Raw genomic sequence first — 72,089 nt, 5'->3', positions numbered from 1 at the left:
AGTGGCAAATTATTTAAAAGAAACAAAATAGAAGTCAACATATGTGGGCAGAAAATATGAAACAACCAATAAAGTAACTAGTATTTGAGTGGCTAGCAAACTTCAGACCTAGATCCAATCTCTTTACTTGTGTTAATTCATTCAATCCTCACAAAAATCTTAAAAGATGGATATCATTGTTCCCATTTTACAGATGAGGAAACATGCATAGGGAGGTTGAGCAGTTTGTCCAAGGACACAGAGGGCAGGTAGAGGGGTCTGTCTGATTGCAGGGTCGAAGTAGTTCCAAGGATCCCAACAACCTCCCACTTTCTGATTCCAGCTTGTTCATGACCTTCCTGCTTAGAATTATGACAGCTATCCATTTTCCTTTACCATAAATTACCATTTTTACTTAAGGTTGCATAAGTTGGTCCATGTTCCCTGCTACCAAAAGAGTCCTATCAGTATTTATAAATAAAAAAGCAATTTCCACTTTCAGTAGACTTAAACCTGCATGGAGAGGAAGGCTCCTTCTCTTTTCCTTATTAGCATTGGAGGCCTTTGTTTCCAGCAGGTCCTGAGGGACAAAAGGAGATTGTATGAAGAAATATTTGAAGGATCCGGTGGACCTGAAGCTGAAACTAAATGGCAGGGTTGGATATTGAAAGCAGATAATGATTATAATGATATACTTTATTCTAGGCATGGAACATGGATTTATCTGTAAAATTCCTTTTGTGCATATTTGTTTTCAGGGCCCACCTCAATGGAGTTATATCAACTACTGCACCCTGAGATTTATAACATGGAATTTGGTCCATCAACAACCACTTACAAAATCTGCCCTTCCCTTTGAAGATCTCTTCTGTCTCCTTCATTGGCATTTCTCAGCAGATATGTTTATTTTGTATGGCAGGACCTGCTCACATAAAACGGAAAGCAGGTGACCAGAGTGGAGAGGAGTGTAACCATTGCGTTTCCTTGGCCTGAGATGATAGAAGACCACACTCTTGCAGCTGTTAGAGAGAAAGGGCTTAGATAGATATTGATGAGTCTCCTGTGCACTGGTCAGAGAGTCAGTCTTGTCCGGAGGTCATGAAGAAAGCACAGAAGTCACAGATTATTTTTTCTTCTGCATGGAGCTGCCAAAAAGGAGAAACCAGAGATTAGCATAGAACTGTTAATTTTTCAACCTTTTCAGTTTGTAACCTTTGGAGAACTTTCTCAAGAACCCACTAACCACTACTTCCACTTTTTGTGACTACTTCTCTCTGTTCTTTTTTGACTCCACATGGTGTATGTAAAGCAGCCCTATGCTAGCAGAAGGGCTGAAGAAACAGTAGCTGCTAAAGAAGAATCACAGTAATTGCCTATGGACAGGAAAGAGGGTAAAGATCCATTTTAAGAGTAGTTTGTGTAGATAGGTTCATTCAACTTTCTTCAATCCAAGGAAGGGAGAGATAAGAATTTATAATTGTCAGGAAGAGAAGAATTTGTAAATAAGATTTTACCACAAAAAGCAGAGTAAACAGAGGAAACCGAGGCATCAAAGGAACCTGTAAGAGGCTCCTACATTGTCAGTTATATTCTTATTTATTTATTTATTTATTTATTTATTTTTTAGTAGAGATGGAGTTTTGCCATGTTGCCCAGGCTGGTCTCGAAATTCTAGGCTCAAGCAATCTACCGGCCTCAGCTTCCCAAAGTGCTGGGTTCATAAGTGTGAGCCACCATGCCTGGCCTTTGTCAGTTATATTTTTAACACACGTCTCTTCATTCATCAGCAAGTCACTGTTTTTGTCTTGGATATTAAGAGTTTTCTCCTGTAAGTGTGTAGCACAGAAAATAATTAATACTTTAATCTATATACCACCATATTCACTTTTGCAAAAAATGAAGCTGCTCTATAGACTGGGTGGCCCAAGGGTTATAGTTCTCTTGAACAGTAACCCTCAGTCCATGATTGTGAAATGGTCTTTTTCTGTTAGCAATTCCTATTTCTAATTCTTTCTCTCCTGGACCTAATTTTAGGAGGTTTTGACCATCAAAACACCACACTTTAGAGAACACATTTGGAGAAGTGACTTGTCTCCACATTACCTATGGTAATTTCTTCTCTTAATTCAAACTCAGATGAAGTCTTGGTTCCATATTTAGAGAAGTTTCAGTAGAAGTCCTAATGTCTTAACCTATGGCTAAGCAAGATATCTTGGTAAATTAGCACATGTTCATAATCTATTAAATAACCTTGGTAGGTTAAAGATACCATAAACAAAAGTAAAAGGCAAAAGACATACCATGGATATCTATATCACACATAATTAATAAAAGATTACTATCCTTAGTTCATTAAAAAAACTCACATAATTTGTTAGGAAAAGAGTATCTTAACTTATTGAAAATGTGAAAAATTTTTATCCTAAATGGACTATTGATTAAAAAAAGAACACTCCCCGAAACACATAAGATTATATTCTACTTCTCTAATAGTCAAGTAAATTAAAATTTAACAATAAAATATAATTTCTGTTATCATTTTTGCAAAAACAATAAAGAAATTACAGCACCTAGTGTTGGAACTCATAAACTATTTCCTGCTGGTACCATACAATGTAAAAACTTTCTGGATTATGAGACGCAAAGTTCCGTATACTACTTTTCACAATAAAAGTTTATTCTGAGGAAGAGAGGAAAAGATTTCATCTGAAAGTTTTTATGAAAGTAAAAAAACAAAAATATACAGAAGAATGGTAAATTAGGGTACATATATATGATGCAGTATTATAAAGCTATTAAACTCATGTCTTAAAAGAATATTTTTAAAGCACGAAAAGTGTTCGTATATGTAAAATAAGCATTTAATACAATTGCAGTCCAAGTACGTAAAATGCATATACACACATATGTAGATACATCCTGAATAATGCAGACCTTACTGACCAGTGAGTACAAATATGCCCATTGATAGTTAAGCTAGAATTTCACTTCTGGAATAATATTGTAAATTCCCTTCAGACAAGCCATCTAACTGGTAACAATCAGAAAAGCCATCAAACTGGTAACAATTATATGCTACATAAAATACAGAAAATGACTACCTGAGAATTCTGTAGAGTAAAAGAGCAGCCAGGGTGTAGTGGCGAGATGAAACTTGGAGAAATGACTGGCATAGCAGTTAGTTTTCCATTTTTATTGTAGATTTGATTTGTGGATTTGTTTTTTGTAGCAGAAAAGGCATATTGTAGGTTGGTAAAATTTTGGTAGCTCATTGTCTTTCTGGCCAGAGGATCTAAAAAGGGAGTCTGATTAACTGCAGTTACTAGAAGGTGGAGGGAGAATTCCATAGAGGAGAGAGCCAGAGAAGGAAGTCCCTTAATTTTCTGTGTGGTTAAATACACAAGTTCAGGCTGACACCTGAGCCATATAAGCACAGGACTGTCTCAAAGCAGTACACCAAAGAACTAAATAATTGAATTAAGATTTAAACCACCACCTACAGAAGGAAAGGCAGAGCTTACACATTGAGTCTAACTGGGTTAAATGCCTGCTAAGACAAAAAACAAAAACAAAAACAGCACGCTGGATGTCACAGAACACAGAATCTATACCACATAACATTAAAATGTCCAAGATAAAATGAAAAGTGCTCAACATACAAAGAAGCAGGAAAATTAATTCAATTTTTCAGAATAAAGACAATCAATAGATGCTAGCTTCAGATGCATCTGATGTTGGAATTATTTGATGAGAATTGTTTTAGTAGGCACAATAACTATACTCAATGAGATTTTTAAAAATATATAAAATGAATGAAAAGGCAGGAAATCTCAGCAGACATATATAAATAAAGAACCAAATAGAAATTTTTGAAATAAGTCTGTAATATATTTTAAAAATTTATCAAATGGACTTACAGTAGAATGAATAGGACAAAGGAAAGAATGAATAAAATTAAAACATATTAATTAAATTATTCATCTAAAATATAGAAAGAAAGTTTGAAAAATAAACAGAAACTAGGGACATGTGGGACAATATCAAGTCTATCAAAAACTGTAACATACATATATTTGGAATCCCAGCAGAAAAGGAGAGAAATTGGACATAAAATAATATTTAAAGAAATTGCAGCTGAAATCTTCTCAGATTTGGTGAAAAACATACATTTACAGGTTTGAGAATTTCAATGAACCCTACACAGGATAAATTCAAAGAAAACCATACCAAAAACATAATCAGACTTCTAAAGATCCAAGATAAAGACCAAATCTTGATTGTAGACAGAGAAAAAACAAATGTTTAAAGAAAGGGAAGACAATTATCAAACTTGGTTTTTATATTGAGCAAAAATATCCTTCAAAAATGCATGCACATTTTTTTTTCAAAAAATAAGTAAAGCAAAATGTAGAGACTAATTTTCAGAAAACACTACAAGAGATTCTAAAGAAGTCCCTGTCAGAGACCAGCCTGGCCAACATAGTGAAACCCCGTCTCTACTAAAAATAAAAAATTTGCTGGGCATGGTGGTGCATGCCTGTAATCCCAGCTACTCGGGATGCTGAGGCAGGAGAATTGCTTGAATCAGGGAGATGGAGGTTGCGGTGAGCCAAGATCACACCACTGCACTCCAGCCTGGGCGACAAGAGCAAAACTCTGTCTAAAAAAAAAAAAAAAAAAAAAAAAAAATTAAGAAGTCCTTAGGCTAAAGGGAAATGGAATTAGAAATAATGGGGATCATCAGAAAAAAGTAACAACATTGTAAGTGGTAAATATCTAGGGAAAAATAGAAAAGACTGCATCTTTCTGTTTAAGTTATCTAAAATATAAGTACTTAAAAATTATAACAATTTTTGTGGGATTTTTATAACATACATTGATAACACATGGACACAGGAAGGGGAACATCGCACTCTGGGGACTGTTGTGGGGTGGGGGGAGGGGGAGGAGGGATAGCATTAGGAGATATACCTAATGCTAAATGACGAGTTAATGGGTGCAGCACACCAGCATGGCACACGTATAAATATGTACCTAACCTGCACATTGTGCACATGTACCCTAAAACTTAAAGTATAATAACAATAAAAAAAATACATTGATATAATGCCTATACATCCATCCTATAAATGATTGGACATTTATGGGATATAAATGAAAGGATAGGACAACCATCTTATAAATGATTGAAGGGGTGGACATATATGTACCTATCGATTTCAAGATTCTACATTTTCAGTGAAGAGGCAGAGTATCAATTTTAAGTAGGCCATGAAAGGTTAAGAATGTATATTGTAACCTCTAGATCAACCTTTGAAAACAATACAAGGATGTATTAATAAAAAGAAAACAGGATTCCGGAGGAGCCAAGATGGCCCAATAGGAACAGCTCCGGTCTACAGCTCCCAGCGTGAGCAACGCAGAAGATGGGTGATTTCTGCATTTCCATCTGAGGTACTGGGTTCATCTCACTAGGGAGTGCCAGACAGTGGGCGCAGGTCAGTGGGTGTGCGCACCATGTGAGAGCCGAAGGGCGAGGCATTGCCTCACTCGGGAAGCGCAAGGGGTCAGGGAGTTCCCTTTCCTAGTCAAAGAAAGGGGTGACAGACGGCACCTGGAAAATCAGGTCACTCCCACCTGAATACTGCGCTTTTCCAACGGGCTTAAAAAATGGCGCACCAGGAGATTATATCCCACACCTGGCTCAGAGGGTCCTACACCCACGGAGTCTCGCTGATTGCTAGCACAGCAGTCTGAGATCAAACTGCAAGGTGGCAGCGAGGCTGGGGGAGGGGCGCCCGCCATTGCCCAGGCTTGCTTAGGTAAACAAAGCAGCCTGGAAACTCCAACTGGGTGGAGCCCACCACAGCTCAAGGAAGCCTGCCTGCCTCTGTAGGCTCCACCTCTGGGGGCAGGGCACAGACAAACAAAAAGACAGCAGTAACCTCTGCAGACTTAAATGTCCCTGTCTGACAGCTTTGAAGAGAGCAGTGGTTCTCCCAGCATGCAGCTGGAGATCTGAGAATGGGCTGACTGCCTCCTCAAGTGGGTCCCTGACCCCTGACCCCTGAGCAGCCTAACTGGGAGGCACCCCCCAGCAGGGGCAGACTGACACCTCACACGGCCGGGTACTCCAACAGACCTGCAGCTGAGGGTCCTGTCTGTTAGAAGGAAAACTAACAAACAGAAAGGACATCCACACCAAAAACCCATCTGTACATCACCATCATCAAAGACCAAAAGTAGATAAAACCACAAAGATGGGGAAAAAACAGAGCAGAAAAACTGGAAACTCTAAAAAGCAGAACGCCTCTCCTCCTCCAAAGGAATGCAGTTCCTCACCAGCAACGGAACAAAGCTGGATGGAGAATGACTTTGATGAGCTGAGAGAAGAAGGCTTCAGATGATCAAATTACTCCGAGCTACAGGAGGATATTCAAACCAAAGGCAAAGAAGTTGAAAACTTTGAAAAAAATTTAGAAGAATGTATAACTAGAATAACCAATACAGAGAAGTGCTTAAAGGAGCTGATGGAGCTGAAAACCAAGGCTTGAGAACTACGCGAAGAATGCAGAAGCCTCAGGAGCCGATGCGATCAAATGGAAGAAAGGGTATCAGTGATGGAAGATGAAATGAATGAAATGAAGCGAGAAGGGAAGTTTAGAGAAAAAAGACTAAAAAGACATGAGCAAAGCCTCCAAGAAATATGGGACTATGTGAAAAGACCAAATCTACATCTGATTTGTGTACCTGAAAGTGACGGGGAGAATGGAACCAAGTTGGAAAACACTCTGCAGGATATTATCCAGGAGAACTTCCCCAATCTAGCAAGGCAGGCCAACATTCAGATTCAGGAAATACAGAGAATGCCACAAAGATATTCCTCGAGAAGAGCAACTCCAAGACACATAATTGTCAGATTCACCAAAGTTGAAATGAAGGAAAAAATGTTAAGGGCAGCCAGAGAGAAAGGTCGGGTTACCCTCAAAGGGAGGCCCATCAGACTAACAGCGGATCTCTCAGTAGAAACTCTACAAGCCAGAAGAGAGTGGGGGCCAATATTCAACATTCTTAAAGAAAAGAATTTTCAACCCAGAATTTCATATCCTGCCAAAATAAGCTTCATAAGTGAAGGAGAAATAAAATACTTTACAGACAAGCAAATGCTGAGAGATTTTGTCACCACCAGGCCTGCCCTAAAAGAGCTCCTGAAGGAAGCACTAAACATGGAAAGGCACAACCGGTACCAGTCGCTGCAAAATCATGCCAAAATGTAAAGACTGTCAAGACTAGGAAGAGACTGCATCAACTAATGAGCAAAATAACCAGCTAACATAATGACACGATCAAATTCACACATAACGATATTAACTTTAAATGTAAATGGACTAAATACTCCAATTAAAAGACACAGACTGGCAAATTGGATAAAAAGTCAAGACCCATCAGTGTGCTGTATTCAGGAAATCCATCTCACATGCAGAGACACACATAGGCTCAAAATAAAAGGATGGAGGAAGATCTACCAAGCAAATGGAAAACAAAAAAAGGCAGGGGTTGCAATCCTAGTCTCTGATAAAACAGACTTTAAACCAACAAAGATCAAAAGAGACAAAGAAGGCCATTACATAATGGTAAAGGGATCAATTCAACAAGAAGAGCTAACTATCCTAAATATATATGCACCCAATACAGGAGCAGTCAAATTCATAAAGTAAGTCCTTAGAGACCTACAAAGAGACTTAGACTCCCACGCATTAATAATGGGAGACTTTAACACCCCACTGTCAACATTAGACAGATCAATGAGACAGAAAGTCAACAAGGATACCCAGGAATTGAACTCAGCTCTGCACCAAGTGGACCTAATAGACATCTACAGAACTCTCCACCCCAAATTAACAGAATATACATTTTTTTCAGCACCACACCACACCTATTCCAAAATTGACCACATACTTGGAAATAAAGCTGTCCTCAGTAAATGTAAAAGAACAGAAATTATAACAAACTATTCCTCAGATCACAGTGCAATCAAGCTAGAACTCAGGATGAAGAATCTCACTCGAAACCGCTCAACTACGTGGAAACTGAACAACCTGCTCCTGAATGACTACTGGGTACATCACGAAATGAAGGCAGAAATAAAGATGTTCTTTGAAACCAACGAGAACCAAGACACAACATACCAGAATCTCTGGGATGCATTCAAAGCAGTGTGTAGAGGGAAATTTATAGCACTAAATGCCCACAAGAGAAAGCAGGAAAGATCCAAAATTGACACCCTAACATCACAATTAAAAGAACTAGAAAGGCAAGAGCAAACACATTCAAAAGCTAGCAGAAGGCAAGAAATAACTAAAGTCAGAGCAGAACTGAAGGAAATAGAGACACAAAAAACCCTTCAAAAAATTAATGAATCCAGGAGCTGGTTTTTTGAAAGGATCAACAAAATTGATAGACTGCTAGCAAGACTAATAAAGAAAAAAAGAGAGAAGAATCAAATAGATGCAATAAAAAATGATAAAGGGGATATCACCACTGACCCCACAGAAATACAAACCACCATTGGAGAATACTACAAACACCTCTATGCAAATAAACTAGAAAATCTAGAAGAAATGGATAAATTCCTCAACACATACACTCTCCCAAGACTAAACCAGGAAGAAGTTGAATCTCTGAATAGACCAATAACAGGAGCTGAAATTGTGGCAATCATCAATAGCTTACCAACAAAAAAGAGTCCAGGACCAGATGGATTCACAGCCAAATTCTACCAGAGGTACAAGGAGGAAGTGGTACCATTCCTTCTGAAACTATTCCAATCAATAGAAAAAGAGGGAATCCTCCCTAACTCATTTTATGAGGCCAGCATCATCCTGATACCAAAGCCGGGCAGAAACACAACCAAAAAAGAGAATTTTAGACCAATATCCTTGATGAACATTGATGCAAAAATCCTCAATAAAATACTGGCAAACCGAATCCAGCAGCACATCAAAAAGCTTATCCGCCATGATCAAGTGGGCTTCATTCCTGGGATGCAAGGCTGGTTCAATATATGCAAATCAATAAATGTAATCCAGCATATAAACAGAACCAAAGACAAAAACCACATGATTATCTCAATAGATGCAGAAAAGGCCTTTGACAAAATTCAGCAACACTTCATGCTAAAAACTCTCAATAAATTAGGTATTGATGGGATGTATCTCAAAATAATAAGAGCTATCTATGACAAACCTGCAGCCAATATCATACTGAATGGGCAAAAACTGGAAGCATTCCCTTTGAAAACTGGCACAAGACAGGGATGCCCTCTCTCACCACTCCTATTCAACATAGTGTTGGAAGTTCTGGCCAGGGCAATTAGGCAGGAGAAGGAAATAAAGGGTATTCAATTAGGAAAAGAGGAAGTGAAATTGTCCCTGTTTGCAGACGACATGACTGTATATCTAGAAAACCCCATTTTCTCAGCCCAAAATCTCCTTAAGCTGATAAGCAACTTCAGCAAAGTCTCAGGATACAAAATCAATGTGCAAAAATCACAAGCATTCTTATACATCAATAACAGACAAACAGGGAGCCAAACCACGAGTGAACTCCCATTCACAATTGCTTCAAAGAGAATAAAATACCTAGGAATCCAACTTACAAGGGGTGTGAAAGACCTCTTCAAGAAGAACTACAAACCACTGCGCAAGGAAATAAAAGAGGATACAAACAAATGGAAGAACATTCCATGCTCATGGGTAGGAAGAATCAATATCGTGAAAATGGCCATACTGCCCAAGGTAATTTATGGATTCAATGCCATCCCCATCAAGCTACCAATGACTTTCCTCACAGAATTGGAAAAAACTACTTTAAAGTTCATATGGAACCAAAAAAGAGCCCGCATCACCAAGTCAATCCTAAGCCAAAAGAACAAAACTGGAGGCATCACACTACCTGACTTCAAACTATACTACAAGGCTACAGTAACCAAAACAGCATGGTACTGGTACCAAAACAGAGATATAGATCAATGGAACAGAACAGAGCCCTCAGAAATAATGCTGCATATCTACAACTATCTGATCTTTGACAAACCTGAGAAAAACAAGCAATGGGGAAAGGATTCCCTATTTAGTAAATGGTGCTGGGAAAACTGGCTAGCCATATGTAGAAAGCTGAAACTGGATCCTTTCCTTACACCTTATACAAAAATCAATTCAAGATGGATTAAAGACTTAAACATTAGACCTAAAACCATAAAAACCCTAGAAGAAAACCTAGGCATTACCATTCAGGACATAGGCATGGGCAAGGACTTCATGTCTAAAACACCAAAAGCAATGGCAACAAAAGCCAAAATTGACAAATGGGATCTAATTAAACTAAAGAGCTTCTGCACAGCAAAAGAAACTACCATCAGAGTGAACAGGCAACCTACAAAATGGAAGAAAATTTTCACAACCTACTCATCTGACAAAGGGCTAATATCCAGAATCTACAATGAACTCCAACAAATTTACAAGAAAAAAACAAACAACCCCATCAAAAAGTGGGCGAAGGACATGAACAGACACTTCTCAAAAGAAGACATTTATGCAGCCAAAAGACACATGAAAAAATGCTCACCATCACTGGCCATCAGAGAAATGCAAATCAAAACCACAATGAGATACCATCTCACACCAGTTAGAATGGCAATCATTAAAAAGTCAGGAAACAACAGGTGCTGGAGAGGATGTGGAGAAATAGGAACACTTTTACACTGTTGGTGGGACTGTAAACTAGTTCAACCATTGTGGAAGTCAGTGTGGCAATTCCTCAGGGATCTAGAACTAGAAATTCCATTTGACCCAGCCATCCCATTACTGGGTATATACCCAAAGGACTATAAATCATGCAGCTATAAAGACACATGCACACGTATGTCTATTGCGGCATTATTCACAATAGCAAAGACTTGGAACCAACCCAAATGTCCAACAATGATAGACTGGATTAAGAAACTGTGGCACATATATATCATGGAATACTATGCCGCCATAAAAAATGATGAGTTCATGTCCTTTGTAGGGACATGGATGAAACTGGAAATCATCATTCTCAGTAAACTATCACAAGGACAAAAAACCAAACACCGCATATTCTCACTCATAGGTGGGAATTGAACAATGAGAACACATGGATACAGGAAGGGGAACATCACACTCTGGGGACTGTTGTGGGGTGGGGGGAGGGGGGAGGGATAGCATTAGGAGATATACCTAATGCTAGATGATGAGTTAGTGGGTGCAGCACACCAGCATGGCACATGTATACATATGTAACTAATCTGCACATGGCGCACATGTACCCTAAAACCTAATGTATAATAATGATAAATAAATAAATAAATAAATTAATTAATTAAAAAAAAGAAAACAGATACAGTAAGATGGAATACTAAAATAATTCAAATGATTCGAAAGAGAAAAAGGAGAAAAAATGAACAAAAAATGGTGGAGCAAATGGAAAATAAAAATTTTTAAAATTCAACCATATCAATAATCACCTTAACTATGAATAGTATAAGAATTTTAACTGAAGGAAAAGATTATGTAAATAGATTTTAAAAAGTAAGGCCAAAGTATATGATGCTTACAAGAAGCTCACTTGAAAAACAAAAACACAAACAGATTGAAAGTAAAAAAGGTGGATAAAGATATGTTATTTAAACAGTAAACGTAAGAGAGCTGAAGAGGTTACATTACTACTGAATTAATAAACTTTAAGACAAACAATATTATTAGACAAAAATAAGGTGTTTTATTATAACGAAAGGGACTATTTCAGGAAGACATTATTAACGTGTGTGCATTTTTTATTAGGGTCTCAAAATATATGAAGCAAAAATTTGTGGTATAAAAACAGAAATAGAATAATTCCACAATCATGGTAAAAAATTAACATTCCTTTCTCAGCCATTGGTAAAATGAGACAAAAGCACAAAAAATTTGAACAACACTCTCAACTTTCTTGACTTAATTAATTGATATTCATAGAACACTCTATTCCAAAATTTTAGAATATACATTATTTTCAAGTGCACATGTGTGTCACCAAGAGAGACCATATGCCAGGCCATAAAACAAGTGCTGATAAATCTGAAAGGATTGAAATAATATTATGTTCTCCAACCACAAAGTAATTAAATTATAAGTCAGTATCAATAAGATATTTAGGAAAATCTCAAATACTTGAGAATTAACAACATATTTTAAAACAGCAATGTGTTGAAGAAAAAATGTTTATTAGAAACTATTTGGCACTGCATGAAATACTAAAATATGTACAAGTAATCTAGAAGAATGCTGGAAGGGAAATGAAAAAATAATAAAAATCAGAGGAAAACAAGAAACAAATAATAAGATGGAAGGCCTAAATCTAACCATATCAATGAGGACAATATTTGTGAGACACAGCTAAATGAGCATTAGGAGGAAAACTGATAGCTTTTAATGCTTATATGCAGAAGAATGAAACTAGACACCTATCTCTCACCATATACAAAAAACAACTCAAAATGATTAAAGACTTAAATGTAGGACCTGAAACTAAAACTACTGGGAAAAAAAACAAAGAGAAAATACTTCAGGACATTCGTCCAGGCAAAAATTTTATGAATGAGGCATTAAAAGCAAAGGCCACAAAAGCAAAAATAGACAAATGGGATTTCACCAAACTAAAAAGCTTCTGCACAGCAAAGGAAACACTCAACAGAATAAAGAGACAAACTACTTGTCTGTCAAATGATCAATATACAGGATATACAAGGAACTCAAACAACTCAACAGCAAAAACCAAACAAACAAATACAATCTGATTTAAAAATGCACAAAAATCTGAATACACATTTCTCAAAAGAAGACATGCACATGACCAAACCAGCATATGAAAAAATTCTCAACATCATTCATTATCAGAGAAATGCAAGCCAAAACCACAATGAGACATCATGTCACTCCGGTTAGAATGGCTGTTATGAAAAGGACAAAAAATAACAAATGCTGGTGAAGATGCAAAGAAAAAGGAACTATTGGTGAGAATATAAATTAGTATATCCACTATTGAAAAGAGTATGAAGGTTTTTCAAAAAACTACAAATAGGCCGGGAGCAGTGGCTCATGCCTGTAATCCCAGCACTTTGGGAGGCCAAGGCTGGTGGATCACTGGTGGTCAGGAGTTTGAGACCAGCCTAGCCAACATGGTGAAACCCCGTCTCTACTACAAATGTAAAAATTAGCCCGGCGGGATGGTGGACGCCTGTAATACCAGCTACTCGGGAGACTGAGGCTGGAGAATCGCTTGAACCCAGGAGGTGGAGGTTGCAGTGAGCCAAGATTACACCATTGCACTCCAGCCTGGGAAAGAAACATCTCTGAGTGGGTTCCCTGCTTTAGCATAAATGGAACAGAATAGTACAGAAGCAGACCCACAGTTATATAGGCAATTGGTTGTTGACAACAATGACAAGGTAATTCAAAGGAAAAACAAAAAACAGGTAATCTTCAAAACAGAGTGCTAAGATCATTGGATATTTGTGTGTGAAAAAAATTGACATCAACCCTGACCTCATGCCGTAATAAAATTTTACTTAGGATGCCTTACATAGCTAAACACAAGAGCTAAAAACATTACATTTCATAAGAAAATCTTTATGACATTTGGTCAGAGAAATAGTTCTAAACAGGACACATAAGGCATGAACTACAAGAAAAAAATGATAAATTCCATCAAACGAAAAAATTTGAAATTACAAATTATGGTTAAGAAACTATAAAGGCAGGTCACAAAATGGGAGAAAATACTTGGTAGGCATTTATCTGACAAAGTTATATTGTATTGTATATTTTAAAACTTCATATTTTCTTGCTTCCTCAACAACCCACAAACAGGCTGAGAGCATCCTACCCAGACAACCAGGTGCAACAGTGTGGTAAGATTGGCCCCTGCCACAAGTTTCCTTTCCCAACCTCTCCTGACCATAACCTAGTAACATTTCAACACACCAGTAAAATTTTTCTTGTGTATTCCTTTTCTTGTGTGTCTCAACCTGAGTTCCAATAAAGGCACTTACCCTCTGGTGTTTGCCCGCTCTCTGCTCCCCACTTGCTTGGCTGAGCCTTTTTCCTTGGTGCTCTTTTCCACATCACTCCCTCTCAGCATGCAGTGACTCTGTCCCTCTAGGACCTTGAGTATAAGAAACCTGTTTTTTCCTTTGCCTCCTCTGTGTCTCCCTTGTGGTTGACCAGACTGACCATCACCAAAAATAACTCCTGCAACCACATACTAAGAAGACAACCCAAATTAACACGAGGCAAAATAAAGTTTATTCAGTAAATAGTGTTGGAACAACAGGGCACTTATAAGAAAAACAAACAAACATTTTTTTCTCATGATAAACAACATGAAAAAAATCACTTTAAGTGGATTATAGATTTAAGCATAAAAGTGAAAATATAATATTTCTAGAAAACAGAGAAAGGAATTTTTTGTATGTTTTAAATTAATACATCATAGTTGCACATTTTTGGGGATATGTGTAATATTTGATACATGTATACATTGTGTAATAATCAAATAAGTGTGATTGGGATATCTGTCACCTCAAACATTTATCTTGCTTCATGTTGGAAACATTATATTTCTTCTGGATGTTTTAAAATGTACAATATATTATTTCATTTTTAAATATATAATTTATTATTTATTTAACTAAAATTTCCCTACTTTGCTATTGAATACTAGAATTTATTCTTTCTAGCTAACTGTATTTTTGTACACATTAACTAACTTCTCTTCATACCTCTCTCTGCCCTTTCCTTCCCAGCCTCTGGTAACTATCATTCCACTCTCTCTTCTTGAAATCCAATTTTTGGCTCCCACATATGAGTGAGAACATGCAATAACTGTTTTTCTGTGCCTGGCTTATTTAACTTGATATGATGACCTCCACTTCCATCCATGTTGCTGCAAATGACAGGATTTCATTCTTTCTTATGGCTGTATAATATTCCATTGTGTATATGTACCACATTTTCTCCATTCATTTGTTGATGGACACTTAGGTTGATTCTATATCTTTTCTATTGTTCATAGTGCTGTGATAAACATGAGAGTGTCGGTATCCCTTCAATATATTGATTTCCTTTCTTTTGGATATACACAGTAGCAGGATTGCTGGATGGTAGAGCAGTTCTATTTTTAGTTTTTTGAGGAATCTCCATACTATTCTCCATTGTGACTTTACTAATTTATATTCCCACCAAAAGTGTATGAGGGTTCCCCTTTCTCCACATCATCGCCAGCACCTGTTATTTCCTGTCTTTTTGATAAAAGCAATTTTATCTGGAGTAAGATAATACCTCACAGTAGTTTTGATTTGGATTCTCTTGATGATTAGTGATGTTGAGCATATTTTTCATATATTTGTTGGCCATTGTATGTCTTCTTTTGAGAAATGTCTATTCAGGTCTTTTGTGCATTTTTTAATTAAATTATTTGCTGGTTTTTTTTCTTCTGAGTTGTTTGAGCTCCTTATAAACTCTGGTTTATTAATCCCTTGTCAGATTGGTAGTTTGCAAATATTTTCTCCTACTCTATAGGTTATGTCTTCCTTCACTTGCTGATTGTTTCCTTTGCTGTGCAGAAACTTTTTAGCTTGATGGAATAACATTTGTCTATTTCTTGCTTCGATTGCCTGTGCTTTGAGGTTTTACAAAGAAAATTTTTGCCTAGACCAATGTCCTGGATCATTTTCCCAATGCTTTCTTCTAGTAGTTTCACAATTTCAGGTCTTAGATTTAAGACTTTAATCTATTTTTGTGTGTGGATGGTAAGAGATATAGATCTAAGTTTCATTCTTTTGATTATAGTTAACCAAATTACCCAGCACCATTTATTAAAGAGGTTGTCCTTCTTAGCACATTTGTTGAAGATGAATTTGCTATAAATGTATGGATTCATACACGGATTTTCTGTTCTACTCCATTGGTCTGTGAATCTATTTTTATGCCAGTACCATGCTGATTTGGTTACTATAGCTTTGTCATAAATTTTAAAGTTATACAGTGTGATGCCTCCAGATTTGTTCTTTTTTCTCAGAATTGCTTCAGCTAATTAGGGTCTTTTATGGTTCCACATAAATTGTAAGACTTTTTAAAATTTCTGTGAAGAATGTCATTGGTATTTTGATAGGGATTGCATTGAATCTGTAAATTGTTTGGGGGTAGTATTGTCATTCTAATAATATCAGTTCTTCCAACTGATAATGACTTTTTTTTTCATTTTTGTGTCCTTTTCAGTTTTATTCATCAGCATTTCCAGTCAAGGGCTTATAGATATAACTCCCATCTCCCTGGGGCAGAGCACCTGGGGGAAGGGGTGGCTGTGGGCACAGCTTTGGCAGACTTGCTCTTGCCTGCTGGCTCTGAAGACAGCAGTGGATCTCCCATCACAGCACCTCCTCAAATGGCAGTCTGACCCCTGTGCCTCCTGACTGGAAGAAACCTCCCAGCAGGGGTCAATAGACACCTCCTACAGGAGAGCTCCAGCTGGCATCTGGTGGGTCCTCCTCTGGGACAAAGCTTCCAGAGGAAGAAACAGGCAGCAATCGTTGCTCTTCTGCAGCCTCTGCTGGTGATACCCAGGCAAACAGGGTCTGGAGTGGACCTCTAGCAAACTCCAACAGACCTGCAACAGAGGGGTCTGACTGTTAGAAGGAAAACTAACAAACAGAAAGGAATAACATCAACATCAACAAAAAGAACTTCCACACCGAAACCCCATCCTATGGTCACCAACACCAGAGATCAAAGATAGATCAATCCATGAAGATGAGGAAAAACCAGAGCAAAAAGGCTGAAAATTCCAAAAACTAGAATGCCTCTTCTCCTCCAAAGGATCATAACTCCTCACCACCAAGGGAACAAAACTCGATGGTGAATGAGTTTGACGAATTGACAGAGGTAGGCTTCAGAAGATGGGTAATAACAAACTCCTCTGAGCTAAGGAGCATGTTCTAACCCAATGAAAGGAAGCTAAGAACCTTGAAAAAAGTTAGAGGAATTGCTAACTCAAATAACCAGTTTAGAGAAGAACATAAATGACCTGATGGAGCGGAAAAACACAGCATGAGAACTTCATAATGCATACACAAGTATCAATAACTGAATCAATCAAGTGGAAGAAAGGATATCAGAGATTGAAGATCAACTTAATGAAATAAAGCATGAAGACAAGATTAGAGAAAAAAGAATGAAAAGGAACAAACGAAGCCTCCAAGTAATATGGGACTATATGAAAAGACCAAACCTACATTTGATTGGTGTAACTGAAAGTGACAGGGAGAATGGAACCAAGTTGGAAAACACTCTGCAGGATATTATCCAGGGGAACTTCCCCAACCTAGCAAGACAGGCCAACATTCAAATTCAGGAAATACACAGAACACCAGTAAGATACTCCTCGAGAAGAGCAACCCCAAGACACATAATTCTCAGATTCACAAAGGTTGAAATGAAGGAAAAAATGTTAAGCGCAGCCAGAGAGAAAGATTGGGTTACCCACAAAGGGAAGCCCATCAGACTAACATTGGATCTGTCTGCAGAAACCCTACAAGATAGAAGAGAGTGAGGGCCAATATTCAACATTCTTAGAGAAAAGAATTTTCAACCCAGAATTTCATATCCAGTCAAACTAAGCTTCATAAACGAAGGAGAAATAAAATCCTTTACAGACAAGCAAATGCTGAGAGATTTTGTCACCCCCAGGCCTGCCTTATAAGAGCTCCTGAAGGAAGCACTAAGTACAGAAAGGAAAAACCGGTACCAGCCACAGCAAAAGCATACCAAATTGTAAAGACCATTGACACTAGGAAGAAACTGCATGAACTAATTAGCAAAATAACCAGCTAACATCATAATGACAGGATCAAATTCACACATAAAAATATTAACCTTAAATGTAAATAGGTTAAATGCCCCAGTTAAAAGACACAGACTGGCAAATTGTATAGTCAAGGCCCATTGGTGTGCTGTATTCAAGAGACCCATCTCACGTACAAAGACCACACAAAGGGATGGAGGAAAATTTACCAAGCAAGTGGGGAAAAAAAAAAAAGCAATGATTGCAATCCTAATCTCTGACAAAACAGACTTTAAATCAACAAAGATCAAAAAAGACAGAGAAGGGCATTACATAGTGGTAAAGGGATCAATGCAACAAGAAGAGCTAACTACCCTAAATATATACACACCCAATACAGGAGCACCCAGATTCATAAAACAAGTTCTTAGAGACCTGTAAAGAGACTTAGATTCCCACACAATAATGGTGGGAGACTTTAACACACCACTGTCAGTATTAGACAGACCAATGAGACAGAAAATTAACAAAGATATTCAGGACTTGAACTCAGCTCTGTACCAAGTGGACCTAATAGACATCTACAGAACACTCCAGTCCAAATTGACAGAATATACATTCTTCTCAGCACCACATCACACTTATTCCAAAATTGACCACATAATTTGAAGTAAAACACTCCTCACCAAATGCAAAAGAATGGAAATCATAACAGTCTCTCAGACCACAATGCAATCAAATTAGAACTCAGGATTAAGAAACTCACTCAAAACCACACAACTACATGGAAACTGAACCACCTGCTCCTTAATGACTATTGGGTAAATAATGAAATTAAGGCAGAAATAAATAAGTTCTTTAAAAACAATGAGAACAATGACACAACATACCAGAATCTCTGGCACTGAATGTCCACAGGAGAAAGTGGGAAAGATCTAAAAGCAACACCCTAGCATCATAATTAAAAGAACTAGAGAAACAAGAGCAAACAAATTCAAAAGCTAGCAGAAGACAAGAAGTAACTAAGATCAGAGCAGAACTGAAGGAGACAGAAACATGAAAAACCGTTAAAAAAATCAATGAATCCAGGATCTGGCTTCTTTAAAAGATTAACAAAATGGATAGACTGCTAGCCAGACTAATAAAGAAGAAAAGAGAGAAGAATCAAATAGACACAATAAAAAATGATAAAGGGGATATCACCACTGATCCTATGGATATACAAACTACCATCAGAGAATACTATAAACACCTCTATGCAAATAAACTAAAAAATCTAGAAGAAATGGATAAACTCCTGGACACATACACCCTCCCAAGACTAAACCAGGAAGAAGCCAAATCCCTGAATAGATCAATAACAAGTTCTGAAATTGAGGCAGTAATTAATAGCCTACCAACCAAAAAAAGCTCAGGACCAGATGGATTCACAGCTGAATTCTACCAGAATTGCAAAGGGGAGCTGGTACCTTTCCTTCTGAAACTATTCCAAACAATAGAAAAAGAGGGACTCCTCCCTAACTCATTTTATGAGGCCAGCATCAACCTGATACCAAAACCTGGCAGAGACACAATAAAAAAGAAAATTTCTGGCCAATATCCCTGATGAACATCGATGCAAAAATCCTCAATAAAATTTTTTTTAGTTTTCTTTGTATAGATCTTTTGCTTATTTGGCTAAAGTGATTTTTATATGTTTTATATTCTTTGTACCTATTGTAAATTTGATTTCTTTTTCAGATTGTTTGCTGTTGGCATATAGCAATGCTACTTTTCTAATATTTTTGTGTTGGTTTTATATCCTGTAACTTTACTGAATTCATTTATCAGCTATAACAGTTTTCTTTCTTTCTCTCTCTCTCTTTCTTTCTTTCCTTCCCTCCTTCCTTCTTTTCTTTTCTTTTCCCCTTCCTTCCATCCTTCCATCCTTCTTTCCTTTCTTCCTTCCTTCCTTCCTGCCTTCCTTCCTTCCTTCCTTTCTCTCTCTCTCTTTCTCTCTTTCTTTCTTCCTTTCTTTTTTTTCCTTTTTTTCTCTTGCCTAATTACTCGGACAGGACTTCCAGTACATGTTAAATAAAAGTGGTAAAAGTGAGCATTCTTGTCTTGTTCTAGATCTTAGACAAAAGGCTTTTAATTTTTCCCAGTTCAGTACAGTGTTGCTGGTTTGTCACATGTGGCCTTTATTAGTTTGAGATATGTTCTTCTATATTTTGTTTTATAAGAGCTTTTATAATAAAGGAATGTTGAATGTTTTCAAATCCTTTTTCTGCATCTACTGAGATAATCTTATGGTTTTTGTTCTTGACTCTATTAATTTGATATCACATTTATTGATTTTTGTATGTTGAACCATCCTTGCAACTCTAGGACAAATCCAATTTAATGATGGTGAATTATCTTTCTAATGTGTTGTTGAATTCTGTTTGTTATTATTTTGTGGAGAATTTTTGCCTCTATTTTCATCAGAGATATTGGCCTGTAGTTTTCTTTTTTGCTGTGTTCTTGTCTGGTTTTGGCATTGGGGTACTACTGGCCTTGTAGAATGAGTTTGAAAGTATTCTGTCTTCTTTAATTTTTTTGAAGAGTTTGAATAAAATTGATATTAGTTTTTCTTTAAGTATTTGGTAGAATTCAGCAACGAAGCCATCAGGTCCTGAGCTTCTCTTCGATGGGAGACTATTATGGCTTCAACCTCATTACTCATTATTGGTTTATTTGATTTTCTATTTTTTCATGGTTCTGTATTGATAGGTTGCATGTGTCCAGAAATTTGTCTGTTTTTTCTAGGTTTTCCAATTTGTTGATGTGTAGTTGTACATAATAGTCTCTAACAATACTGTGTGTCTTTTGGTCTCGAATGTTATGTCTCTTTTTTAATTTCTGATTTTATTCTTTTGGGTATTTTCTCTTTTTTTATAGTCTAGGTAAAGGTTTATCTTTTTTTGTTTATCTTTTCAGAAAGTTGTCCAGGCATGGTGGTTCATGCCTGTAATCCCAACACTTTGAGACGCTGAGGTGGTAGGATCACTAGAGCCCAGGAGTTTGAGACCAGCCTGTGCAACATATTGAGACCCTATCTCTAAAAGAAAAATAATAATAGCCAAGTGTGGTGGCTCATACCTCTGGTCCCAGCTACTTGGAAGGCCAAGGTGAGAGGCTCTCGAGCCCAGCAGATATAGGCAACAGTGAGCTGTGACTGGACCACTGCACTTTGTTGCCTGGGCATCAAAGCAAGACCTTGTTTCAGAATAAAAAACAAAAAGCAAAAAAAAAAAAAAACCCAAAAACATAACTCTTCATTTTGTTAATCTTCTGTATTTTTTTAGTATCAATTTCATTTATTTCTTCTTTGATCTTTATTGTTTCTTTTCTTCACTAATTTTGTGTTTGGTTTGTTCTTGCTTTTCTGGTTTCTTTACATGCATTGTTAGTTGTTTATTTGAAGTCTTTCAAGTTTTTTGATGTAAATATTTCTTTATATAAACTTCCTTCTTAATATATCTTTTACTGTATTCCATGGACTTTGGTATGTTGCATTTCCACTTTATTTCAAGAAATTTTAAAATTTTCTTCTTAACTTCTTCATTGTCATTGAAGAGCTTATTGTTTAATTTCCATGTGTTTGTGAAGTTTTCAAGATTTCTCTTGTTATTGAATTCTAGTTTTATTCCATTGTGGTCATAAAATACGTTTTATATAATTTCTGCTTTTTTGAATTTGTTAAAACTTATTTTCTGGCCTAAGAAATGGTCTATTCTGGAGGATGTTCCAGGAACTGATGAAAAGAATGTGTATTCTGTAGCAGGTGGGTGAAATGTTCTGTAAATGTCAGTTGGGCCTATTACTATGTCTAGTGTGTAGTTTTACTCTGATGTTTCTTTGTTGATTTTCTGTTTGGATAATCTGTTCACTACTGAAATTGGAGTGTTAATGTCCTCTACTGCTAATATATTGAAGTCTATTTCTCCCTTTAGATCTATTGTTGTCTGCTTTATGTACTCGGGAGCTCCAGTGTTGGGTGCCTAGATGTTTATAATTTTTATATCCTCTTGTGGAATTGACCACTTTATCATTATATAGTGACCACCCTTTTCTCTTTTTACAGTATTTAAGTTAAAGTCTATTATATCTCGTATAAGTGTAACTACTCCTGCCTTTTTTTTGTTTGTTTTCATTTACATGGAATATCTTTTTACGTCTTCTCACTTTCAATCTATAGGTGAAGTGAGTTTCTTGAAGGTCACATATAAAAGTGAAGGTCACTTCCTTTTTAATCCACTCAGCAACTCTATGTCTTATGATTGGAGAATTTAGTTTGCTTACGTTTACTGTTATTATTGATAGGTAAGGACTTATTACTGCCATGTTGTTACTTGTTATCTAACTCCTCCCTTCCTTCTTTTCTTTTGTACGGTATTCCTTTGTGCTTAAATGATTTTCCATGGCAGCATGTTTTCATTCATTTCTTCTTATTTTTAATATATCTATTATAAGTTTTCGCTTTATGGTTACCATGGGGCTTGCAAAAAACATCCTACAGTTACAGCAAATATTTAAGACTGATATCAACTTAATTTTGATCACCAAAAAGATAAAAGAAAGAAACAAAAAAATCTAAACACATTAACTCCCTTCTTGCCCCCACATTTTGGTTTTTTGATGTACATCTTACATTTTTTATATTGCTGTCTCTTATATGATTTTTAAAGTCATTATTCTTAATGGTTTTGTCTTTTACTCTCTTACTAAGTATACACGTTGTTCAAATACAACAATTGTATTAGCATAGCAATCACATAAGCATCTTTTTCTTTTGGTTTAAAGAACTCTCTTCAGCATTTTTTTTTTTGTAGACAGTTCTGATACTGATAATTTTCCTCAGTTTTTGTTTGTTTGAGAAAGTGTTGCTCTTTCATTTCTTTTATATTGCTTTCTTTCTTTCTTTCTTTCTTTTTTTTTTTTGAGGTAGTGTCTTACTCTGTTGTCCAGGCTGGAGTGCAATTGTGTGATCTTGGCTCACTGCAACCTCTGCCTCCCTAGTTCAAACAATTCTCCTGCCTCAGCCTCCTGAGTAGCTGGGACTACAGGCACATGCCACCATGCCTAGCTAATTTTTGTATTTTTATTAGAGACAGCGTTTCACTGTATTGGCCAGGCTAGTCTCAAACTCCTGACCTTGTGATCCACCCACGTTGGCCTCCCAAAGTGCTGGGATTACAGATGTGAGCCACTGTGCTTGGCCTTCTCTTTCATTTCTTATTGATAACTCTGCTGGGTACAGGATTCTTGGTTGGCAACTTTTTCTCTCAGCACTTAGACTATAATGTCCCACTTTCTCCTGTCCTGTATGATTTTTGCTGAGGAAGTCCCCTGCCAGACATATTGCTTCTCCCTCATATGCTATTTGCTTCTTTTCTTTTACTGCTTTCGGGATTCTCTCTTTGTCTTTGACCTTTGAGAATTTGATTATAATATGTCTTCAGGTATTCTTATTTGAGTGGAATCTGGTTGGTGATCTTTGAATTTCCTGCACCTGATATTTATATCTTCCTCCAAGTTTGGAAAGTTTTCTGTTATTATTTATTTCAATAAGCTTTCTGCCTCTTTGTTTTCTCATTCCCTCCTTCTCTCCAATAACCTGAATATTTGCTTTTTTGATTTGGTCTCAAAGCTCCTTTAAGTTTTGGTCATTATTATTTTTTTTTCTCTTCTATTTTCAAATAGTCTGTTTTCAAGCTCACTAATTCTTTCTTCTGTTTGACTAATTCTGCTGTTGATGCTCCCTATAGCATTTTTTATTTAATTTGTTGTAGTTTTCAGCGCTATAATTTGTTTGATTTTTAAAAATTATTTCAATTACTCTGTTAAATTTCTCTGATAAGTTACTGAGTCAATTCTCTGTTTTCCTGAAGTTTTTTGAGCTTTATTAAATTAGCTATTTTGAATTATTTCTTTGAGAGATCACACATCTCCATCACTTTAGGTCAGTCTCTGGCACCTTATTTTATCTATTTGGTGAGGTCATACTTCCCAGAATGTTTTTTATCTTTGTGGAAGTGTGATGATATCTGCACATTGATATACTGGGTATTTATTTTAGTCTTTGCAGTCTGGCTTTGTTTGTGCCTGTCCTTCAAAGGACCTTTCAGGGAGTCCACATTGATGGGCTATTGTTATAAAATAGCTTTATCCTTCCTGGGGCCTCCAGGAGGAAAAAGTTTGGAGCAAATTTGAAGCACATATAGACTCCACTTGAGTTCCTTAATCCTTCTAAAGGCCACACCCACATTTCTGGATTGTATTTTGCATCTTCTGATCTGGAAACAAGACATATGGGACCCTATAACAAAATTAAAATACATATATATTTTCCTTTTTAAGAAGAAGTAAATTTTTCCTCAGTGAATTAGTTTGCTAGTTGAATTCATTTGCCTAATATTAAAAACTTCAAAGTAGATTGCATTTTTATATGCATTATACTTTCTGTTGTCTAAACTATTGATACCAAATAGAAAAGCCATAAAATTTGAAATACACTTCATACTTCAATATCTGAGTTATTTTTAAGGTTTTCAAAGCATTCTAGTGTTGTTTACATAAAGTCATGAACAATGGCTGATGTAAAATGAGTGATGTTGATAAATTGTATCAGTTGATGTTTATTGGTCATCAGTGAACTTATTAGATTCTTTTCTTAAGATTCATTTTTCTCAAAGCTAAAAAAAAGTTCAGTGTAATATCAAGTGATACAGGCTAACAATTTCAGTTATTCCTTTCTACCTCAGAGGAAATTATAAATAAAAGTAATTCTGTCCATTTTCCCAAAACTTAAGCACAGAGGGGAGTTTTGTTTTATTTATCTTTTCAATGCTAGTTACTCAATGTACGTCAGTCAATTGAAGAATAGATGAGGAGTCTTTTGAGCAATGGGAGGAATGTCTTTTTTTGAGCCTACTGGTTGATGCGTTGCATCTATACATCCACTGCCAGCTTAGTGCTGTTGCTTCAGTAGCTTTCAAATAGTGAGTGCTGAAGTTAAGGAATAAAACTGAGATGCTACCGGTGGGGGGAAATGATTGATCCTGTGACAGAGGAGGTATTTCGGAGACCACAACTTTTGTGCAGATCTACCTGTATGTATGTATGTACGTATGTACGTATGTATGCATGTATCTATTTATCTATCTATCATATCTATCATCATCATCATCATCTTCTTTATCATTAATCATCTATCACCTACATATTTATGTGTTTATTTGATCAGACTCTTTAGAAGCTCACTCTCCATTAAATAGAATGATTTTTTAAAAACTTGTTGGTTGTGATGTATATTTCATGAAGTAATAGTATATATGCTGATAAACAGAGACACAAATTACTGCAGAGACACAAATATTTCTACTAACATTGACATCTCAGGAAAGCAAACCTCTAAAAAAAGATTTGATAAAGATTCTCTACTTTGAGCAATTTTAAACACAGTGAATAAGAATTTTTTTGCAAGTAACATTAAAATCCTGACAGAAGGGAAAAGTCATTTAGATGCAAATTGCATACAAAATGATCACTGAGGGAAGAAATAAAGGATCAATGAACAATGCAAAACCAAGACAATGAAAGAAGAGAACCTGCATTGTGTTTATTGGGAAGGGTTAGAGGTTCATAATAGAACAATCTTGAATATCATTTACACATGCTTAAGCCAGTTGTTTAGTAAACTGCATAACATTCTCCTTCCATAAAATTGTTTGGTCCTGTTGAATTCTAGTATCATCCTTGTAACTAGAAGGCAATGTAGTGTGACAATGTAGAGCACAGATTTCAGAGTTGGTCAAATCTGGGTTTGGATTTTGCTTTACTTTGCATATGATAAACTATTGGATAAACTATTTAAACCACCTGAGCCTCAGTCTCATCTTTAAATAGGTGTTATAATACTGAACTCTTGGAATCTTTTGTGAGTCTATGAGTCATGCCCTATATTCACAGCACTTATGTACATAAAAACTCAATATAGTGCATGACTTATAGTGTGTGCTCAACTTTGGTAGATTTGGGGCTTGGCTTTATTCATTCAGAGAAAAATGACCAGATTGTGTGGAGTAAAATTCATGATAGACTAATTTATAGAAAGAACTATTCTTTTTCTTTTCTTTTCTTTTCTTTTTTTTTTTTTTTGATGGAGTTTTGCTCTTGTTGCCTAGGCTGGAGTGCAGTGGCAAGATCTTGACTCACTACAACCTCTGTCTCCTGGGTTCAAGCAATTCTCCTGCCTCAGCCTCCAGAGTAGCTGGGATTATAGGTGCCCACCACCACGCCCGGCTAATTTTTGTATTATTATAGAGAACGGGGTTTCACTGTATTGGCCAGGCTGGTCTTGAACTCCTGACCTCAGGTGATCTGCCCAACTCGGCCTCCCAAAGTTCGGGGATTGCAGTTCTGTGCCCAGCCAAAAGAACTATTCTTTTCAAGTATAATTGAGAATTTTTTCCCAATGAATAGTGGAGTTGTGTTGGCAACTCTGGACACCCTCTTCTCAGTCAAGCGTCTTGGAAAAAATATAAAGTCTTGGGAATATTGCTTGAATAACAGAATGGCTCTGATTATATGTTTATTTCCCTTTGAAATCTTATTTTTTAATTTCTAGTATCAATTTCAGCTATATTAAATATATGAGCTGCAGACATTTTGTTGTCATTAATTACCTCAGGTAAGAACCAGGATATATTTTGTTCTTTAAATTTTTTTTAGTTTTATATTTTTTCTAACTTTTATTTCAGGTTCAGGGGTACGTGCACAGGTCTGCTATATAGGTAAATTGCATTTCTTAGGGGTTTGGAATACAGATTATTTTGTCACTTAGGTGATAAGCATAGTACCCAACAGGTTCTTTTTCAATCCTCAGCCTCTTCCCAACCTCCACCCTCAAGTGGGCCCTGGTGTCTGTTGTTCTCTTCTTTGTGTCCATATGTACTCAAAATTTAGCCCCCACTTATAAGTGAGAAGAGGTGGTATTTGATTTTCTCTTCCTGTGTTTGTTTACCAAAGATAATGACCTCCAGCTCCATCCATGTTGCTACAAATGACATGATCTCATTCTTTTTATGGGTGCATAGTATTCCATTATTATTTATACCACATTTTTATTTTTATCCAGTCTACTGTTGATGGGCATTTAGGTTGATTCCATGTCTTTGTTATTGTGTATAGTGCTGCAGTGAACATACATGTGCACGTGTCTTTCTGGTGGAATGATTTATATTCCTTTGGGTATATACCCAGTAATGGGACTGCTTGTTCAAATGGTAATTCTCAAATGGTTTTAAGTTATTTGAGAAATTACCAAACTGCTTTCCCAATGGCTGAACTAATTTACATTTCCACTAGCAGTGTATAAGCATTTTCTTTTTTCCACAACCTCACCAGCATCTGTTATTTTTTGATTTTTTAATAATGGCCATTCTGCCTAGGGTGAGATGGTATATCATGGTGGTTTTGATTTGCATTTCTTTAATGATTAGTGATGTCTAACACTTTTATATGCTCATTGGCCATGTGTATGTCTTCTTTTTAAAATAACCAGGATATTTTTCTATCTTAGTTCAAGGTTTCCCTTATTTCTTATTTTTGGATGTTATTATTTATTGTTTATTTTCTGTATGTGAACTTCTAGAAATGTAATCGTCTTTATTATTGTCATAAATATTATCTCCTTTTTAAAAACAATTGAATTTCCCACAACTTGCAACTGGCATGTATGGATATAATTAATTTTTATTAATTTATCAACACTTTTCAACACTTTACACTTTTTGTTTGACTTTTTTGGACTTTCTAGTTATATAATTATATAGTGATAACAGTCTACGTATTATGGATGTACCATAATTTATTTAACCAATTTTCCGCTGATGTAATTTATACAGAACTAACTTTTTCTTTATTATCAACAATCTTGTGTAGAATTAAAGGGCTAAAGGGATGCACATTTAAAAATATTGTTGCTGATTGCCAAAAAAGACTTAGTAATTACTCTTCCACCTGCAGAGTAATTGTCTGTTTACCAAAACTTTTGTCCACATAGCACTATAAGAAATCAAAGTTTGAATAGATAATAATAAATACTGTTCATTATCAACCAGAAATAACCACTTTCAACAGTTTGGTGAGTATCTAAATTTATATTTATACCCACATCTATATATTTATTCAAATCCCTTTTGATTTTTTTACAAGAATGGATCAATTTATAGAAACTATTCCAGAACACACCTGTAAAAAATTATGTGATGCAAAACCATTGATACAGTTTTGCTCTAAAACTCAAATCTCATCTTGAATTGTAATCCCCATAATTCTCATGTGTCAAGGGAGGGACCTGTTGGGAGGTGATTGGATTATGGGGGCAGTTTCTCCCATGCTGTTCTCGTGATAGTGTGTGAGTTCTCACAAGATTTGATGGTTTTGTAAGGCAGTCTTTCCTGCTCTTGCTAACTCGCTGTTTCCTGCTGCTGTGTGAAGGTCTTTGCTTTTCTTACATCTTCTTCCATGATTGTAAGTTTCCTGAGGCCTTCCCAGCCATGTGGAGCTGTGAATAAAGTAAATCTCTTTTTTTAATAAATTACCCAGTCTTGGGTATGTCTTCACAGCAGTGTGAAAATGGACTAATGTATTAAGTTGGTACTGGGAGTCAGGCACTGCTATAAAAATACCCAAAAATGTGGAAGCGACTTTGGAACTGGGTAGTGGGCAGAGATTGGAACAGTTTGGAGGACTCAGAAGGAGACAAGAAGATGTGGGAAAGTTTGGAATTTTCTAGAGGCTTGTTGAATGATTTTGACAAAAATGCTGTTAGTGATGTGGACAATGAAGTCCAGGCTGAGGTGGTCTCAGATGCAGATGAGGAACTTATTGGGTACTGGAGTAAAAGTCACTCTTTCTCTGCTTTAGCAAAAAGGCTAGTGGCATTTTGCCCCTGCCCTACAGATCTTGGGAACTTTAAACTTGAGAGAGATGATTTAGGGTATGTGCTGGAAGAAATTTCTAAGCAGCAAAGTGTTCAAGAGGTGATAAAGCATAAAATTTTGGAGAATTTGCCTTCTGACCATGTGATAAAAAAGACAAACTTATTTTCTGGGGAGAAATTCAAGTCAGAGGCAGAAATTTGCACAAGTAATGAGGATCCAAATGTTAATTGCCAGGACAATGGGGAAAATGTCTCCAGGGTTGTCAGAGGTCTTCAGAGAAGCCCCTCTCATCACAGTCTGGTAGGCCTATGAAGAAAAGATGGTTTCATAGGCCAGGCCCAGGGCCTTGCTGATTTGTGCAGTCTCAGAACTTGGTGTCCTGCATCCCAGCTATGGCTAAAGGGGCCAACATACAGCTTAGGCCATTGCTTCAAAGGGTGCAAGCCCCAACCGTTAGTGGCTTCCATGTGGTCTTGGGCCTGCAGGTGCACAGAAGTTAAGAATTGAGGTTTGGGAACCTCTCCCTAGATTTGAGAGGATGTATGGAAACTCCTGGATGTCCAGGCAGAAGTCTGCTGCAGGGATGAAGTACTCATGGAGAAGCTCTGCTAGTGCAGTTCAGAAGGGAAATGTGGGGTTGGAGCCCCCACACAGAATCCCTACTGGGGCACTGCCTAGTGGAGCTGTGAGAAGAAGCCCAGCATCCTCTAGACCCCAGAATGGTAGGTCTACTGACAGCTTGCATCGTGCACCTGAAAAAGCTGCAGACACTCAATGACAGCCATGAAAGTAGCTGGGATGGGGGCGGTACCCTGCAAAGCCACAAAGGCAGAGCTGCCCAAGGCCATGGAAGCCCACTCTTTGCATCAGTGTGCCCTGGATGTGAGACACAGAGTCAAAGGAGATTATGTTGGAGCTTTAAGATGTAATGACTGCCCCACTGAATTTTGGACCTGCATGGGGCCTGTAGCCTCTTTGTTTTGGCCAATTTCTCCCATTTAAAATAGAAGCATTTATCCAATGCCTGTACTCCTATTGTATCTTGGAAGTAACTGACTTGCTTTTAATTTCACAGGCTCCTAGTTGGAAGGAACTTGCCTTGTCTCAGATGAGACTTTGGACTTGGCTTTTTGTATTAAGGCTGGAATGAGTTAAGACTTTAAGGGACTGTTGGGAAGGCGTGATTGTATTTTGAAACGTGAAAACATGGGATTTGGAAGAGGTTGGGGCAGAATGATATGGTTTCACTCTGTGTCCCCACCCAAATCTGGTCTTGATAAAATTAAAATAATCTTTTTCATATACGTTAGTGACAAAACCTAAGATTCTCATGTGGCTTTCTCTTTGGTAAACCATGAGTGAGAATAGGCTCTGATGTAAAGATATACTAAAAGGGTAAGTGTGAGAAAGACAGTGGAAACTGGTACTTTTTCCAATGGTCTTTTATTTTCAAAAGCTCCACTAAAATTACTGTTTTTTAGATTTCTGGGCTATGGGTTTTTAGTTGTGAATTCAAAGGGAAAAGTCAAGTAGAGCAATGCATGAGAATAATTCATTTTACAGGGCAATCAGAATTTGCACTTTTGTTATATCCGAGATGTACAGTTAGGGCTCACCCCTCCTTCCACTCACATACTCTGATTTGCCCAGGGCTAAGTGTTACAAAGACATGGAAAATCTTGAATTTTGTCCTTTATTAGGTTCAGAATCTAGAAAATGGATAAACAATGATAAGAGATGACAAGTCCCTTAGAGAAAGTTCACTATAAGGCACAAAGGCACTTGGCAAGGTAATTCCAAATCAGCAGCAGGGTTAGAAAGGAGGAGAGCCTCCATGTACAGCCTGTTGGTTGGTACCCAAAACTGGTTTACATATTTTTACCATAGAGAAAAAAAAAGCAGAGTGTATCACATAGAAGACAGAGACATTTGCCTCCTCCCTCTTCAAGGGACCTTAAAATTTTAATACCAATATGAACATGAACTGGCAGAGATCAGCATCTCAGTATAGGCAGGACATCGTGCCCTGCTCTCAAAGGCCAGGATAAGGGTAACAGAGGCCAGTGGGAGCAGTGTGGATTGATCATCACATTTTTTGAGGCCAGCAGCTGTGGCTTAGCTGGCTTTGCTGGTCGTAATGGAGGACAAAAGTGCCTTCTGGTGAAACTCAGCTTCCATAGTGATGGAACCTAAGGGTAGCAGAGTTTATGGTGACCCTGTTGTGTATCTCCAGAAATGGTGATTGTTTGAATGCATGTAAGACATTCCCTAGGGACTCCAAGAAATATTGATTAGAAGAAGATGTGGTGCTTTGAAAGGGACTTGGTGTTCCTACATGAACCAAGTGAAGGCCTAGAATTGGCAACATTCAGAGATTAATGTTAATATAATCTCAGTTGTCCCTAGGACTTGAGGTGTTCAGAGATATTTGGAAACATCAGGATTTCAGAATGGAGGTGAAGTCACTAAAAATTGTTGGTACATTTTCATTTTTGTCATATTAAAAATTCAACACACTGTGGAAAGAGTTTTTGATAGTGATAGCTAGGAAAACATTAAGGCAGATATTTTACACAAGTAAATACTAAACAGCAATAAAAACAAATGAACTATGGCAACACGCAACAATATGGATGAATCTTAGAAATACAACATGAAGGGAGAATACTAAAAAAAATTATCTACAACAATATGGTCTTTAACTTATAGTTAAAACTAATATAAAACATATTTAAGGAAAACACATAGATACATTAATATGATAGAAATAGGAGAGCATGGGAATAATGAACATGATATTTAGAATGGTTTTTTATCAGATGGAGTGAGGTAGAGGAAGAGAATGGGAGAAGCCACATAGATATAGTAGGTTATTGTCTCGGGTTAATGGGTGCTTTTAAGAATAAAACTGACTGACTAGAAATCTATCATGCATGGAAAATGATGAGACTATGTCACGAAGCAAAAATTACAATTAATGTGATTCTTTACACATAAGGTCTTTGCAGTGGGGATAGAGGTCACATATTAAACTAGCAGAGTCTTTAATGAAATGCTGAGGTTATTTTTAATCATAACTAGGGTAATTTGGTTGGGAATGTCACCCTATAAGTACAAAAATACACTTCAGATAGAGTCACCTTAAAATCTTGTTCTATAACTTCTTTTGGCTGTTCCCAATATGGTAGCAAGGATACAGCATATACACCAAAACATCAGCAATGCCACTACCAGCCACACAAAAAAAGGAAACAAAATATTTGGAGCAAATTGTTTATACAGAGAGCACATTAACAGCTTTCGATCACACTTGGATCAAATGGTCATGATTGTGCCCTTGTAACCCTGGCTAGACCATTTCTCTCTCCTCCTCTATTCGACAGCCCTAGGAGCTGAGGGCCCTCCTGCCTTGCCACGTGTCTCCACTGTGAAAATAACACAGTGCTTGCTCAGAGGCTGCCCACTCTTTTCCTGGGGAACACACAGACTCAGGCACAGAGGAGATTTGCAGACCTTTTGCACAGCCTCACATCCCCTGCAGCCCAGCCTCGTAGGAGGCAGAGTCTGGAGAGATGGATGATGTGTGGTTGGAGAGAACAGAAAAAAAACTGGTGCAGGCTGTTTCTTGTGGGCCACTCTGGGTAAGGGGCCAGTGGTCTGAGGCCAGTAATACACGTGGTACATTCTCATAGTTTTCTTCATCATTTTCATGGGCCCTGTGTCTGCTGCTGGCCTCCCCTGCAGAGTCATCTGGGTGTGTCTTCTTCAATTCTGAATAGAGGACTGTAAGTTCCTGGTAGAAAAAAACACAAAAGGTAAGTACCTAAATACAGGAGAGGAAGGCCAGAGAGGAAAGAAAGCCAAGAAATGTGACTCACCTCATGCTCTTGATGCATCGTTGGACAATTAGCTGTTGGGTAGGAGTAGCAAAGAAAAGTATTAAACTGTGGGCAGTATATTCCAACTTATAACCTATGCACACTGCATTCCAAGCCAGTCTTCTTGATTTGCTTGATCTCTTGCTGTTTCGTCTGCCGGATTCTTCCAAACCCACATAGAAAAAGTACTCCAAGCCAATCTTCTTGATTTGCTTGATCTCTTGACTGTTTCCTCTGTTGGATTCTTCCAAACCCAAATAGAAAAAGTACTGCCCCAAGCACAAACACTAATAAAGACTTTCCTCTGCCCACCAAATGCCCAGAACTATTTTCATGGCAATTTCCTTCTTGCTCCTCTGGCTCATTATAACCCCAGAGGGGCACCCACCCCCAATCCACTGTAGACTTCTATGGCTGTGTTGATCCTCTGGGAGAAGGAGGCAGATATGAGTCATTTCACTTGCACAGGGAAATTGGAAGAGGCCAGAGAGGAGACCAGCATTCTAAGTCCACAAGACAATTTCCCAGGAAGCCAAAGAGTTGCATTGGAGCATTGAGAAAATTTAGTGTGTGTGTGTTTTCTACCTTTCCAAGGGGCTTTGTATCTCTTTTATTTATTTGTGCAGCCAATAAGCATTCATTAAGCAATGCCTTCTATTAGGCATTAGGTAAGGTATAAGGAGATAGAAATGACAGAAACTCCTGGACAACATAGTGAAACTCTGTCTCTACTAAAAGTACAAAATTTAGCTGGGCATGGTGATGCATGCCTGTAATCCCAGCTACTTAGGAGGCTAAAGCAGGAGAATCCCTTGAACCCAGGAGGCAGAGGTTGAAAAGAGCCAAGATCGCACTGCTGCACTCCAGCCTGGGCAACAGAATGAGACCCCATCTCACAAAAAAAAAAAAAAAAAAAAAAAGAAATGACAGAAATTCAATTCATGTGATCAAGAATTCTATAATTTTGAAGGGGAGAAATGGACATAGAAATAAATGCAACAAGTATTATGGGCACCAAGACAGAAATACATATTGAACTATGTTGTTGCCATAAAGAATAAATGGCTCCTCCCAGATTAGAATATGGAAAGGGTAGTTGGCATCAGTGTGAGTTTCATTGTGTTACCTGATCTATGTCTTGAAATATGAGTAGGGGTCACCAAGTAGACTAGAGGCAAGGACATTTCAGGACCAGTAAGAAACATGAGCACCAAGCATAAAGATGCCAAGAGTTCAGTATAGCTAGAGGAAGAACATTAGGCAAAGCTTGCAGGAGGAGCCAGCGTGAAGAAGGCAAAGATCATGCTTTGGAATGGGTGTCATTGAGGGAAGTTAATCTAGGCACTGATGTGAACAATAGAGCACCTCAAAGGGATCATGCTGGAAATAGATCGTGGGAAGGCTGGAGGAGAACAGTAGTAGAAATAAAGAGACCAGTTAAAAGAATGACAATTGTCTCCACATTTGATTATTCACCCATTAATTCAAACAGTATTTTAGGGGGCCTACAGTTTTCCAAGCGTTGAGCTAAATGCTGTGAATACATTAGTGAAAAAGTCACAGTGTCTGTCCTCAAAGAATTTATGGGATCATGGTGGCAGTGTGTAAAGGTAAGAAGAAATGGATAGATTCTACAACTGACAATATGGGAGGCAAGTAATGCCTTGTGTGTTGGGCTTGTATTTGAAATAACTCTGATCAAAGACCCCTTGCCAGTTTCAACAAAACACTGCCACCTCACTTCTATTTGCCTGAAAGGCATCTCACCTGAGTTTTCTTTTGTATGCTGGATGCTCCAGATCTGGGAATAAATCAGGTTGCTATCTCCAGGATTTACTGTGAGAGAAGATATCATAGTTGGTTGCAGTCAAGAGCTCATATTCTAGACTCTACTTCCCAATCACCAAATTTATAACCAACTTCTATTCCCAGTGTAATGTTAGGAATGTCATTTTTAAATTTGTGACAGGGCCATGGGCTGTCGCTCAATCCCTCTTCCCTCCCTGGCTCCTCCCTAGAGCCTTCTGCCCCCAGGAAGTCCTCACCATTGCTGTACATCGGCTCCAGCTCCATCGGGGCTAGTGGTTTAGAGTGAGTGGGCTCTTGAGGGTCTATCCTGGAAAACCTGGACGAAGAAGCCTCCTGACACTCACTAGGACTGTGACTGTGAAAGAGGGGGAGAGAAAATGGATTAAAAAGTATCTGTGGGTTACAGAGAATTTCAAGGAAATCAGTATTTAGGAAGTCCTCCAGTCCAGCATGATTCAAGTAAAAATATTGTGTCTTCTTCTGCTTGGATCTTTTTTTTAAAAATTTTATTATTATACTTTAAGTTTTAGGGTACATCTGCACAATGTGTAGGTTTGTTACATATGTATACATGTGCCATGTTGGTGTGCTGCACCCATTAACTCGTCATTTAGAATTAGGTATATCTCCTAATGCTATCCCTCCCGCCTCCCCCCACCCCACAACAGTCCCCGGAGTGTGATATTCCCCTTCCTGTGTCCATGTGTTCTCATTGTTCAATTCCCACCTATGAGTGAGAACATGCGGTGTTTGGTTTTTTGTCCTTGTGACAGTTTGCTGAGAATGATGGTTTCCAGTTTCATCCATGTTCCTACAAAGGACATGAACTCATCATTTTTTATGGCTGCATGGTATTCCATGGTGTATATGTGCCACATTTTCTTAATCCAGTCTATCGTTGTTGGACATTTGGCTTGGTTCCAAGTCTTTGCTATTGTGAATAGTGCCGCAATAAACATACGTGTGCATGTGTCTTTGTAGCAGCATGATTTATAATCCTTTGGGTATATACCCGGTAATGGGATGGCTGGGTCAAATGGTATTTCTAGTTCTAGATCCCTGAGGAATCCCCACACTGACTTCCACAATGGTTGAACTAGTTTACAGTCCCACCAACAGTGAAAAGTGTTCCTATTTCTCCACATCCTCTCCAGCACCTGTTGTTTCCTGACTTTTTAATGATTGCCATTCTAACTGGTGTGAGATGGTATCTCATTGTGGTTTTGATTTGCATTTCTCTGATGGCCAGTGATGATGAGCATTTTTTCATGTGTTTTTTGGCTGCATAAATGTCTTCTTTTGAGAAGTGTCTGTTCATATCCTTTGCCCACTTTTTGATGGGGTTGTTTGTTTTTTTCTTGTAAATTTGTTGGAGTTCATTGTAGATTCTGGATATTAGCCCTTTGTCAGATGAGTAGGTTGTGAAAATTTTCTCCCATTTTGTAGGTTGCCTGTTCACTCTGATGGTAGTTTCTTTTGCTATGCAGAAGTTCTTTAATTAGATCCCATTTGTCAATTTTGGCTTTTGTTGCCATTGCTTTTGGTGTTTTAGACATGAAGTCCTTGCCTAAGCCTATGTCCTGGATGGTATTGCCTAGGTTTTCTTCTAGGGTTTTTATGGTTTTAGGTCTAACATGTAAGTCTTTAATCCATCTTGAATTAATTTTTGTATAAGGTGTAAGGAAGGGATCCAGTTTCAGCTTTCTACATATGGCTAGTCAGTTTTCCCAGCACCATTTATTAATAAAGTGTCAGAAGATGTATGGCACAAGATGAAGCCCAGGGAAGCATTACAAAACAGGACAGCCAAGGCAAGGCCAGAGGGCCAGCAGCCTCAGGGCGTCTTTGAAAGGCAAAAACTCATATTTGACTAATTTTAAATGTTATTTTTGAAGATGTAAATGATTAAACACTGATACGCAAAGACCTCTGCATTCTTACAGAACTTAAACCTTGTGTTTTTTAAAAGGTCCCTTTCAGTTTTCCACCTCATATTACAATAATCTACCTTTCCTGCAAGATGCCATGTGAGCTCTTCAAGTAAAGTGGATTTTTTTCCAATTTCATTTCCTTCTGCAGTTAATATTGTGAATTGAACATTGCCAGCATTCAATAATAATTTCCCAAATGAGTGGAAGAATGAGGAAGAAGGAAATGAATGCACTGTAGCCCTATGAAGGGTAATGCCATTAAGACATTAGTGGTCAAGTCTCTGCTGGAACACATTTAAGAAAGTAGATAAATTAACATAGATAGCCAATAACATAGCCCTATGAAAGGTAATGCCATTAAGACATTAGTGGTCAAATCTCTGCTGGAACACATTTAAGAAAGTAGATAAATTAACATAGATAGCCAATAACATATATTGTGTTTAAGTAGACAGGGAATATCGTTCACAAATATAAGTGAAAGTGACATTCACTTATATCTACTTTTTTATTTTGTAAGAATGTAAAAATGCTACTAGGAAATCCATTCAAATTTTAAAAAAACATAAACAAGTCTTGTGCATATAAATAAATCATGAAAATATTGGCAGCACAAGAAGCAGAGACCTCACCTAGATGTTCCAGTGGCGGAAAGTCCTTCTGCAAAACAAACAAAGGAAAGTTGGTGGTAAGTGAGCTGTGTAGATAATGAACTCTCTGTTAGAACATTTTTTCCTAGAAATCAGATTCATTCTAGATCTAAGCTACGGCAAATTTCAAGGATTATCCAGTTCCACCCTCCTTACTCCCCCTATGTTATGTTATAGGCGAGGAAGGTGGGGCCTTGAAAGGCATTTGCCCAGAATCACACTTATTCTGAATCATTTTTCAATCAGTAATAGGTGAATAGCAACTCTAAGTAGTTGTGACTGAGTAGGTCAAAACCTGGGTCAGGTGCTCCCCTCAAACCCACTTCTTCATCCTGACTGCAGCTCTACAAGGTGGAGACAAGGAGACTGAGGCCTAGAGGGGCCAAGGGATGCTCAAAATTGATACAGAATTCCTTCACTAATATGAATCAATGGGACTACCATGATAAGCTCTACCTTCTCTTTCTCTAACTGTGACCCCTCACCCCTGCAAGTCTATTCCAGCAACACCGAACTGCAAATCGTTTGGGTATGTAATGGCTTTTCCACACCTCTTCTCTCCTCTTTCACTTGGCTAACTCCAATTTATCTTTCTTCAAGAGCTGTCCCTGATGCCAACAGTCTGGATTAAGTAAACTGTCTCCATGCACATAAGACCATGTAATATTAAAATTACTATATTGTTTTGTAATTATTTATTTCTATTTGCCTCTAATTCTCTCTTTCATGAAAGGATGTGCTACTTGAGGTGGTAAACCTCATCTTAAATTTTTTTTTGTATTCCTAATATCATGCTTAGCAGTTAAAAATATTCAGCAAAGATTTGTTAAACAACTGAACAAAGTATGTACTTTGAGGACTTAAAAATAACAAATTGACAATTTTCTAATAGGTGATTACCTGTTAGAATTCTATCCTTGAAGCCAAATCTATCAGACTTAAAAATATGGCAAGTTTCCATCATCAATGAAATATTGAATCTTTCAGCCTTGCCCCAATACAAGCCTTATCCAGGTTCCCATCCTTGTCCTTTGCCTTTTTAAAATCTGTGGCTCTAATCGTTCTCATTGGCTTAGAGAACACAAATCATTGCTCAAAATAAACATACCAGCCTTGACTCTCATGAAAAATAACTGAGTAACTCCCTATTCCTCAGGTAGTGGGCCTCCTGAGTTAAGCTAGAGGGGTATGATCAGGATCTGGTCCTGAATCTCCTCAGAGCAATCACAATCCACATCAGTCAATAACCAGTATCTTTTCTGTGGGTGGCTAGCTCAGACCCAGAATGTATCTGGGAGTCAGTCTATCTCCTTATCTGTAAAAGAGAAAACTGAGACCTAGACAGGTGGCTATTTATTATACAAGCTAATATTCCTTGAAGACATATGGGCCAGCACTGTGCTAAGCAGTTACCTAGGTTGTGTCATACTACCTAAAAGGTAGATACTGTCATTATTATAACCACTTCATAGATGAAGAAACTGAAGTTTAGTGAGTTTAACTTATTTGCCCAATATCAAGTTGGCAAGTTTTATTACTGGAATTTCAACACAGCCAGATTTACTATAGAGTCAATAAACCTATCATTCCTTTTAGGAGTGATTCACTCAGGCAAGGAGCAGAGCCCTTAACTTTTAGAAAAATTGTAGAAGGTCTGAGCTTCTTCCTGAGAAGTCTTGTCAATGATGAGAAGGGAGACTTTGCTATGAGGAAGTACAGTAAGCAAGATTTTGAGAAAAGATGAGCACAGACCCTCTGCTTGGTGAACTATCCTAATTCCTTAGTGAGTTTGTTATTTAAAATAACACTTCCCCTAAGTCTAGGGGACAGACCACCTGGGCTTCTATTCACATGGATCATGTGAAATGATTGTCAGTTTTCTCTCCTGGTGCTGTGCTGACTGACAACCTCAACACTGAGATTCAAATGTCTTCTTTTAGTATGTTATAGATTAGAAAATGGCATCCCAGATAAACAATGAGAGGAAGAAAAGAAAAGTAATTTTGGAAGTAGGAGGTGTGACTAGCCTTCTATGAGTAATATAATATCACGTGAAAATAGCAATAAGTTGAAGATGTATAAGCCCTAAAGCAATTACCAGAGTAACAAAACACATAATTATTGCTTCCAACAAGAAAACTTAACTATTCTAAATATATATGCACCCAACATTTCAGCACCCAGATTCATAAAACAAGTTCCTCTTGATCTACAAAAAAACCTGGACAGTCACACAATAATAGTGGGAGATTTCAATATCCCACTGACAGAGTTGGACAGATCATCGAGGCAGAAAACTGACAAAGAAACTCTGGACTTAAACTTGACACTTGACCAAATAGACCTAACACACATCTACAGAATATTCTATCCAGCAACTATGGAATATACATTCTTCTCACCTGCATGTGGAACATATCCTAGGATCAGCCATATGCTGGGCCATAAAGCAGATATCAATAAATTTTTTTAAAAAAATCATACCAAGTACACTCCTAGACTACAGCGCAATAAAAATAGAAATAAATATCAAGAAGATCTCTCAAAACTAACAAATACATGGAAATTAGACAACTTACTCCTGAATAACTCCTGGGTGAAGATCAAAATTAATGCAGAAATAAAAAATTTTTTTTAATTAATGAAAAAGGGACACAACTATGCATGTCCACTAACACCACGCCTATTCAAGATAGTACTGAAAGTCCTAGCCAGAGCAACCAGGCAAAAGAAAGAAATAAAAGGCACCCAAATAGCTAAATAAGTCACACTATCTCTTTTCACTGACTGCATGAGTCTCTACCTTGAAAACCCTCAAGACTCTGCCAAGAGTAAGGTTTCAGGGCACAAAATTAAGGTACAAAAACTAGTAGCATTTCTATACACCAACAAAGTCAGGTGAAGAGTTAAATCAATGGGACAATTCCATTTTGAATAGCCACAAAGAAAATGAAATACCTAGGAATACAGCTAACAAAGGAGGTGAAAGGTTTCTGAGAGAAATTAAAAAAAAATGCTGAAATAAAGACAACACAAATAAATGGAAAAACATTGCATGCTCATAGATTGGAAGAATTACTATTGTTAAAATGACCATACTGCCCAAAGAAATTTACAGATTCAATGTTATTCCTATCAAATTACCAATATCATTCTTCACAGAGTTAGAAAAATCTATTTTAAAATTCATATGGAACCAAAAAGAGCCCAAATAGCCAAAGCATTCCTAAGCAAAAACAACAAAGCTGGAGGCATCATACCTCACAACTTCAAACTATACTATAAGCCTACGGTAATCAAAATAGTATAGTACTGATACAAAAACAGACACATAGACCAACGGAATGGAATAGAAAACTCAGAAATAAAGATTCACATCTACAACCATCTGATCTTTGCCAAGGCTAACAAAAAGAAGCAATGGGGAAATTACTCTCTATTCAATAAATGGTGCTGGGATAACTGGCTAGCCATATTCAGAAGACTGAAACTAGACCCCTACTTTTCACGATATACAAAACTTAATTCAGGATGGATCAAAGATTTAAATGTAGGACTCCAAACTATAAAATTCCTAGAGGAAAACCTAGGAAATACACTCCTTGACATCAGCTTTGGCAAAGAATTTTTGGCTAAGTTCCCAAAGCAATTGCAACAAAAACAAAAATTGACAAGTGTGACTTAATTAAACTAAAGAGCTTCTGCACAGCAAAAGAAATTATCAACAGAGTAAACAGACAACCTATAGAATGGGAGAAAATATTAGGAAACTATGCATCTGACAAAAGTCTAATGTTGAGACCTGTAAGGAACTTAAACAAATAAACAAGCAAAAACCAAATAACCCCATTAAAATATAAGTGAAGGACATGAACAGACACTTCTCAAAAGAAGTCAAACAAGTGGCCAACAAACATAAAAAAATGCTCAACATCACTAATCTCCAGAGAAATGGAAATCAAAACCACCATCAGATACCATCTCACACCAGTCAGAATGGCTATTATTTAAAAGTCAGAAAACAATAGGTGCCGGTGAGGCTGAGGAGAAAAGGGAATGCTTATACACTGTTGGTGGGAATTTAAGTTAGTTTAGCCACTGTGGAAAGGAGTTTGGAGATTTCTCAAAGAACTTATAATAGAGCTACCTTTCAACCTAGTAATTCCATTATTGGTATACGCCCACAATAAAATAAATCATTCTGTCAAAAAGACACATGCACTCATATGTTCATTGCCGTACTATTCACAATAGTAAAGATATGGTATCAACCTAGGTGCCCACCAGTGTTAGACTGGATAAAGAAAATGTGGCACATATACACCATGGAATACTATGCAGCCATAAAAAAATGAAATCCTGTCTTTTGCAGCAACATAGATTTAACTAGAGGCCATAATCATAAACCAAGTAACACAAGAACAGAAAACCAAACACCACATGTTCTCACTTATAAGTGGGACCTAAACATTGAACAAACATGGACATAAACTTGGCAATAACAGACACTGTGGACTACTAGATGGGGGAGACGGGGAGGAATGCGTGAGTTGAAAAACTACCTATTGGGTACTATGCTTACTATCTGGGTGACAGGATCTGTACCCCAAATCTTAATATCATGCAATATAACCATGTAACAAATCCACACGTTTACCCCTTACATCTAAAATAAAAATTGAAAATTTTAAAAAAGTTATGGCTATAATACTAACAAAGGAAGTAAAGTAGAATTAAAAAATCAATTATTCCAAAAATAAGTCAAAGTAAAGCAAAAAATAGATGTGAAAAATAGAAAACAAATAGCAAAATAGACATGAAACCTAATCTTATCAATAATAACACTTGTGTAAATGGTCTAAACACCTCATTTTAAAGGCAGACTATAATATTAAACTAAACAAAACCCACAAGAATTAGCTGCATGCTATCTATTAAAATTAACTTTAAATATAGGGGTACAAATAGGCTAAAAGCAAAAGGATGGAAAAAATCACATGCTAACACTAATTATATTAATATATTAATATTAGACAAAGACTGTTTCACAGTAAGTGATTCAACGAGGGATACAGAGGGTCATTTCATAAGGATAAAGTGGATAATTCATCAAAAACATGAAAATTCTAAACACTTATCCACCTAATAATGAGCAATTCCAAATTTTGGAAGCAAAACTTGATAGAATTGCAGAAGAAATGGATAAATTCACAATTACAGTTAAAGATTTTAATTCCTCTATCTCAATAATTGATAGATCAGGTAGACAAAAAATCAGTAAGGATATAGAGGAATTGAGAAACCTTATCAATCAAATTCACTGGCAGACAGTCATACTGTAAGAAATGTTAAAAAAAAGAAAAAGTCCTTCAGGCAGAACAAAATTGATACCAGGTGAAAATATGGCTATATAAAAAGGAATGAAAAATTCTGGAAGTGGTAACTAAGTGAGTATTCCTTTGAGACCAAATCATAAAAAGGCATTTCTAGAAATGAAAGCTAACAACCAATATTCCTCATAAACATGGACATAAACATCCTTTGCAAACTTTTAGCAAATCAAATCAATGATCATGACCAAGTTGGGTTGACCCCAGAAATATAAGGCTGCTTTGACATTCAAAATTCACCTTATCAATAGACTAAAAAATAAAATCTCATTATTATCTCAATAAATGTAGAAAAATCAGTTTACAAAAACTTATTTGTGTAAAATCTCTCAGCAAATTAGGAATAGGAGGGACTTCCTCCACCAGATAAACAGCATTGAAAAAAACCCACGGCTAAAGTAATCTGTAATGGGGAGAGATTGAATACTTTTGCCCTAAGATCTGGAATGTGATAAGAATATTTTCTCTCACCACTTGCACTCAACATTGTACAAGAGGTTCTAACCAGTGCAATTAAGCAAGAACAAGAAGTAAAAGAAATTAAGATTGGAAAGGAAAGAGTTAAACTATCTTTCTTTGCAGACAACATGATCATCTATATAGAACATCTGATGAAATCTACAAAAGTGATACTGAACTAATAAGTGAGTCTAGCAAGATTTCAGGATATAAAATTAATATTAAAATTAGTTGTGTTTCTATATACTAGCAACAATTGGAAATTGAATTTTTAATCTCATTTTTGGCGTTCTTTATTTATTTTATCGAATTTCACTATATTTAGCTGGTATTCAAATATATCTCGGAGTTTATGGTCACCTCTATGATGATTTATTTATTTTTTGTTACGAATGAAGGACTTTCTTAGGGAGATAGAACATGAGTTAATTAATTTTCTAATTTTTAATTGGAAGCAAAACTCTGCTACCTAATATAAATCTCAAATTAAACACATGAGGTAAAAATTTTATTGAGAAGTTTATTCTATTGTTTTTGCTACAATTGCCTACAGAGTGACAGTGAGTAGTGGAACTGAGGGCCTAGTACTTGGAAGGGAATAATTGACCTTTATAGGGTGCACCAGACAACTTCAAATTATTATAGCAACGGCAAAATCACATCACAAGGTAGGACCTAGACACCCACCTAGTTTCGTTCGGGCCCTGGCGTAATGCAGCAGAGCAGCAGCAGCAGCAAGGCCGAGGATGCTGAGCACCAGCCCCGTGACTCCCACAGTGGTAAGGCCTGTTCTGCTCCTGGAAGTTCCTGAGTGGAGGGAGCTGTACTTGAGTTCCAGTGGCACAGGTTTTGGATATAGACAAAATCATGCGAGTAGGGTGGGTATGTTCCGGTTTCTGATTCCTCCTGTAGCATCATTTGTAATTTTGAAAACCATAGTTTTCAAAAGCACATGAAATGTATTTGCCAGCATCTAAGATTAAAATGTATTTCCTTTCCCTCTCCCATATAAGATCAGTACCAATCTCCAGAAGTCTGAAGCCTTGGTGTGCATGTACAAAACCTCCTTGGTATTGGTAGAATTTGTGCAATCGGTCAGATAACTGTTTCATTTACCATAACGGTGACCTCTAGCCCAGGTACTACTAACTCACCTGTAACATTGAGTGTCACCACTTTGCTGTGCTGGGCCCCCAGGCCATTGTCAGCCTCACATGAGTAGTTTCCAGAATGTTCTGTAGTCAGAGAGAGGTTGAAGGATGCCCCTCCTCCAGAGTGGGCCGAGCTGTTACCCAAGGTGTCATCCTCGTGATAAAACCAGTACAGGATCGGGAAGGAGCCTCTCAGGGACTCACAGTGAAGCTCCAGCAGGTCCCCCACCACAGCCTGGGCCCCGGGAGCCCTGAGGGTGAGGACGGGGCGAGACACCGGAACTGAGGGAGGAAAAATAGTTCACTGGCAGTTTTACTTAAGAAGGTATACAAGAGAACTTAATAAAGGAATATGCAGCATAGTTGAGTTGCGGGAACATGCACCTGGATTCTGTAGAACCTGGGCTTCAATCCTGTCTCTATCCTTTAATAGCTTTATAAGCTTGATTTTTAAAGAACTTTTTAATTTCTCTAAGTCTTAGTTTATTCCTCTGTAAAACTGAGCTAATGATACATTATATCTCAAGCTATTGTAATAAAAATCATATTGTATGTAAAGCACTATAAAAATTGGTTATTATTACTGATAAAAATATAACTAAAATCAAGGTTTCTAAAATTCCTTCACCTGAATCTTAGCTCTAAGACCGAGACTTCCATACCTATCTAAAGGCAGGACCCATTACTCTCTACCTAATCACCTTGCTTTATTTTTCTACATAGTATTTAGCACTACCTAACATCTCTCTATTTATGTATGTATGTATGTATCTATCTATCTAATCATTGTTTTATATGATTCCCCAATAGGATGGAGAATTATCTGTTTGTTCGCTGCTGTATTTATAGCTCTTGGAACTTTGCCTGGCATATAAAATTTATGCTCAATAATTGATGATTGAATGGAAAACTGAAGTGAACCAAACTGTCACAAAAATATCCAGATATAGCTCTAGCAACAATGATTTCCATTTTAATGAACAATTAAAGAAATGGCATAGTGGGAAGAATAGAAAGCCCTTAATATGGAATGTTAACTGTAAGATTGCTGGTTCTGCAAAGTTGTGAGGAAAACTGGATGAACCAATCTGTGTGTAGTGCTTTAGATATAAGCTGTGTGCTTTATTGGCAAGGGCAGCTTGATAAGGATCTTAAGCTCTGCTTTCCATCGCAGATTGGCTAAAGGGAATGAGTGTGAATGTGGAAACTATTCACTGAATGGCAATGATTAAACTTGAAAATGAGCCATCTGCTGGCTGCAAGAAAGATAGCACCAGCTGCTTCAACAGGATAGAGGTGCCAAGTCCTGATATTGGAAGTGTAGAGTTCCTGCTAAATTGAAACCGATTGTTTGAATTTGTCCCTTCTGTATAGCCTCTAAATATGAAGTGACCTGGGTGGGATGCAGAGGACCTCAGGGGTGAGTCTTTTGTATGGTGCTTTGTGATCTCACTGTGCCTTTCACCCATGTCTCTGGGTTTTTGTATTCTGGGAAGAGAGATTTCCAACCTCTTGCATCCCCTCTTCTACAGCTCATGGGACCTCTGGTTCTGAATGCATATTCCCTTAAAATCAAAGAATTTGAAGACTGAAAAAGACCATGGTTATTGTCAACTTAAGTGGTCTCCAAGATGGGCTATAAGACACCAGATTGAAGTGTGTAAGAAGAAAATATGAGAATGTTTAAGAGTATTTCTTTTTGAGCTTGAAATTTAAAAAGATATTCAGCTTTACTAATATTCATGGTGGTGCTCTTGCTCAGGCAGATGTCACACTGTGTAATGGGATAAGACAGGGTTTCTTATGAAGGCAGGGCCACACAGGGACAGAGGGTGGGACAGCAGTGCCTTGGCTTGTTAACTCTCAGCATATGGAACATAATGCCCTTTTAATTGGCTACTTAAGTGTTTTTACAGATGATTTTAATTTAAATCATAAAATATATTTTTAATTTTTTAATTTAATTAATTAATTAATTAATTTTTTTTTTTTTTGAGACAGGCTCTCACTCTCTTGCCCATCCTGGAGTACAGTGGTGCAATCATGACTCACTGAAGCCATGACCTCCTGGGCTCAGTGATCCTGCTGCTTCAGCCTCCAGAGTAGCTGGGATTACCGGATCGTGCCACCATGCCTTGCTATTTTTTTGTATTTTTAGTAAAGACAGGGTTTCACCAAGTTGCCCAGGCTGATCTAAACTCTTGGGCTCAAGCAATCCTTCCTTTGCCTCCCCAAGTGCTGGGATTATAGGCATGAGCCACTGTGCCTGGCCAAATCATAAAATATTTACAATGCTTTGTGATGAGATTGGGGAGTGACCTCAAACCTTTTTGTATCACTTGAAAGTTCACTTATTTTGTAGCAAAGTTCTAAAAAGAGGAATTAAATGTAAAGATAAGTTACGTGTTTTTCCATGAAGAAAGATTAGTATTTAATTTTTGTTGACTTTTTGGTGATCAGTGGCTACTGACAATGTTAATACTTAGCAAACACTTTAAAAAGTGACCTTTAACAGTACTCATATTGTTAATGCTTTTCTAAACTCATGCTATGGAGATAATATTTTGGAAAATGGTTGTTTAAAAATGTTTACATTTCTATGTGGTCTTATTACCAGAAAATGTAAGTATGTCAACTTTAAAAATTTATATCCTCACCTTTAAAAATCCATGGAAACAGAACATGGCAACCAAAGTTTAAACACGTTCAATAGAAATTCAACATGCAGTGGCTGGGTGTGGTGGCTCATGCCTGTAATTCTAGCACTTTGGGAGGCTGTGGCGGGTAGATTCCCTGAGCTCAGAAGTTCGAGATCAGCCTGGGCAACATGATGAAAACCCGTCTCTACTAAAAATACAAAATTTGCAGGGCGTGGTGGCCTGCCTCTGTAATCCCAGCTACTGGAGAGGCTGAGGCAGAAGAATCGCTTGAACCTGGGAGGTGGAGGTTGCAGTGAGCTGAGATAGTGCAATTGCACTCCAGCCAGGGCAACAGAGTAAGACTCCATCCCAAAAAAAAAAAAAAAAAGGAAATTCAACATGCAGCACTTCCCACTTACTTTACAAGAACAACTAATGAACATCAACAAAAACATAAATTTATTAATCAAATTTCAATGAAAACCCTTGCATAATTAGACTGTGGGATTGAAAAATGAGTATCATGGAATTAAAAGAGCAGCAGTGATGATCTGCTTCCACTTAGATGTAGATATATTGGTAAGATAAAGCTTTAAGCAGTAACAGACACTAAAACTAATAGGAGTAAGGCCAAACTCAGAACCAAACCTCAAATAATTGTACCACCATAAGTAAACTAAGATTTTCAAAGTAAATGAAGCATATTCAATTATAATAATTTTAGTCAAATATTCTAAATCAAAGATTTTAAAATATTGTTTATTTCATTTTCTTTCTCCCCTTCCTTCCTTTCTTTCTTTCTTTCTCTTTCTTTCTTTCTTTCGTTGACATGGTGTCACTCTGTTGCCTAGGCTGGAGTGCAGTTGGGCAATCTTGGCTCACTGCAGTCTCAACCTCTTGGATTCAAGTGGTCCTCCCACCTCAGCCTCCCAAGTATCTGAGAGTACAGGTGCATGCCACCACGCCCAACTGAATTTTGTATTTTTTGGTAGAGACAGGGGTTTCTCCGTGTTGCCCAGGCTGGTCTCAAACTCCTAAGCTCAAGTGATTTGCCCACCTCGGCCTCCCAAAATGCTAGGATTACAGGCATGAGCCGCTGCACCCAGCCCCTTATTTAATTTCTATTTTTTCTGTTTGTTTTGTAATGTGCCCATTAATACAGTAGTACATGTATATCATTAATACACAAATATATGTTATTAATATACACATATGTGGGGTGCGTGTTTAAGGGAGAGTGGTGTGAGATCCAGAATTCTTGTACCCCCATGATTTGCTGACTCAATTACTTTATAAGGGAGGAAAATAAGCACAAGACTAGTAAGAAGACTTATTCAAGGTTAAACAAATGGTATTTTCTTGTTCAAGACTTTAGTCTCTGTTTCAGCACACTGTCTGGCATTCCTAGATTTTAATACCTCCTTAAATCATTACCCAAGTTTGGCCTATAGGAAGGATTATTATTAACCAAAATGTCGTAAGTGTTCTAATAGTCTGGAACCATTGGAGAACAAGAGTTCATAGCAAAATCCAGAGAATGTACGGGTTTGTGTCACTGGCAATTATTACCATATCTTTCTTATTTTGCCATCTTCTCCTAGGCCCCAGTGCCCTCTCCCATCCTCCCAATGCTGAGCACTTTGGGATAACCATGACTTGGACTGGAGGTTCTCTTCTAAATGATTGGGTACATTGCTAATTGTTCTTAGGGGCTGGACATGGGAAATACGAGATGCCCTGGTGCCTCTGCTGAAGGAAAATTTTGTTAGGGGATACTGAGAACATCAGATTAAATGAGACCCAATCAGAAGGCATTTGAAAAAAGTGAGAAGGTTAGATAGGTCTTTAGAATCTGGAGGCCATGAAAGAGGCCTGCTGCTGTGATCCTAGTGGCTGACAGGGAACCCACAGAAGTGGGTATCCATGAAGAGAGTCACTTTAATGATCCAGGGAACCAAGTGAGAATTTAGATCGAGATAGGGGCAGAAAACTGTGGCAAAGGATGATCCAGTCATTTTTTCCTGGGCAAAGGAATTCAGAAATAAAGGCTTTCTGTGCCATTTTCCTTTGTCAGTGATTGCTGACCCATCACATATTTGGTATTCTGGTAAGCCTTCGTGCCTCTACCAGAAAAAAAAAAAAAAAAAAAAATGAATGGGGTATATGGATGGCTACTGATGACAATTACAGAGGAATAAAAAAAAAAGGAATGGTCTAAGTTACTAAATGTGTAATCACAAGGAAGAATCCCAGAACTCCCAGGCGGAGTCAGAAAGAGTGGGAAGTCTATTGGGATATCAACCAGCAAATAGCCCAGTGGAGCTATTTCTGAGAAGACATGATCTGTTGTATTGGCTGTTAACTGCTGTGGGTATATCTGGCTCACCTGTGACCCTGAGACTCACTCCATGACTATGCTGGGCCCCCAGGCCATTGTCTGCATCACAGGAGTAGTTTCCAGAATGTTCTGCAGTCAGAGAGAGGTTGAAGGAGGCTCCTCCTCCAGAGGGGGCTGAGCTGTTCCCCAGGGTGACATCCTCATGATAAAATCGGTACAGGATCGGGGGAGAGCCTCTCAGGGACTCACAGTGAAGCTCCAGCAGGTCCCCAACCACAGCGTGGGCCCTGGGAGCCCTGAAGGTGAGGATGGGGTGAGATACTGGAACTGAAGGAGACAAAAGGGCTGTCAGAGGATTCTGATGTTGTGACAGATGCACAACCTCTCTCAAAGAGCCTAGCAATGAATATGTCCCTTGTCCCTTGATTGTTTCTGTTTCCCCACTGATCACATTTTTCTCATCTAACAATCAGAAGCATTTCCCCAAAACAGTGAGAGGTAATCTTGGGTAATTTTGTTTTCATCGCCACTCAGTCTTCCCCACAAGAAGTAAGGTGATTCAACTTATTTTGCCATCTTTCCATTTCTTGGATAGCTTTTAAATCTCTCTCTCTCTCTCTCTCTCCCCCCCCATTCCCCTCCCCTCCCTCCCTCCCTATGCCTCTTTTAGGAGATCCTAGTGGCTGACAGAGAACCTAAACCCTGGCCTGCAACTCGAGGCTGTGTGAAAGGAATCGGAACTTACTTCTCACAGTGACTCGAATCCACGTGCTGAGGATGGGGCCGTGAACGTTATCAGCTGCACAGTAGTATTTCCCTGCATCACTCTCCTTCACGGTGAGAACATGCAGCTCTGCCAACAGGGAACGCTGGCTCTTTCTACCCAGGCTTCTTACTCTTCCTTCTTTGTGCCAGGAGAATGTGACAGTCCCTGAACCCTGGGCTACTGAGCAAATAAGGACCATATTTTCTCCTTCAATCAGCTGCCCTCCGGTGGGCCGGATCTCTAGATTCACATTAGACACAGGAACTCCTGGGGGAACACAAGATGGCATGTGAAGGTCCTGATGGCAGGGACATCAAGGTCAAGGGGAAGGCTGGAGCTACCATGAATAGGCCAATAGCAGCAGGTGCAGCAGGCAGAAGCCCAAAGCAGGAAATAAGAAATTAATTGTGTATACGATTATAAAGGAAGCAACATCCCTCTCACTCCCACAACAATTCTCATCCTTGAGAAATGTGGGCACCAAGTCCATAATCTCTGTAAACCCAATGTTTTCTGGTCACATTTTATATGCACTTATCTCTAAGGAATCTTTGATGCATCAATAAACCACAAAAGAAAAGAGAACACTGGAGATCCTCTATTTTGAAGATCAAAATAGAATCCAAACCCTTCTCCTATTCTTCAAGACTTCTCCAGATTTACATCCATGTCTCCATATCTTTCTCTGACTATTAGAGTTCATATTTATCTTCCCCTTTTCAGACTATTTTGTTGTGCGTTTAGGTCACCAAATGGAAGCACCACAGGGGCCTCTTAAAACTGCATGTGTTCAGCTGTGCTTCTAGTTGTCTCTTGATTCATGAGAGAACCGATCTTGTACATCTCTGTAACCCCATAGGGTTGGGCAATCAGTAACTGATCAATAATTACTATTACCTGACTCAAGTGGATGAAAATGTTCTAGGGCTGTTAGACCAATGTTGAGCTTAAAGAGAGAAGATTACCAGAATAGCTGGACTCTCCTCTCTGTTATGTCCACCATCCTAGGGGTGCAGGAGATATCACTGGCCTTCCTCTCCCCAGCTCTGACTCTGGAAGAGCAGCCCCTTAGACACTCACTCTGTACACGTATCTGAGATCTCAGGCTCCTTTTTTTGATGCTGTGAGTCACTGTCTCCACCTCACACCAGTAAGACCCCGAGTCTTCAGTCCACATGGCAGGGATCTGGAGTTTGGGGGACCTGCTCCAGCCTGATCCGAGGGTCTGGCTATCTCTGAAGAAGGAGAATTGCAGCTGGATATTTGGCCTCTGTGGAGAGAGCTGGGTCTCACAGGTCAGGGTCATGGGACTCCCCTCTATGGGTGTGGAAGAGCTGGCTCTCAGCACAGGATGTAGAAACAGCTCTAATGAAAAGAAACAACATAGTCCCCAGGGTGGTGAGGCTCAGAGTTCCTAGAGAGATGCACTTGTGTTCTCAGCACCAGCCATCAGGAGATAGAGAAACATGCAGAAGGAACCATCTCCCTCCCATGGCTGAGCCATAGGATCCTCTTTATGAAATTACCACTGATAAACACCTTCCCTTTATCCTCAGTTTCCCTACCAAACCCAGTAATCCACAGGAATCTAGCCATTACCTTGAACTTGGATATTTAGGTGTTTTGAAGTTTCTTTAAAGTTAATCATGTAAAACCTCTTACAAGTAGCAGTACAATGATATTTGCTATTATCTCTGGAGACTGAATTCACTGTGATATTGTCTAAATTATAACTGTTAGGAAGCTGTTTTCCATCCTTGTAGTAAACCTTTTGATGAGTGTTTTTGTCATCTTTCCCCTGACATCTCAGAATGACATTGTCTCCTTCAAAGACAGGATGTGAAGCCTGCAGGATCAGCCAGTCTGCAAAGAGCACAGGAGCACACTCAGTTTATCCCCTGCTGCTTCTGCCTTCACTTTCATTTCCACCCATGAGGCAAGAGCCACAGTTCTATACACACTTGCAAATGGCCCCTACCCACATTGCCATGTGGCCCCAATACCTGATTCTTCCTTGCCCTACGAGAGTGAACCAATTCCCAGAAAATGTTCTTGAGAAATCCTCACATGTTTTTTCACAAAAGAGGAATCCCAGACCTGAACCCCTTTTTGCCTGATGGCCCTTGGGTCACCCACAATTCTTTGGAGGCAGATGGATAGACAATCCAGCGTCATGCTGCTGCCCTATCTCTATTTTCCCCACTGGGGTCAGCGCATCAAATATCCCCATGTCTGCTTACAACTCTGCCTGGGATCCCTGCATTAACCTGGCCCTCAGACATTCTGCCTGGTGGCTTGACTTTAGACACTCCCCTTCCATTCCTTACCAGGTGAAAATCCCACATGCACGGCATCACTGAGGGAGGATCCTCGGGTCTTACATTGATAATTTCCAGACTCTGTAATTTGGATCTTGTTATATTTTATTTTCAATAACTTCTCATTGCGATACCAATACGTGTCTCCCTGGGCTGGGGAATGTGATATTCCCCTGCATATGAGAGCCACTCTTTCTCCTTTGAAGGCTGTGGACCATGGAGGATCGAGGAGAAGTACAGCTTTTAGGGCCACCCCTAAACAGGAAATAGAAAGATGAAGGCAGGGGAAGGTCAATGGGAGGTGGGCACAGCACAGGGGGAGCCCCAACCTATAGTCAGGAGTTTTCCTGGGCTAATTTCCAGTCAGGACCAGGGTGGAAAATTGAGCAGAAATAACCTAGGGAAATGCCTGGGAAAGAATCTGTTCTTCCTCATCCATTTCCTGGAGGTGCGCAGATGGGTATTATAGGGGAGAGGTCTTAGGTTCCTGGCATTGCCTCAGAAAAGCTCAGGAGATGTGATTTGCCATTGGGCAAACACTGCAAAGGCCTCAGAATGTGGCTGATTCTGAAATTCCCTTGTCCTATACATTTCTGTCCAGATAAAGGTGAACCTGGGATGTATATACCTCAGAAGTAGTTTCTAGACTCCAGAAAATTACTTCCTACTTGTTAACACTTAAAATAAATAAGATTTTCTCACTTGTATTACTTTTATGTCTTTCTTAGTTTTGAAAGTCTATGGGGAAGGCAACTTTACTCTCCGTTTAAGTTGGACACAGTAAACAATGGAGGGATATAAAGAATTTAAATGGAGGAGGAAGGGCTGCTTGAGAAGTCAGACTTGTGTATGGAATTGCAACTGACTGACAGGCATGGAAGTGAGGTGTGGCAGTGGCATGAGCTCTTTTTGGAGATTTATAAGGATTCTGCTGTAGCATCTTCCTCTGTGAATGGGAGCTATTTCTATGTCCTTTGATAGTAGCACTAGCTTGGACATTCAGAGGGAGATGTATCAGAGAATATGGAGATCAGATATGAGATTCCTTCATCATCGGCCTCTTGCCTCTGCCCTTTGCTCTGCAAATGTTTCCTTCCTCTACTCTGAGGAATACTGGTAATGTAGGGGAAAAAAAAACCTAGAGACTGAAAAAGTCAGAGGAGGCTCTGTTCACCCAATATAGTAGCAGATGTGACCCCAGAGCATCAGCATTGCTGATGGGATGCATGCCTGCAAGGGTTAGGGCAGGCTGTGTGGGCTGAGGGGACCAATATCCAGAGACCAGAGGGGCAGAGAGAAGGAGAAACTTACCTGATTGTTCTCTTCCAGGAGCTGTGAGGGAGCAGAAAATGACAATCAGACACTCTCTGAAATGTTTTCTAACAACCTAACCACAACCGCTTCTTTTGTTTTTCCTTATCATTTCTTTGCTCTCTTTTTATATCATCCAGAGCCCCTAAGCAACAAAGAAAATGGCCTATAATTTATTTTACAAACGTGATGGCTTGTGTCCAAGGCCTGACCTCATCTCTGCTATTATTTACTTGGCCACGGCACACGGCACACTTTATTCTCTCCCTCTCTTCTCTGAGTGCAGAGGCAGACAAGGACTACAGAAATGGTTTATCCTCCTTTTGTTCCTTGGGCTTCCTATTGTTCCCCTCACTTTTTCAATCTCTGATTAAATTTTGGCTTAAAACTTCCAGAAAAAAGTGATGTTTCTCAGTAGACCTTCCTTCACATGCCTAGGTTTTTAGAAGCAACTGTTTATCTGAAAAAATTATTTAGTCTGAGGCTTAAGAGGGAGGGTGGGATATAGAGTTGTGGTTTGGCAGAAGGAAAAAATCCAAGTTTCCTATGAGGTGAGAAAAGCAGTGGGTGAGAAACCAAGGGCAGGATATCTGGCTTGCTCTGATGGTTGCATTTGGAGCCTCTTGGTTGTTCTGGGAACCCAGCTCTGCTCACTTCCCATCCCTTGCTAGCTGTCTCTGAACCCCAAGTAGAAGCAGAGATAGAAGCTCCTTGAGTTTTTCCCTGGTCACCTTTAGGAACTGAGGCCGTGGTCCCATTATAGCCCATCTACTCACTCAGGATCAGCAGCAGCAGCCACAGAAGCATGGGCACCGGCTGGGCAGAGGGTCGGGAAAGTCTGTCTCACCAAAAGCCCTACTTATCTCCAGGAAGGAGGGCAGGAAGATGCTACTCAGATGAGACCTGCAAGAATCAGAAAAGAGAAGAAGAGCTTAGTGTCATATCTTGCTTTGAGCTCTGAAAATGTGAACGTGGCTACCTTCCCAAATGCTGTTTGTATCTCAATCCTGGTAGCGACACATTTTTAGAAGTTGGGGCTCATCTTCCAACAGCTGCGGTCTCTCAGGAGTAATGTCTCCAAGGCTGTGCCTGGGTTCTCTAGAAGTGTCAAGTTGTAGATTTGCTAGTATTCAAATAATTCTTTCTGTATTTTTCATATGGGAAACCCCTTCACTACCTTGTCTTCACACAGCCTTTGTTTCCACATGCAGCTCGTAATGTAGGCAAGCTTAATGAGCATGGTGTGAGTCACACAGTCAAGATGTCAAGCATATACCTTTTTGACTTTCACATAAGTTGTTATGAGGCTTCTGAACAGGAAAATAATACAAATTTACAGATTAGGGACTGCCCGTAATTTCACCCAGATCTGCAAATTAGGAGATAAATCAGCAAGCGTACCACCGTTTTTAAAGCCAAAGCCCTTCTCAGAAAAGCCTTCCCTCACTTTGCAATCAAAGAGGTTCCACCCCATTATTTTGTTTCAGGTCCTTTGTGTTTTTTTCACAGTGTTTATAACAATTTGCAATTATTTTCTCTATTTCCTTGTTTGCTTTTGTGTCTTCTTTCCCACTAACATTTAAGGGCCCCTTTTCTTACCCCTTATATCCCCTGCACCTCTAACTGTTCTTTCTTGAAAGCATGCCTTTAGTAAATATTGTTTGAGTGACTATTGAATAAAAACTCTGAACCAGTGTTTCTTAACCATTTTTTCATTATTGCTCCCCTAAGGATCTTTCTTAGACATTTTTGTTTTTAGCCACCACCTTTTTCCATGAAAACTTAATACCACAATTATACTATGTATGTGTTTATGTACTGCATGTATAGCTGTGTTTGATACATTAAAAAATTAGGTTTTTTCATCTTCCCAAGAGTCAATTCTTGCCCCTTTGAGGGTGATATAACTTCTGTTAGGAATGTGTGTTTTAGACTTAGAGGTAAGCCATTCTTGGGAATGTACCTACCAGGATAAAGTTGTCATCATTCAGAGACCTTTACATTAGAAATGGAAGATGATCTCAGATCAAATGTCCCATCCTCAGGGTGCCCAACCTTGGCAGGTAATGGAAAGAGGGTCCTCTTTTTTAACAAATATTATTATGTTCTTTCTCCTATGGAAGTCACCACATTTTATCCTTCTCTATATGTTTATGTGATTGTATAATGCCTATTTTTCTCATTAGATAGTATTACAAGGTTTGGGAACAAGCCTGGTTTGTTCTTCATTTTGTTTCAATGCCTAACAGAGCACTTGTCACATACCAATTTGTCAATAAGGACTTGCCAAATGAACGACCAACAAACAGTAAGGAACAGGATGACAATAGAAGAGGATTGGATGTGTTTCAATGTGTTCTTAGTCACTCCTAGTTAGAGATTTCTCTAATATTCTGGAGAAGATATATTGGTTATGTCAATTTATTTAAATTAAATTAAATTATTTATTAAAACTATACCAAGTTAATCCATACTACAGGGTCTTTGTAAACTAATAATTGTAGAGTATGGTGCCACTTCTGCTGAGAGGTATTCTCTGACCTCCCACATTTGGGCTGGGTGTTCCTCTCATGTGCATCAATAACACTTGGATTTCCTTCACTCCAGAACTGATCACAGTGAACTGAAACATCCTGTCCCTTTGACGGTATTCCTCAATGATCTAAGTATCTTTAGGGAAGGAAGCGGTTAGGGCTTATTTTTTATTTCTCTGAGGACAGCATGGTCATCAACAAAAGGAAGGTTCAGTGGGATATGGATAGCTTCGAGATTCAGTGTGTCATTTCAGACTAATTCAAAATATGAATAAACCTCAAATATACTTCATGCTCAAAGGTGACGATGTTGTTGATGACTCTGAAGTATTGTTTCCTGTGGTTGGAAAGATATGCTCAGAAAAGAGTATTTTGAATTTAATTGCTCATCTGTAGCCAAAAATGTTACATTTTTCTACCTCTCTCTCTGAAGACAGGGACTATGTTATATTCACATTAGTCTAGCACCTAGCACAGTGCCTAACACTCAGTAGAGGATTGCCAGATAAAATGCAAGGTTCTCATTTAAATTTGTGTTTCAAATAAAAAACAAATAATTTTTACTATAATTATGTTCCATACAATACTTGGGATATGTATGAGTTCGTTTTCATGCTGCTGATAAAGACATAACAAGACTGGGCAATTTACAAAATAAAGAGGTTTATTGGACTTATAGTTCCACATGGCTGGGGAGGCCTCACAATCATGGCAGAAGGCAAGGAGGAGCAAGTCACATCTTACATGAATGGCAGCAGGCAAAGAGAGAATGAGAGCCAAGCGAAATGGGTTTCCCCTTATCAAACCATCAGATCTCGTGAGACTTACTACCAGAAGAACAGTATGGAGAAAACTGTCCCCATGATTCAATTATTTCTCACTGGGTCCCTCCCACAACACATGGGAGTTATGGGAGTACAGTTCAAGATGAGATTTGGGTGGGGACACAGAGCTGTATCAGGATATAATTGCATTTAAAAAGTAGTCACTGTTTATCTGAAATACAAATGTAACTAGGAGTCCCATATTTTTATTTGCTAAATACGGCAAATCTAATTGAACAGAATAACTTTTCATTTGCCTGAGTACATTAATGAATGGTTGTGTTGTGGGGACATCTATTTTCTTCCATGTGCATGCAACTCCTACTCCTGTTCCTCCTTCTGCTCCTTAACTCTCTCCACCCTGGAAGATGTGACATGCCTTATGTGATTTGTAAATTTGGGAAGAATAAGTGAGTCATGCTAAACTTATTATTATTATTACGATTTTTTTTGAGAAAGAGTCTCACTTTGTTGCCCAGGCTGGAGTGCAGTGGCACGATCTCAGCTCACTGCAAACTCTGCATTCCGGGTTCAAGTGATTCTGGTGCCTCAGCCTCCCGAGTAGCTGGGACTACAGGCATGTGCCACCACGCCCAGCTAATTTTTGTATTCTTAGTAGAGACTGGGTTTCACCATGCTGGCCAGGATGGTCTCGATCTCCTGACCTCATGATCCACCCGCTCGGCCTCCCAAAGTGCAGGGATTACAGGCATGAGCCACCGCACCCGGCCCCATGCTAAACTTAACTCCATGCTCTTCCCCCTGGATGCAACTCTACTGGCAGAAGGGTTTATGAACAAGCATATGCCTTCCCCTATATGGAGATTTAAATGGGGAGGGAGTGGGGGAGTCTAAAGTTCCAGAGCAAATTTTCAGAGACACAAACAATTGGGGCATGGGTTTAGATGTAAAAGAACTAAAAACAGAAGAACAAATGTATGAGAGCTATATATTTACAAGGAGAGGCTTTTGGTGGGAAGAGATCCTGTCATTATCAGCCTTGGGATTTGTTTAGTAAGAGAGAAAGGCATTTTCCAGATTATAGAGGCCTATTCTGAGCCACTTTTTTACTTAACTACTGAGCCTGGGCAAGATGCTTGCAGTCTTAGGGCATATGGTTTTGTGACACAACTTGTGGTGGCTTTGTTCATAGGTCAGTGGCTGTTTCTATAGAGGTGGGACTGTACCCATGAATGTCAATAAGCAAAAGCCACAAGAACCTTGTGAGGGCCTTCAAGATTGCTGTGAAGCCTTTGTAAGCAGGTACAGAGAAGGCAAGGGCTTACATATGGGCAGTAAGTGCTTGGAAGGACAAAAGTGCTGCCTGGCAACAGAACTTTGGAGGCTGCAAGATGGTTGAACAGAGGCCCACAGTAGGCAGAGTCACATTTTCTAGGTAGTCATAGCTGAAACAGATAGTCTTTTGTTTTGTTTTTTTTTTGGGGGGGGGAGGGGCAAAAATAGAAATCCCTAAAGCATTTTTAGGCACTGGTGACTGGAATAATATTTTTGGCTCTAAGATTCCTTGTATGCTACAAAACACCAATAAGAATCTAGTTTTAAATTGCTAGAATGAAGCCTAGGAAAGCTTCCCATGTATCAGTCACCCCAAATCTCACCCTGCTTTCAGGTCCAAGCAGCAAACTGGATGGATCACTCTTGAATTCATGTGGCATTCTCTAGGCTCAAGGGGGAAAACATTTAAACAGTTAATGACATGATTACATAGTTATTGTAGGTGGCTTAATTTTTTAGTTCTTTCATATAGAGATGGGGCTATGCTCCCCAGACTGGTCCTGAACTCCTAGATTCAAACAATCCACCCACCTCCGCCTCCCAAAGTGCCGGGGCTACAGGTGTGAGGAAACACACCTGGTCAGTTACATTTTCTAACTGAACTAAATGTAAGTACAAGGTGAAAATATTCCCTAGGAGGCAGTCTTCTTAGGCCAGTACAATTCCATATCAAGCAGAGGTTGGTCTGCTCACTTGAGAGGGTAGATGGTGTGTCACATAAGAAGTCCCTCACTGAACTCAGTCAGAGCTAAGGTGTCAGAAGCATTTCACTCAAAGAGGAAGTGAAAATCAAGAGACTTTGAATAGATTCAATGGAAAAGAAAGACACAAAATGTTATTTTAACGTAGGTTCTTTCAATGTCTGGTTTATTGAGAGTTTTTAACACGAAGAGATGTTGAATTTTATTGAAGGCCTTTTCTGCATTTATTGAGATAATCATGTGGCTTTTGTCTTTAGTTCTGTTTGTGGGATGAATCACATTTATTGATTTGCATATGTTGAACCTTGCATCCTAGGGCATAAGAAACCCACAGCCAATATCATACTGAATGAGCAAAAGCTGGAAGCATTCCCCTTGAAAACCGACCCAAGACAAGGATGCCCTCTCTTACCACTCCTATTCAACATAGGATTGGAAGTTCTGGCCAGGGCAATCAGGCAAGAGAAAGAACTAAGGGTATTAAAACAGGAAGAGAGGAAGTCACACTATGTTTGTTAGCAGATAACGTGATCCTATATCTAGATAACCCCATCATCTCAGCTCAAAAGCTTCTTAAGCTGATAAGCAACTTCAGCAAAGTCTCAAGGTACATAATCAAAGTGCAAAAATCATAAGAATTTCTATACACTAACAATAGACAAGCAGAGAGCCAAATCATAAATGAACTCCCACTCACAATTGCCACAAAAAGAATAAAATACCTAGGAATACAGCTAACAAGGGAAGTGAAGGACCTCTTCAAGGAGAGCTACAAACCACTACTCAAGGATAGCAGAGATGACACAAAGAAATGGAAAAACATTCCATCCTCATGGATAGGAAGAATTGATATCATGAAAAACAATTTATAGATTCAATGCTATGCCCATTAAATTACCATTGACATTCTTCACAGAATTAGAAAAAAAACTATTTTAAAATGTGTATGGAACAAAAAAGAGTCCAAATAGACAGGACAATCCTAAACAAAAAGAACAAACCTAGAGATATCACACTACCTGACTTCAAATTATACTACAAGACAACAGTGACAAAAAAGCAAGGTACTGGTATAAGAACAGATACATAGACCAATGGAACAGAGTAGAGAGCCCAGAAATAAGACCACACACCTAAAACCAGCTGATCTTTGACAAACCTGACCAAAACAAGCTGCAGTGGGGAAAGGATTTGCTATTTAATAAATGGTGCTGGGAGAACTGGCTAGCCATATGCAGAAAATTGAAACTGAACACCTCCTTTCACCATATACAAAAATTAATTCAAGATGGATTAAGAACTTAAATGTAAAACCCAAAACTATAAAAACCCTAGAAGAAAATCCAGTCAATACCCTTCAGGACATAGGCGCGGGCAAAGATTTCATGACAAAGACACCAAAAGCAATTGCAACAAAAGCAAAAATTGACAAGTGAGATCTGATGAAACTAATGAGCTTCTGCTCAGCAAAAGAAGCTATCATCAGAATGACCAGACAACCTACAGAATGGGAGAAAATATTTGCAAACTATCCATCTGACAAAGGTCTAACATCCAACATCTACAAGGTACTTAAACAAATTTACAAGGGAAAAAAATAAAAAACAACCTCATTAAAAAGTGGGCAAAGGACATGGACAGACACTTGTCAAAAGAAGACATATATGTGACCAACAAACACATGAGAAAAAGCTCAACACTACTGATCATTAGAGAAATGCAAATCAAAGCTACAATGAGATACCATCTCACACCAGTCAGAATGGCTACTGTCAAAAAGTCAAAAAACAACAGATACTGGCAAGGTCGTGGAGGAAAAGGAAAACTTATACCCTGCTGGTGAGAGTATATATTAGTTCAATCATTGTGGAAGACAGTGTGGTGATTCCTCCAAGACCTAGAGGCAGAAATACCATTTGATCCAGCAATCCCATTACTGGGTATATACCCAAGGGAACATAAATCATTTGATTATAAAGATACTTGCATGCATGTGTTCATTGCAGCACTATTCACAACAGCAAAGACATAGAATCCACCTAAATGCCCATCAATGATAGACTGGATAAAGAAAATGTGGTACATATACACCATGGAATACTATGAAGCCATAAAAAGGAACGAGATTATGTCCTTTCCAGGGACATAGATAGAGTTGGAAGCCATTATTCTCAACAAACTAATGCAAGAACAGCAAACCAAACACTGCATGTTCTTGCTTATAGGTGAGAGCTGAATGATGAGAACACATGGACACATAGAGGGAAACAGAACACACTGGGGCCTGTTGGAGGGTGGGGGTTGGGAAGAGAGAGAGCATCAGGAAAAATAACTAATGAATACTAGGCTTAATACCTGGGTGATGACATCATCTGTACAACGAATTCCCATGACGCATGTTTACCTATGTAACAAACTTGCACATCCTACACATGTACCCCTGGACTTCAAATAAAAGTTAGGGAAAAAAGAAACAACTCAATTACAAAGTAGGGCATCCTCAGAAAGCATGAGAAGGAATGCTGCTACCTCATATGCGATGCTTGCTTATATAGGATGTTAAAGCTAAGAATAGTGTACTTTATTATAAAGGCTTGTGATCAGCCTGTGACAGGCTATAAGTATTTTTTTGTTGCTGTGTAATTTTTGATTTCAGTAAGAATTTATGAGTGTACTACTATCTTTGAAGTGAAACTTATTCTTAAACTAAAAATGCCACATATGAAGAAAGAAAAGTAGATAAAGAAATAAATTAATGGTTCCCACCCATCCTTAAAATAGTAAATGCGTTTAGTGTCAACGTTAACCTTGTGCTGTGAGTTTCCTCACAACTGAGTTTAAGTTTAAAGGCTCTGAGTCTACTGGCATCAACTGGCACCAACTGACTGGCATTCTGCGAAGCTAAACAATGAATTTCTTTATCTACTTTTCTTTCTTCATATGTGAATGAATCTCCATCAGGGTCTGTAGAGACATTAAATAAGGGTTCTAAGAGTGTAAGCCTGCTTAGTATTATTGCTCTAGAGTTGGGGGTTGGCTTTCTAGAATTCAGTGGCTATGGGGCCTGTGCTGTGATAATCTTTTATCCCCTATTGATCCTTTGAATTTGTTAAAACTGTGGCTCATGAGAGTCTTGGCATTGAACCAACACAATCTCTAAGGTTCTGAAAGAAATGATTCGATTCAGCTGTGAGACAGTACAGACAGCAATTGCTAAAACAAACTTAGCTTCATCCAGACATTGAGAACTTACACTTAGTTGAGATTAAGCAGAATATAATAAATTGAGGGTCAGAGGTTACTTTAAATTCTTAAAGACAATTTGATTTAAGGCTTTAGTTTATTTGGATTTTACTGTGTCTGGAATTTTTCCTACAGAAGGATTTAATCTTTGAATTTCAATTTCTTCCTAGGGATATTAACAAGAGGAAAAAAGCCTTGTAGTAAAATTTGTGGCATCTCAACATTGTTATAATTTTGCTATTGGAGGATCTCATTGTTTAATCTTATTGCAGAACCTCTGAACTGCTTATCGGACTTAATTTGGCATGAAAAATATAGAGCAAAATTTTAGCCTTGGATTCCAATAGATATTTGTGTTATATAGCTAACATATTTTTCTGAATTTTCTTGAGAAATTCTACACCACTGCCCACCAGTGGTCCCATGAGGATACCCACAAGGGCAGGGTTGGTCCTGGGGAGCAGCTTTGTGAACATGGGTGACAACTTTCAGAAATTCTGATAGTTACTGTTGGCAATATAAAGAGAAATGAGATAGGATCCCTAAATAAAGAAAGTATACAAGATTTTATGAACAGTGATAGATATGATAAAGTTGTATACACAAATTTCTATGTGAAAACCAAATATGAAATAAGTACCTTATTAAACAAGGTAGTAACATGATATCAATGTTTGTCAAAGAAAAGGTTCCACATGAGTGGAGAGACGAAAGAAAGTCATAGACATTGCACGAAACCCAAGTCGTCAGAGTCGGAGTCATACTCCAAGTCGTCGACGAAGGTCTAGTTCTGTGGGTAGAAGAAGGAGCTTTAGCCTTTCCCCAAGCCGCCGGAGCCACACCCCCAGCCGCCGGGGAAGATCAAGGTCTGTGGTAAGAAGACGAAGCTTCAGTATCTCACCAATCAGATTAAGGTGATCAAGAACACCCTTGAGAAGAAGGTTTAGCAGATCTCCCATCCGTCATAAAAGATCCAAGTCTTCTGAACAAGGCAGACCATCCAAATGTCTAACAGATTTGGATAAGGCTCAATTACTTGAAATAGCCAAAGCTAATGCAGCTGCCATGTGTGCTAAGGCTGGTGTCCCTTTCCCGCCAAACCTAAAGCCTGCACCTCCACCTACTATAGAAGAGAAAGTTGCTAAAAAGTCAGGAGGACCTACTATAGAAGAACTAACTGAGAAATGTAAACAGATCACACAGAGTAAAGAAGATGATGATGTAATAGTGAATAAACCTCATGTTTTGGATGAAGAGGAAGAAGAACCTCCTTTTTATCGTCATCCCTTTAAACTCAGTGAACCCAAACCCATTTTTTTCAATCTGAATATTGCTGCAGAAAAACCAGCTCCACTAAAAAGCCAGGTAACCTTAACAAAAGAATTCCCTGTATCATCTGGATCTCAAAATTGGAAAAAAAGAAGCAGATAGTGTTTATGGAGAATGAATTCCTGTAGAGAAAAATGGTGAAGAAAACAAAGATGATGATAATGTTTTCAGCAGCAATTTGCCCTCAGAGCCTGTGGACATCTCTACAGCAATGAGTGAATGGGCACTTGCTCAGAAAAGACTCAGTGAGAATGTATTTGACCTTGAAGACATGAGCATGTTAAATAGAGCTCAGGAAAGGATTGATGCCTGGGCTCAGCTGAACTCTATTCCTAGCCAGTTCACAGGAAGTACAGGAGTACAGGTTTTGACACAAGAACAGTTGGCCAATACTGGTTCCCAAGCCTGGATTAAAAAGGATCAGTTCTTAAGAGCAGCCCCGGTAACTGGATGAATGGGAGCCGTTTTGATGAGAAAAATGGGCTGGAGAGAAGGAGAAGGATTAGGAAAAAACAAAGAAGGCAATAAGGAACCCATCCTAGTTGATTTTAAGACAGACCGAAAAGGTCTTGTTGCAGTAGGAGAAAGAGCACAAAAGAGGTCTGGGAACTTCTCTGCTGCAGTGAAAGATCTGTCAGGCAAACATCCTGTGTCTGCTTTGATGGAAATCTGTAATGAGAAGGTGGCAACCACCTGAATTTCTATTGGTCCATGATAGTGGCCCTGATCATTGCAAACATTTTCTCTTTAGGGTATTGGGAAATGGAAGCCCTTACCAGCCCAATTGTATGTTTTTCTTGAATAGGGATTGATAAATGGAAGCGCTTACCAGCCCAGCTTTGCCAGCCTTAATAAGAAGCATGCTAAAGACACAGCAGCTACTGTGGTTCTTCAAGCAATGGGCCTTGTACCAAAGGACCTCATGGCTAATGCCACTTGCTTCAGGAGTGGCTTACGTAAATAGATTGAGGTTTTATAATTATCATTTCAGATAATTTTACTCTGCATCACAATGTGTTTCCTCTTTAATGTTGTAAATATTAGGCAATTTAAGACATTGGGTAAAAAGCAATCTGTAGAAACATCTCCAGGCTTTGATTTTTGTACCATGGAAATTGTATTTAACCATACAGGGTTTTGGTATGTTTATATTGTTTACCTTAGTGATTTATTTGTTTAAGTGGCTAACATCCAAATGATTGTTTGAAGGCATTAGAGTAATCTTCAGTGTGGAATGTTAAATAATGCTTTTATACTGTATTTTGTACTATGATGTAACTCCCCTTCCTTATGGCTAGCCTACTGTAACACTTGCCTGTAATCATTGAAGGGCTGTGCACCTTGTACTATTTCAAAATGGGTTCTGCTGGACAGATACTGGGCCAGTATTATTGAGGTGATCAAGCAAGATGTGTTCCACAGGGCTAATGCAACCATCTCCCCTCAAAATTTTGTAGAGGTTCTAAAAAGAAAGTGGTATGTGGTGTGATGATCAGCACTAAGTCCTGCATTCCTATTAAAGCCACTTGGGTCATAAGAAGGGAGTAAAAAATGAAGTCTGACTAGAATTCTACTATTGCAGAGTCCAAGTTCCTTTAGTATGGCATCAAGTTGTGATATAGTTTTACTTTGATGTGCATTTTGAATTTCAGCTACACATAGATAGACGTAAAACGATAATTAAAATGCTGTAACCAACTTATCTAATAAAATTGGCAACCAGCCACTATTCTGTTGACTATTAGAAAGTTAAAGTTTATGTTAATTTTTAGGGTCCGATAGAATATTTCATGTGTATTACAGTGGTATTCATATGCTATGTTTCTAAACTTTATTTTCAAAAGCTTAAGGCCCAAATACTAACTTCTCTGGAATAATAATAAAAAAAAGAAAGTCATAGACATTGCATGGCCAGATAGGGTAGAGATCTAACCTCACTTGTACTTCATCTTAGAATGAGACATCCCATCTTTATGATCCTAACAACATTTGAAAGCTTAACACTCAATAGAATAAAATGCAAATAGAATAAAATTCTCTCTCTCCCCTACTTCACCTCCCTCTTATTTTCCTCTCCCTTTATATTGCCCTTTTTGATTCAGACAGCTGGTCCCTCCCAAATCTCATGTCCTTCTCACATTGTAAAATACAGACCCCCAACAGACCCCCAAAGTCATAACTCATTCCCACATTAACTCAAAAGTACAAAGTCCAAATTCTCATCTCAGACAAGCCTAGTCCCTTCCACCTATGAGACTGTAAGAGAAGAAACAAGTTAGTTACTTTCAAGATACAATGGGAGGTATAGGCATTGGGTAAATACTCCCATTCCAAGAAGGATAAATTAGCCAAAAGAAAGGGGCTATAGCCATCAGGGAAGTCATTAAATGTTAAAGCTCCAAAACAATCTATTTTGACTGTATGCCTCACCTCCAGGGCACGCCAGTGCAAGGAATGTGCTCCCAAAGCCTTGGACAGCTCTACCCCTGTGGCTTTGCAGTGTTCAGCCCCCACAGCTACTCTATGGACTGGCATTGAGTGCCTGCAGATTTACCTGGAGCATGGTGTAAGCTGTCAGTGGATCTACCATTCTAGAGTCTGGAGGATGGTGCCTCTCTTCTCACAGCTCCACTAGGCAGTGCCCCAGTGGGGACTCTGTGTGGAGGCTCCAACCCCACATTTCTCCTCCATATTTCCCCAGTAAAATCTCTCCATGAGGGCTCCACCCCTACAGCAGGCTTCTGCCTGAACACCAGGATTTTCCAAAAATCCTCTGAAATCTAGGTGGAGGCACCTATGACTCAACTCTTGCACTCTGGAAGAATGTACCCACAGGCTTAACACCATGTGGAAGCTGCATAGTCTCATGGTTTGCACCTTCTGAGGCAGTGGCCAAGCTGTATCTGGGGCCCTTTGAGCCATGGCTGAAGCTGGAGTGGCTGGGATGCAGACAGCAATGTCCCAAGGCTGCACAGGGCAGCAGGGTCTGGATCCTAGGCCACAAAACCATTTAGTCCTTCTAGGCCTCTGGGCCTGTGATGGGAGGGGTTGTCAAGAAGGTCTCTGAAATGTCTTGGAGGCTTTTTGCCCATTGTCTTGGCTATCAGCCCTTGACTCCTTTATACTTACGCAAATGTCTGCAGCCTGCTTGAATTCCTCCCTGAAAATGGGCTTTTCTTTTCTACCACATGGCCAGGCTGCAAATTTTCCAAACTTTCATATTCTGCTTCCCTTTTAAATATAAGTCCTAGTTTTACATTAGGCTGTTAGAAGCAGCCAGACCACATTTTGAATACTTTCCTTCTTAGAAATTTCTTCTGCTGGATACTCTAAATCATCACTCTCAAGTTCAAAGTTCCACAGATCCCTAGGGCAGGGACACAATGCCTCCAGGTTCTTTGCTAATGCATAACAAAAGTGACCTTTTCTCCAGTTCCCAATAAATTTCTTATCTCCATCTGAGACCTCCTCAGCCTGGACTTCATTGTCCATATCACTATTAGCATTTTGGTCACAACAATTTAACAAGTCTCTAAGAAGTTCTGAACTTTCTCTATCTTTCAGTCTTCTTTTGAGCCCTCCACACTCTTCTAACCTCTGTCAGTTACCATTAGCTGCTTCCAAATTTCCAGCTATCTTTATAGCAATGCCCCACTTCTTGGTACCAATTTTCTGTATTAGTGCATTCTTGCATTGCTATAAAGAAATACTTGATACGGAGTAATTTATAAAGAAAAGAGGTTTAATTGGCTCATGGTTCTGCAGGCTGTACAGGAAGCATAGCAGCTTCTGTTTCTGGGGAGGTCTCAGGAAACTTTCAGTCGTGGAGGAAGGTGAAGGGAAAGCAGGCATATCGTACGTGGCCAGAGCAGGAACAAGAAAAAGAGGCAGGGAAGGTGCCACCACTTTTAAACAACCATATCTCATGAGAACTTACTCACTATATAGTACCAAGGGGATATTACTGAACCATTCATAAGCATTTCATCCCATTATCCAATCACCTCCCACTAGGCCCCACCTCCAACACTGGGGATTACAATCGGACATGAGATTTTGTGGGGACACAGATCTAAATCATATCAGTTTTGAATTATTGGCTTCATCACCCTTGCTACCCACAAATGTCACAAAGGAAATAACTTACCACACCCTGCAAACTACTTTTGGTATAAAAGAGGTGATAGAGTAGAGTGGAAATAGACCATGAACATACATCTAAAAAAGTGTCCCTCAGATATATTTGTACACAACTTCAAGCAATGAGTCTCTCATTAGGATAGGAAACTAAAGTTCAGTTCTCGAGAAGTCACAAGTTCATTTACTCAATATGATTTTACAAAGTGCCTACATGTTATCAGCTTCCACTTGCAGCTGTTTCTAAATGAAAAAAAAAAAAACAAAAAAAAAAACCAGACATCTCTAGAGGGACCACCAATTCCTCCCAAATTTCTAACTGAAAGGGCCTTTTGGGAATCAGCTTCCTTCTATACCTCTGAAAAGGTAACATCTTAAAGATCAAATATCTTTAACCTAGAGATTTATCATGATACCTAGCAATACTTGAATCCTAGACATACAACATAAGAGGGTACATTAAATTTTGAAGGTAGCTATGCTGCACAATACTTTAAAATTAAATAATTATACAGCATTGATTTGTGCTTAAAATTCCAGTCTTAGGCTGGTGTGGTGGCTCATGCCTGTAATCTCAGCACTTTGGGAGGCCTGGGTGGCAGATCACCTGAGGTCAGGAGTTCAAGACCAGCCTGACCAACATGGTGAAACCCCATCTCTACTGAAAATACAAAAATTAGCTGGGCATGGTGGTGCATTCCTGTAATCCCAACTACTTGGGAGGCTGAGGCACAATAATCGCTTGAACCCAGGAGGTGGAGGTTGTAGTGAACTGAGATAGGCACTCCACTGCACTCCAGCCTAGGCAACAAAGCAAGACTCCATCTCAAAAAAAAAAAAAAAAAAAAAAAAAAAAAAAAAAAAAAAAATCCAGTCTTAGACCAAGCTTGTTTTAGACTAGCATTGACGTTTTTGTTATCTCTCAGGACTCACAGAATTATTTCGATAACTGCTTTGGAGTCTGAATGCATCCTAAACCTCTCACAGGAGTTGTTCACTTTAGCTGAGAAGAAGCTGTCAGGATCTATGTGCTACTTGGCTGCTGTTCCAAAGGAAGTGTTATTGTTTCCTGCTGTCCATGCGTGATTGACAGTGGTCTCCAAAGTCTTGCTCACCTTCTGGTAAGTGGAGCTGCCAAACACTGTCATTTATATTAGTGTAATGCTGGAATTCATCAGTCTTGAAGCCAACCGCAAAAAGTTGTTCTAGGTCACCTGGGACTCTTTGATCTCAAAATGTATTTGGTATCCAGCCAGCCAGTCCTTGTAACTCAGCACGAGATCACCTTGGATGAAAGGCCTGGAGATGTCAAAATCCACTCTGCAGCCCAGGTTGATGTACTCTCACTTGTACCCTGTCTTGATTTTAGAATTTTGCCCCCAGCGTTAGGTGAGGAGGCTGAATCACAGGTCAGCTTTAGTCCATGTAAAAAGCTCATCTTTTCCAGTAACTCTGCACCTAGTGTCTTGTTAGTGTTCCACTTCTCTGTAAATGTCAGGACATATTTGTTCCATCTGTTCTTGGTTTCCAGACTACCTGTCACTTTGGTGGCCTCAGGATTGGCTGAGCCTGAGCTTGTAACATCCAGTCTATTCCCATATTTTGTTTTCAAATGAAGCTTTATTAATCCTAATCTATACTGCTTGGTGAAGACATCCCTGGTACATTTGTCAAGATCATTGTACATGGGAGGGACAGCCATATTCTGCTCAGTGGCAGCCACAGGAGGCTCAACAGGGTAAGGGGGTGGATTTTCCTATGCTGCTTTGAAGGTCATTCTATTCTTGTTTCTGGTGGTAATTACTCACTTACTAAGATGAATAACAACATTCATTTACATGTCTTCAAAACAACTTCCTCCCCACTCTTCTATCACATTATCGTTCTTGAGTTTAAATAATAGAATTTTATTTTACTTCTTCTTTCCATGTGTGTTTTTCATTGTTTAAACAACAAAATTTTATTATTTTATTTATTCAAACTCACTTTCCCTATCTTGTGGCCTATTTCTGCATTTATTTTTCATCTTGCTGTAGCACTTCCTCTAAAAGTGTTTTTAGTGGTTTGCATGTATGTATGTGTGTGTGTGCATGCGTGTGTGTGTGTTAAGATTTTGAGGGCTGTAATACCAAAGAAAAAATCTTAATTCACCCTCACAATTAAATAAAAGTCTAGTTAGATATAAAATAATAGGTTTGCCTTTTTTCTTTGAACACTTTGAAAACATTTTCCATTGACTTCTTACATTTAATGTTATTGTTAAGAAGTCTTAGGCTATTCTCATTCCTGTGACTTATACATAATGCTTTATGTTCTTTAGTATTTCAAAATTTTTCCTTGGTCATTGATATTCCCAAATTTGACTTTAATACTTAGGTTTTTAAAATCAATTCAGTTAGCAAATTATGATACTTTTCATTGTGAAATCTTTAGTCTTTCTCTGATTTTGTAAAATTTGGGGTTATTATTTTTTCCATAACTTTTCTTATTTGTACCTGTATGCAGTACATGAATCATATAGATATTGACACTTCCTATGCCATCATTCATATTTCTTAACTTGTATACTCTCCTTCTCTGTACCTCTTCTTGGTATTTATAGGAGAGTTTTTCCTGGCCTTCCAGCTCACTATGTTTTTTTCTTTAGTATTATTCTGTATGCTAATCAATTCACCTGTCAGGTACTTATTTTGACAATTATAATTTTCATATTTATTGTCTCTCGTTGGCTGTTATTTAACTTGTCATGATTTGGTATGTTGAGGGAGTGTTGAGGATTAGTCTCGGGCAGAAAACCTCTAGAGCTCTAGCTGGACACCGTCATTCCCTAGTTGCCCACCCCACTGTGTATGGTGGTGAGACAGGAATTCTTGGGAGCAGTACACTTGTGCCTATTGATATCTGCTTCCCACAGTGGCTGGGTTCTAATAGTGCCCTAGTAATTACTCCACTACCACTGGTTGGTAGAATAATTGCCCTGCTGGGATAGGAAATGATCAGTTCGGAAAAATCTGGGGGAGAGAAAAGATCTCATTCAGAAAGCATTCTCTTACCTCTAATTTGCCTCTTCCTCTCTAAGCAGCTTCTGCTTCCCTGTATTTGTTTCCTTATGTATTTATGACAGTTTTACAGGTTTTTTGATAGGCAAAAGTTTGTCTCTTGTTTATTTGGTATTTCCAAGGTACAGTTTAATAGTAAGAGCCTGAAGCCATCTTGTCAACAAATGTAAGTTTGTTAATGCAAAAAAAAGTGGAAGTAAAACAAAATAAATCTGTGGGCTGAAACAGGATTAGATGGCTTTTTAACTTTCATTTTTATTTATTTATTTATTTGTTTATTTATTTATTTGAGACTGAGTCTCGCTCTGTCGCTGCAAGCTCTGCCTCCCCGGGTTTATGCCATTCTCCTGCCTCAGCCTCCCGAGTAGCTGGGACTACAGGTACCCCCCACCACACCCGGCTAATTTTTTTGTATTTTTAGTAGAGACGGGGTTTCACTGTGTTAGCCAAGATGGTCTTGATCGCCTGACCTCGTGATCCGCCTGCATCGGCCTCCCAAAGTGCTGGGATCACAGGCTTGAGCCACTGCACCCGGCCGATTAGAGGGCTTTAAAAGACCAGACAGTGTCTGCCCAACCAGAAAAACTGTGTATTTTCAGAGCAGATGTATGTGAAAGCAGAACAATCAGGGCCTGAGGAAACCACCGAGTATTTGCATATCTGAGAGTTCTCAATCTCACATGTCTGAGACAGCATCTATATGCCTCCTGAGCTGGTCAGAAGGACAGTGTTACTGAAAATCTATGAGAAAGGACCAGCAGGGAAACATAGCAAATTGTCCACTGAATGAAGCTGCAAGAGAGAATGAAAAGCAAGCACAGAGCAGTATGTCATCTTTTTTCACTCTGCAATTCTGAGGGTTTTTTGGCACCCATCCATACCCTACATCTCTGCTTTTTTTCAAATTCCTTCTCCCATATTTAATATATCCCCCAAAGCCACACCTTTCCCAACAGCACTATAACCCATGCTTTATTTTATGCTCACAAGGAACTTTCCAACCTATGCATTGCCCATTACCAAGAGCTCTTCATTTTTCAGATGTTCAGCATCTCCAGTATTTATTACTTTCACTGCAGCTTCCACATCTTCAGGGCACTAGTATAATTTAAGACATAGAGTCTCAGGTTACAAAATCAATGGCATAAATTCGTAGCACTGCTATACACCAACAACAACCAAGCTAAGAATCAAATAAAAAATGGAATCCCTTTTATAATAGCTGTAAAAACAAATAAACAACAACAATAACAACAAACCCTAGTAATATACTTAACCAAGGAGGTGGAAGATTTCTGCAAGGAGAACTACAAAATACTGCTGAAAGAAATCATAGATGGCACATATAGATGGAAATACATCCCATGCTTATGGATTGGAAGAATGGTTATTTTCACAATTTTGTGATTGCCCAAAGTCACCTACAGATTTCATGCAAATTATATCAAAATACCATCACCATTTTTCACAGAATTA

The 72,089-nt window shown here is 38.5% G+C and overlaps 1 protein-coding gene, 1 long non-coding RNA gene and 2 pseudogenes across 3 annotated transcripts; 2 read left to right on the top strand and 2 right to left on the bottom strand.

Annotated features, from left to right (window-relative positions):
* Nucleotides 1–30,274: 30,274 nt before the first annotated feature.
* On the bottom strand, nucleotides 30,275–54,584 carry FCRL3 (Fc receptor like 3). 2 transcript variants are annotated; one of them, XM_054527487.1, is made up of 15 exons: nucleotides 54,267–54,584; nucleotides 53,491–53,511; nucleotides 52,189–52,434; nucleotides 51,461–51,724; nucleotides 50,942–51,226; nucleotides 49,841–50,128; nucleotides 49,144–49,422; nucleotides 44,122–44,400; nucleotides 43,655–43,774; nucleotides 37,101–37,128; nucleotides 34,774–34,892; nucleotides 34,496–34,564; nucleotides 32,729–32,760; nucleotides 32,533–32,643; nucleotides 30,275–30,559 (listed from the first exon to the last, which is right to left on the bottom strand). In XM_054527487.1, exons 1-15 carry the CDS (start codon nucleotides 54,295–54,297, stop codon nucleotides 30,503–30,505), a joined length of 2,229 nt encoding a protein of 742 aa, XP_054383462.1. In that variant the 5' UTR covers nucleotides 54,298–54,584; the 3' UTR covers nucleotides 30,275–30,502. The 2 variants fall into 2 exon arrangements, with proteins under 2 accessions (XP_054383462.1, XP_063583340.1); XM_063727270.1 differs by having other exon boundaries at nucleotides 30,275–32,643; nucleotides 49,144–49,440.
* Nucleotides 49,236–50,446, top strand: LOC129049191 (uncharacterized). Its single transcript, XR_008512047.1, has 2 exons — nucleotides 49,236–49,397; nucleotides 49,766–50,446. It is a non-coding gene; the product is annotated as an uncharacterized LOC129049191 (long non-coding RNA).
* A 3,453-nt stretch (nucleotides 54,585–58,037) lies between the features above and the next one.
* LOC103891097 (protein SON-like) lies at nucleotides 58,038–64,815 on the top strand (annotated as a pseudogene).
* Nucleotides 64,816–68,483: 3,668 nt separating this feature from the next.
* LOC103891095 (voltage-dependent anion-selective channel protein 1-like) lies at nucleotides 68,484–69,256 on the bottom strand (annotated as a pseudogene).
* Between the last annotated feature and the right edge of the window lie 2,833 nt (nucleotides 69,257–72,089).

This window comes from Pongo abelii, chromosome 1, assembly GCF_028885655.2.
Source record: "Pongo abelii isolate AG06213 chromosome 1, NHGRI_mPonAbe1-v2.0_pri, whole genome shotgun sequence".
In the NCBI taxonomy this organism is placed as follows: Eukaryota; Metazoa; Chordata; class Mammalia; order Primates; family Hominidae; genus Pongo; species Pongo abelii.
This window is presented reverse-complemented; position numbering and strand designations above follow the sequence as displayed.

What these genes read in the sequence shown, in the direction of transcription:
- FCRL3 (XM_063727270.1), bottom strand. Translation starts at nt 54,297, where the DNA reads ATGCTTCTGTGGCTGCTGCTGCTGATCCTGA. An exon ending in GCTGCTGCTGCTGATCCTGA is followed by an intron (nt 53,512 to 54,266) that starts GTGAGTAGATGG and finishes GCTCCCTCACAG; the next exon opens with CTCCTGGAAGAGAACAATCA. An exon ending in TCCGCCACTGGAACATCTAG is followed by an intron (nt 34,893 to 37,100) that starts GTGAGGTCTCTG and finishes CCTCTTTCACAG; the next exon opens with TCACAGTCCTAGTGAGTGTC.